At 35.4% G+C, this 72,089-nt stretch overlaps 1 protein-coding gene across 3 annotated transcripts; it reads left to right on the top strand.

The window, feature by feature from the left end:
* The first annotated feature begins 26,934 nt into the window (after window positions 1–26,934).
* On the top strand, window positions 26,935–66,308 carry LOC145788655 (protein CHROMATIN REMODELING 5-like). 3 transcript variants are annotated; one of them, XM_082906165.1, is made up of 31 exons: window positions 26,935–27,361; window positions 27,990–28,846; window positions 29,019–29,086; window positions 33,972–34,412; window positions 34,849–35,073; window positions 35,241–35,324; window positions 39,354–39,413; window positions 39,507–39,610; window positions 39,954–40,005; window positions 42,435–42,498; window positions 43,050–43,143; window positions 43,251–43,338; window positions 43,420–43,554; window positions 46,138–46,329; window positions 46,438–46,505; window positions 49,815–49,908; window positions 50,011–50,135; window positions 50,220–50,283; window positions 51,603–51,815; window positions 53,007–53,249; window positions 53,356–53,466; window positions 53,626–53,712; window positions 53,963–54,145; window positions 54,338–54,418; window positions 54,549–54,785; window positions 59,096–59,251; window positions 59,384–59,561; window positions 59,668–59,849; window positions 64,698–65,051; window positions 65,137–65,230; window positions 65,352–66,308. In XM_082906165.1, exons 2-31 carry the CDS (start codon window positions 28,135–28,137, stop codon window positions 65,771–65,773), a joined length of 5,211 nt encoding a protein of 1,736 aa, XP_082762291.1. In that variant the 5' UTR covers window positions 26,935–27,361; window positions 27,990–28,134; the 3' UTR covers window positions 65,774–66,308. The 3 variants fall into 3 exon arrangements, with proteins under 3 accessions (XP_082762291.1, XP_082762293.1, XP_082762292.1); XM_082906167.1 differs by having other exon boundaries at window positions 26,947–27,361; window positions 28,177–28,846; XM_082906166.1 differs by having other exon boundaries at window positions 26,972–27,361; window positions 28,130–28,846.
* Window positions 66,309–72,089: the final 5,781 nt, after the last annotated feature.

Here is a 72,089-nt window from a genome sequence, read left to right as displayed (position 1 = left end):
AGGTCGCCCTTTCGGGTTTTCGGCCGAGCGAGCCTCTTAAAGATAGCGTTACAACATTTGTGGTGAATTTGAACAATAGTCATCCTTGCCCTAGCACTGGAACTGGCTTCACCTTGATTTGAACTTGGTTCTCCATTCTCTTATGCATGTCTTCTTCCTTTCTTTCACTCTATTTTCAAAGTTGGCTCTTCTTGCAATATGGTGCCTCTCCGCATTGGCTTCCCTGAATTCAAACAAAAGTGACCTTCCTCATGGTTGATTGGATTTCATTCCAATGAATACCCCTAGATTGGCGGTTGACTTCTTTCTTCTTTTTCTTTTTTCTTTTTTTTTTTCTTTTCATTTTTTCTTTTCTCTTTCTTTTATTTTTTTCCTTTTATTCTTTTTCTTTTTGGTTTCTTTTATCCATTTTTTTTTTGAAGCAATGAAAAAATCAGGGGGAGAAATTCTATGATGGTGTGGTCTGAAAATCGTCTTGTACTTGCAAGTCTGAAAGTCGCCTTGTGCTTACCAAAATGATCGCCTAACGACAAAGAGAATCCCCAGGACAATGTAGAATGCCACGCACAATTCTGAACCTATCTTCACAAGTTTTGCGAAAGAAACAACTTAAAATTTTGAAATCATGAAGGGCTCTATGACGACAATCCAGAATTCACTCAAACCATTTAGGGGATTATTCTCAACACTCGCGTTTATTAATGGAGTCTTATTCAAAAAATAAAATTTTTTAGAGCTTTTCTATTTTCAAAAAGGTCGTAGATGAATTACTATAGGCACAATAAAATGATCAGAAACTTGACTCCTGCTTTCTTATTATTAAAACAACAAAACGAAGACCCGAGGGTACACGAGAGTGAAACAACACAAGAAAAGACAATGAAAAGAAACTCACAACTCAACTATTTACAAGACATGACTTAAAATAAAATCAGCATCCTTAAGACAGAAAAGGATTTTCACTCTCCAAGTCCATCAGCAGATTTCAAAAATAACTTCAAGTAGCCCACTGGAGGGTTCAAACTCGCCTTCAATTCAGCATTAACATCCACACCCAGCAGGATTGATTTCAAACTTTCAAATTAAGTCCCACAAATTGAGCCTCACAATTACCTTGATTGTGCCCACACATCTCTTTGACCAAACAATTTATTTTTCACGCCATACGTCTAGTTCAGAAGGTCCTTTCCAAGCGCTTTCAATAATTCCCCTAGTTGAAACTGAGGTTCATCATTCTAACCATCAGTGCTGGGATCTGTAGAGAGCCCACTGCTTCATCAAGCTTAAACTTACCTAGATCGAGTAAACTTTCCATCTCTTCAAAGATTTTGTTCTTTTTCCTTAGATTGGAACTGGAAGATTCAGAAATGAACACAATGGATTTGAGCTCATTGGTGGGTATGATGTGCTGGCTAGGGTCAAGATTGGTTGTTGGCAAGCCATGGATGGGATTTATGTTATGGGATGGAAATCTATTACGGTAAGGGAGAGGGTTATTGACAGCTTTCAGATTTTCAAGTGGGGTGATAACCTTATTGTCAATCAAGTCTTGAATTTCATGGTGAAGGCAAAAGCAACGGTCAGTATAGTGACCGTATTGCTGATGGAATGTGCAATATTGGGTAGGGTCATGTCTAGGTTGGAGAAGATTAGAGAGAGATGAAGGATTGAGTGGTTTGAGATACCCTTTCTCCATCAGTACCTTCAATGCACAGGTTGGACTCATAGAGATGGGCGAAGGTTCATTTTTTAGAGGAGGAAGCATCAGGTTTAGAAACATTGGCAAATGGGTTAGCAGGTGTTGGCTGGGTATTTATGAGCTTGGGATTAGACTCAATGGGGTGTTTCTGGTAAAACGTCTCTCCTCATTGTTTGGCCTTCCTTTGTTTGCTAACCTGTGAATAACCCCGATTTGAGCATTGGTGTGTTGAGCAGCAAAAGTCTCATTTACAACCCTTTCAACAATTGCAAGGACTTGCCATTGGTTTAGGCCTTTGGTCTTCAGAACTTGGACAACCCGTTGGAGTGGTGCACAAGGGTCAATAGTCACCCCAGACTCATTTTTATTACTTGTTTCAGCCTTGTCATAGAGTCGGACAGCTATATCCGAGCAAGGCCTGTTTTCTTTTGATTGGCCCATTCCACTTTTAGCTTGCCCCAAGATTAGAGAATCCTTTAACGGGGTTGAAACCCCAAAGGTTAAATCTGCCATTATTCCTTGAAGGTCTTCAACCATTCTCAACATCTCAGCAGCAGTGGGTTCAGCCATTTGGAGCTCTTGTTGTGTTAGAACCAGAATGGGTGTATCCATCATGTACAAATCGGTACTTTCAACAATGATCACCTTTGGCTTAGGCAAATGGGATGGAGTGATATATACACTGGGATCGAAGGAAAGAGGTAGTGTATGGATGAGGTTAAAGTGAGAACGAGGTACTTGGTCATGGATGAGGAGTGGGTTAGTGGTAACATTGGGTTCTTGAGGTGGAGCTATCGTCTGGTTGTCGATAAGATTCTTAACCTCATGGCGAAGGTGACAGCAACGATCGGTGTCATAACCACGCTGCTGATAGTACGCATAGTATTTGGTGGGGTTATGTCTAGCAGGGAATGGGTCAGGAAGAGGTTGGGGGTCAAGGGGTTTGAGATACCCTATTTCCATTAGGATTTTTAGTGCTCTGGGTAGGCTCATATTGAGGGGGTGAAAGTTCTGCCTTGAGCTCGGGTTGGGCCAGCTATTTGTGTGCTGGATTTGGCAAAAGGGTCAGCAGCTTTGGGATTAATAGTGACAGCATTGATTTTAGTGGGTTTGGGAATAGTGCTACTGCTAGCACAGGTGCTTTTGGAAAACACCCTCCTTATTGGTTCGCTTTTTCTAGGAATAATTCCTTTATTAAATACGCTCTTAATGAACCCTTAATTCATGCAAATTTTGAAAGTGAACAATGGAGCGACTATTAACTTATGTAACATATCAGGCTTAAGGTTCTACACCACTATCTGCACTTGGTCCCTCTTAGAAGGTCGATCTGTTATTTGTGCTGCCTTTACTCTCTACCTTGCAACAAATTCCACACAAGGTTCTTTAGGGTTCTAGTGCGTTGCTTCAAGCTCTTGGGTGGTCATTTCAATTTGGGTATTGTAAGAATACTGATTGACAAATGCCTCAGCCAACTCTTCCCAGTTCTACTTCACTTTATCCTCCAATTTGGCGTACCAAGTGGCTGTTATACCCAACAGGGTTCTTCCATACAGTGAGAGTTTTTTAGGCGTAGTCAGACCCATCGGCTTTAGGACATCCAAGAAAAGCCTGATATGTACCATAGGAACTCTAGACTCGTCGAAACGGTCAATGTGTGGCATTTTGAATCTGTTTGGAAGCCTTACGACAGTCTCGGTGTACCCATCCTCAATGTCGAAAATGGAGTTAATTCCCTGTGCCTTTTTGAATTGCTTCTCGAGGTAGGAATTTTTAACAAGGTGGGGTCGAGATCGTTAATATCAAAAGGAAAATCCCCTCATTAGACTCCACCAGGGATCTGAAAACTCGAGCTTGAGCCTACTCTTTTCAAGGATCTGGACCTTGCAAATCTTCATCTAACGGAGGTGGATCAAAGTTTAGCCAGGGACCCAAGACAAGATGTGTGGTAGATGCTCCAGATGGGCATTGCATTCCAGCATTGGTCTCATCCTGCATGGCAATTCCCTGGTTTAGAGCCGTTATCATGGCCACAACTTCTTCTAGACTCAAAGCCATCACGGGTCTCGCACAAATAATACATGCCTCGTGAAATTGAGGCTAAACTTGCGGTGTAGGGGCATGTCCTAAAGCTAATAATTGGTCCATTTTACGAGACAATATTTCTACTTGCTGGGCTAACTCTACATTATGCCCTATCTCATAAATGCCCCTCTTTTCGAGGCTTCAACTATAGGTTGCCAGACTTTCCGGGCTGCGGAAGCATGGTGAAGTGAATTATCACTTAGTTTCTCAAATAGTTGCCATGCCTCAGCATCATTCTTTGACATGAATGTCACACAACAAAAAGAATCCACCATTTGGCGATGAGGCTCAGTTAAACCATAGTAAAAGGTTTGAACAAGTTGCCAATTAGGCACTTGGTGGTAGGGGCACTATTATAGAAGGTCACGAAGTCTTTCCCATGTTTCATGAAATTGCTCGTCATCAATTTGAGCAAAATTGGTGATGGCTCGCCTGAGTTGGTTGGTCTTACCAATGGGAAAGTACTTCTCTAAAAACTTATGTTGTAATTCGTCCCATGTTGTGACAGAATTAGTAGGTAAGAAGTTCAGTCAGTGTTTGGCTTTGTCCTTTAGTGAAAATGGGAACAGCCACAACATTAAGGCCTTATTGGTGAAATTTTGGATTTTCACTACAGAGCAAATTTCCAGAAATTCATACAGATATTTGTAAGTGCCATCATGAGCTAATCCATGGAATGATGGGAGCATTTGGATGGTGCTAGACTTAATCTCATAATGAGCAACGATGGTGTCGGGTAACTGAATGCATGATAGTGATGTATATGCAGTGGGTGTGAAGCAATCCTTAAGGGTCCAGTTGAGCCCATTCGGGAAATTCAAGTTTGCCATCTCTAATGGCTCAAAGTATGGAGATGGATATTCAAGCCTAGGAACACAAAAAGAGGCTCTAAGGTTCCTAAGAGTCCTTTCTAGTTCGAGGTCCAAACTCCACAATTTAAGGCGACAAGAATGGCGCCCGTGTATACACCACCTGCACACACACATACACTAAGTTCCAACTCTTGTGCACTAAGTTATAAAAGCAAAATACCAAAGGAGAAAATACTCACAACGGTTTAACGAAAACGCTTTACTTGTCTTGCAGGTGCTTGACGTGTAGACCATTGTCTTCAATCTCCACTTGGGCTCTCAATGTTTAGCACTTTGGTGCTTTGCTTGTGAGTATTTGCTCTATTTTTTTCTTTTTTCTTTTTTTTTCTAACACTTTAGTGCTGCAATATGTTTTTCAAGCTTGGTTGGGCTCCGCTTGCACTTCAATGATAGGTCCATTTGCAAAAACTCTACACACTTAGTAACACGAAAATATAAAATCCTAAACTAAAAATTAAAATAAGAATGTAACTTTAAATTAATTAGTTTCGCCAGAAGTCCCCGGCAACAACGCCATTGGATGGGTCGCTTCACACACAAAAAATAAACACTAAACTATACCAAATTATTTATAATAGTGGTAAGTCCAGATATTGATCCATAAGGACAAACGGGAAAATTAACTAATATAATTGTTAAATTCCTAAATTAATTTTGATGAAAGCGATGGTTGTTCATAACCTAATGATAATTAAATAAAACAAAGTGAATAAACTAGCAATTATAAATAAAGATGAAATTACTAATTTTGGGAAAAACCTAGGGTAATGAATTCACCACTAGTTACATAAACACAGTTTCAATTTGAAAATCAATTATGTTACGGTTCGAACCAAATAATACTTCGCAACTACAAGTTCAAAGTATTGATCAATAAAGTTAACACATTCAATGTATAGGTACGAACCATCTCAAGTGGTACGAGTCGTTCGCTCTAAACTAGGGTAACAACACGACTCGTCCCTCATAGTATGGCTCATCTCATATGTTGAACATGAAAGCACAGAAAACCATTGCGTGGGAAGCATTCAACAATTACAGAAAGAGGAGTACTTGAAGAAATAATAGAAAATTATATTTGAAAACTTCTTGAGAACTATACAATTGTTCAAACTATTACATGAAAGAAAACCAAAAAGAAAACCTATTTACTTGGCTAGGGTCTTATCAAAACCCTAGAAATAGGGGCGTAACCACCCATGGAGGAGTGAGAACAAGTAGTAGAAGAAGAAGCCTCCGTGAAATTATCCTTGAAGCTTAAGAATTCCATCTCTTCAAACCCTAGCCTCTCTTTTTCCTTGAAATATTTTCGAACCCTAAAAGTAGCCTCTTTTGTTCTTTTTATTCCCAGCAGAACAAACTTCAATTTTTGCATACGCAACCCTAAGTGGGTTGCTCGAGCAATGGTGGGTTGCACATAAGATGGGGCCTGGCTGCACGTGCAGTGAGATGGCTTCACTACTCACACGGAGAATCTACTTTTGTGCCACTTTTTGTTTGAATTTGAGTATTGCCTGTCAAATCTAAACAAATGCACAAAACACATCATCTCCACCAAATAAGCAAAATTCAAAGACTATAAATGTGACTTAAGCAGCCTCAATATGGTACCTTTCGGCCTACATCAATCCCCTCACTAACAATCTTCACAATAACAATCCCATACAACCTAATTCTAAAAACAAATGGGCCCTATGAGTTATCTCAATGCTCCACATAAAACACACAAAAAATGAAAAATTCAACCATAAAATAAAAGGAAAAGAATGGGAAAAAGAAAAGGGAAAAATAATCTATCCATGATAAATAAGTAAAAATATCCATCCACAGAAAAGATACTTAATGAATTGGGAAAAAAGAGAGGACACCATTCATGTGATGAAAACCAAATAACTACTAACTAAATGAAACAATAATTATACTATATTTGCTTGTTTAAGGGCAAAACAACAATCAATACAATTAATATTAATGTTTAAACCCTGTACAATGTATGACTACTAATTCAACATTGATGGATCTCCAAACATTATAACAAGTAGATAATCACAACTCTATCATTGATTGATCTCTAGTCAAAACCAACATGATAGAGCTAGTTCGGCTCTTTGGGATAGCTTGCCCGACTATCCATTGGCCAGAAAAAGTGCTCGGATGGTCAGTTTGGCTATCTAGGCCTAGGTGCACGCTATTTTGTGTTTTCTTTGCAATTTTTAGGTTTTTTAAATTTCAAACCGTGATTCTTGGTTTTGGGCCTCCAAAATATTTTAAAAATAATTTTATTTAATAATTAAATAAGCCTACTTTGAAATAGAAAAGGCCCTCTCCAAGTGTAATTGACAAATTTTGTGAAAAGATCATTTTATCATTACTAATAAAAAGTCAACAAGCGATTTTAAAATGGCTACTAAATTCGCATTTTAATTAGATTCAAGTGAATCTTGTATCGTTGGAAAGCACTTTGAAAGTATTACAAACTGAAATCAACCAATTTTCTTTTTTTTATTATTATATATATATACATAAAATGCCATGTAGAAGATCGATGCAAATAACAAGAATGGAACTCATGGGATCTAATATGTCTTAAATAGGTCTAGAAAAGTTGGTTAGGTTGTTTGGTTAGGCCAAGGTCCATCCGAGTGCATCCAATTCTGGGTAAAAGTTGACAAATTGGAAATTCCAAACCATTTCTTACATTCATTATCAAGTGCCATTTCCAAAACGAGGCTAAATACTATAGCCAATTGAAATGGGGTGTATACACTAGTGTGGGTGGTGGCGTTCATAATGCCATTTACATTGATACCGGGTTAGATTTTACACTGATTTTGGGTTCTAATTTTCACTTATTTGGGTTTGATTCTGCACTTATGCAGGACTAGCGTTGATTCTATGCAAATCTATGGTGAAGAGAAATAAGTCTTAGGGTTTAAGTGAAAGAAAGGAGAAGGCGACCAATGAATGTTGGGATTGTACTCGGTTTGTGTAATGAATGCTGAAAGAAGATGCCAAGAGAGTAGATGTGAGAATATAATGAAAAACTAATAAAGGATCAAATTGGTATTTTAAATGTATAATTGCCAACAAAAGTCATTAATTGCTCTAACGATTGATTAACTCAAGAAACATTTTATAATGAATCTTTAAACCTCATAGAAAGTGGTGTAAAATTTTCAAATGTGAGAGAAAAATGTAAGGTTTATTGGTGATAAATCATTTTTATGGGGACATGGAATTAAGTCCAATGATGGGTTTATTACACTTTATACTCTTAAACTATCGTCAAATTATCTACTTAATCCCTAAACTATCGATTGAGTCTATTAAATCCTTAAAGTATATATAAGTTAAAATCTATTTAGTCTCTAAACTATCGATTCAATCTATTAAATCCCTAAAGTATTTAAATCAAACATATTTAGTACCTGAAAGAATTACAAAAATCAAATATAAACCTATAAATGTTATAAATTAGTGAAAGACTCTATCTAGTTAAAATTTTCATCAAAAGAATCTAAAATTTTTATTTTGTCTTTGAAAAGTGGATGTCAACGCTCAAGGTAAATTTCCTTTATAAGAGTAAGAATAATTATCTATAATATTTTTTACTTATCTTTTACAATGGTTATGTATTTGCCTTTATCTAGTATTATATGTCATATTTTTTTTTTATAATTTCTAATTGATTATTTTTAATTTTTTTGCTAATTTTTTTATAACTTAATTAATGTATTATTTTGTCCTATTACTATTTGTAGCGAATTGTTATTATTTAAATTATCTAATTCTACTTCTTCAACATATCTGATACTTATATAATTTTATTGGTAAGATTGAGAAACCAAACTCTAATATTAATTTAATCACACAATGAAGTGAAAAATCTTTTAAAGACAAAGTAAAAGTTTAAGATTTTTTTATAATAAAATCTTAATTAGGTAGTAAGAGGGTAATTTGTGAACCTATATTGGGCCACGCAAATTGGAAGTGTATTCAAGCTTGGACCACGCAGTAGGCCAAGCTATGTCCTAAAGATAACCTTGTTTTGGGCCAAGCAATAGCTAGGCCAGTCAAAGATGTTTGACTGGACTAGCAAATGTCCATATTCTTGGACTTAACTACTTCCAATTGGCGGTCAATGCCATGACCGCCGTGCTACAAGGAAGGAGGTCAAACAATGCTAGGAGAAACTTCAATCGAGCTACGAGCAAAGTCTTGCAATGTTAACATAAGTGGCGCACCGTGCAAGCTATGCATGGCATTGTGCGTAGCACAACTAAGCTAATGGTAGACCGAGTAAAAGTGGTTCGGTTGCAAGGCGGAAAGCCGAGTAAAAAGTTATGCCATCTCACTTGGCTTGTAATGAAGATGATGTCAAAGGATAAGTATTATCTTTTTGGAATGTGATTCCTAGGAGGACTCTACAAAGCAGAGTTAGAGTCCTACTAGGATTATGTCATGCGGAACTTACAAAAGCTCAGACCAAACCTTAATTTGAGGTATTACAGTTCTTACTCTCGAATTCATAGAAATTTTACTTCCATAGTCTACTTGTTGACTTAGGCATCGAACGGGTTTCCAGCATACACCCATCGGTTAGCTCACGTTTGTGATTTCAGGTGTTACGACGACATTTGGAAGAGAGTAAACTTGATCAACAGGATTATACGAGTGAAGATTATTTTGTGCTTGTACAATTAGCGCCATCTATGGGAATTTACTGAGAACGTACCTTTTGATCAAGTTTTCCTTTAGTAAGTTTTACTGGCACATAACGAAGATCTGTCACAATTTGCCATTGATAGCCAAACACTAAAGGCGAATATGAGGCGTGAGGATTTGCCTCATGTCCTGTCCATGACAGATTTGGACCCTCAATGACAGAACCTTCACAGGGGCGTATGAGAAAAATGAGGTTTAAGTTCTTGCCACTCTAAAACCCAGATGAACAAAGGTAAAGGATCAATACCTAGGTTCTGGAGGATCTTATGAGGGAACAAGAGGAGTTGATGAGGAGGATAGTAGTAGACATGAAGGTTTTGAAGTGCCAGGTGAAAGGCAAGGGTGTGGCTGAGGTGGAGATCCGTGAGGGACAAATGCGATCTTGTCATTTTGCATATCAAGATGGATATGCCACACTCACACATTTTAGGAGTAGAGCCTTAGGAGAAGTGACACCCAATCGAGGACTTCTAGAACTCGTTACTCCAGGTCTGAGAGGATGAGGTCTGAAAGGTCATACACTGAGGGGAGCAGCTATCAACCCTCGCACACTCATTAAACATCTTTGCGATACATTGAATTGCCTAGATCGGAAGATTTGCAGATTGTTTTGGAGAAAAGGGCACGAAAGGAAAGAAGTTTCCCAAATGAAGGACCCTCAAAGGGTATTTGCTTTGCAGTGATTAGCTCCTAGAATGCATGGAAGCGTCGAGGTTGCAATGCCAATGTCGCACCTCGCTTATGAGCCAGCAGACAAAGCGCTGGCAAGATTACAGAGCTCGTCATTCATTTTAGCAATAGTGAATGCACCTCTACCTTTAGGCTTTAACCAGCCTAAGTTTTTGATCTATAACGAAAAGTCAGATCCTTACGTGCATCTTAACCACTTTCAACGAGTAATGGTTATTCATAGGCAAAATGATGCTTTGATATGTATTTTATTTTTGTCAAGCCTTGGGGATCTTGGCTTGACTTGGTTTAAGAGGTTGCCAGAAGGTAGCATTGCCTCATAGGCACAGCTTGCAGAGACATTTGTCACTAGGTTCAAAACAAACACCAAGAGACCTGTGGAGGTCAACCAATTGCTCGCTATTGACCTGGATGAGAAAGAAACATTGAAGTCCTATAACAACTAATATTGGGAGACATTCAACCAAACAGGTGAGCGTCCCACCAACCTAACTATTTCCTAGTACAAGCACAGACTCCCTGTTGGACACAGACTAAGGGATGGCATGACCATGGCACCATCCCTTACTATGGAAGCCCTGATGGAAACAGTGCATCAAGACATCAAGGTGGAAGAGGATAGTGCCCATGGTAAGGCAAGGTCCGGTACAACAGCGATGTCGGACAAAAAGTCCACAACTAAGGTAAACACGGTCGGTAAGAAGGGAAAATCAAGCTATAATAACCATGACAATCCGCCAAATGATGAAGAAACCAAAGCGAGGAAGTTGAAGGTGCGCACCACCATCACGACGGTTTTCAAGAAGCCCATCTACTGAATTCTAAGCAAGACGTGCGAAGAATCCTTTGTTCGGTAGCCTGCTAAATTAGGAGAAGCATAGAGGGGCTATGACGATAGGTATCGGTGTACTTTCTATGACAAAGTTGGGCACCCAACTGAAAATTGAATGTCATTGAAGTAGCATCTAGATGAATTGGTGACAGCAGGCCACTTAGACTGATACATTGAGGGTGGAGGTCGGCCAGCCCCTAAGACCATAACATGCCAGACAGAATGCCAATTGATGGTTCGCCTCAGGGTGTGATTAATGTGATCCATGGAAGCATCAAGCCTAAGCAAGTTTGTGAGCTCAGATGGATGATAAAAAAGGGGAAGCACATGAGAGAGGTGCTAAGTGTTCAACCAACCGTGAAGAAGGGAAGACAGAAGCAAAGAATGTGATCTCTTTCTCTAATAGAGACTTAGCAAGGTTACAAAACAGAAACAAGGTTTCAACTCTATGCTAGAATGGCCTATTGGCAAGATTATTTTGCCGATACAAGCTGGCTCGATGGTCAAACAAATGGAGTTTTGGATTTTGAAAGTCCCATCAAATTATAACACCATTCTTGAGAGAGCATGGTTACACGCCATGCAAGCGATAGCCTCAACCTATTATCAAGTAATTCAGTTCCCAAATGAAGCCGATCTAATTGAAGCAGTCTATAAATGCATTGTTTCATTATTGCATTGCCACTCCATTTTATCATTGTTGCAACAGATTTTGAATCTTGCATTGGTAAAGTATTGTTTTTGAGAAAGGAAATCGTTTGTAAAACAAGATCATATTGATTTGTTTTTTGGGGTAAATGCGTTGGTAAGTCCAGATAGGGGGTGTAATTGGCATTGGTTAAGTTGGCCCGAAAATACCTTCCGGTTAGCAACCGGTAAAATGGGGATTGGTTGTGCTTGTTATGCCTACTTGCAGATACCAACCTAGGGATTACCTGAGTCGTATTTACCGCCCCTTTTGAACTACATTGAAATTATTAGATTGTTAAATTCTCAAAATTGTATTGTGCATGAAAGTTTCAAAAGATAGAGATATATGTTTTTGAACTTGGTATGGCATGTGCATTCATCTCAGGAGATTGTATAAAATGTATATACTTTGTTAAGATTTTTCCTGCTGGGCTTTGTGATCACCATATGAGATTATGTACAGGAAAAGATGTGGTGATCCGTTAAGTTAGAGGCGAGCACAAGGCTCTTTTCTTTTTGTTGTAATTATTTTTGACAAGCCAAGGGCTTAACATGTATAGGTTCAAAAAATCATTTTTTTGTAACCAGGCTTAAGCCTTAGAATTTGTAGCCCTTGGGGGCATTAATTTGTACTTGACTTATTGTGCCACATGCTATAGATTTATATTTTAGGAATGTAGAATATATATTCGCATATGGAATATTTTTTGTAAGTCTCTTGATGATTAATGAATACAAATATTGGAGATTTGATGATGATATCAATGTTGAGATTTTAGTCCCGTTTACATTAAACAATGGAAGTTATTGAGTTGGAATTCAAGATTATGTAATTGGAAGTTGATGAATCTTTATTGCGATATTATTCGGGGCATGAGGTCTACTAATTGATCAATCCTTTGCAAAAGAAAACCATCATTCTGGCATGCCTTGTTGACTGTTTTGTAAAAGACACAAACGCGCCATTTGTCGTTCTTCTTAGGCACCACCATTATGTTTGATATCCACTTTGGATAATGGACTTCCTTAATCGTTTCTGTTTCCAGTAGGTTCTCCACTTTGTCAGCCACTATTTCTACGTGGTGTAGAGCTAATCAATGCTAGGCATATCGTATGTCGTCCATGCAAACATTTCGAGATTGGAAATCAAAAAATCTATGATCTCCTTTCTTTCAATGCTGGACAAAGATGAGCCGAGCAACAAAAAATTCTCTAGGTCGTTCTTATCAATCCTTACTTCCACTAGATCCTTCACTACCTTTTGCTCGGCCGCTTTGCTGACGTCCCCAAACATCTCATTGCTTTTCAGTTCCTGTACCATTTGTACGAATCCTTTGGCAGCACGGTTGCCATTGACTATTACGAAGCATTGCATCAAGTTCCAACCTAAAATGACAATAAAGGCCCTCGTTTTAGCAGACTTCATGGCAGAGTCTACTCCAGGAAGTTATTTTGTTTGCCCGGTTGACCTAACCAAGGAAACTGAACAAATGGGGGGTGCCGCGGGAAATAGCGCAACCCTCTATCACCCAACAACAAGTTGAATTACCACCTCAAGTGGAGGAGCCGTGCAATGTGCCATTGAGCTTGGTAGTGGTTGCACCACCCACTAAGGTCAATGATACATTGTTAGGGGGTGATGAAGTAAGCCGCGCAACGACAAACATGATTTGTGATGACGTACCTGAAAGGAAAATTGTAGGACAATCGAGCAAAAATATCGATGAACAAATTTTGGACAAAGACTTGGAGGAAATAGTTGAAGTACCAGACCCCAAGACATCTTTAAACCTATCTACTTGTTGAAAGTTGTTCGTGGGAGAGATGTGGAAGCTTTTCATGGATAGAGCTTCTAATAGACATGGAGCTAGACTGGGAATAGTCCTTGTCTCGCCAGATGGCCTGACTATTGAGTAAGTGATCAGACTTGGGTTTCCAGTGTTCAATAACGAAGTGGAGTACAAAGCACTCTTGGCTGGTCTGAAACTGCCTTTCGAATGAAGGCGAAAGGCTACCGAGCTAATGGTATACAGTGACTCCTAATTTGTGGTTAACCAAATATCTAGCGAGTACGAGGCGAAAGATAATGGACTACTTGATTATTTTTAAAATTTTCAATTTACTACATGATTATTTTCAAGTAATCATTTCTTATGTTCGGGAAATTCTACAACGTATAATAGTTTTAGTGGCAAAAAGAAAATTGTCCCTAAAATTAGAAATTTTGTTGCAAAGACATTTGAGGACCAATTACTATCATTGTAAGGATAGTCACTAAAAGATCATTTCAAAAAGTCAACAACAAAAAAAAGAGACTTTTAGTGACAAAATAAGTTTTGGCAAATGGTCAATTTGGCCTTTAAAAATACAACAATGACACTTTTAATAATTAGAATATTTCGCCTCTAAAATATAATTTTATCCTTAATTTTTTATTTCTAAAACTTGAATTTGTTGTAGTGGAATCAATAAATCATCTTTCTAGTAAAATATTCCAAATTGCTAGAGTTTTCTTTGGTTTTTAGGTTTTTTTTAATATTAAATTGAGTTGATGTTTAAAAAAAATTGTTTGAATTTACACAATGTTTAATGTGATGAAATTCACGTAATTGGTGAAGGAAATTGGGTTGTCACATTTGGAGATAAAGATGGCATTGGTAGAGTTGACCAGTTTTAACCCATATGCAACCAAGTCAACAATGGTTTGATCACATATGGATTCATATGCCCATATGAACAGAAGAAAAATAGATTATCAAGTCCCCAATTAAGAACTTAAAATGGAGAAGAAAAAAGAAAACTAATAAAACTTATTGACTACTGTAGATGTCCACCGAACGCCTCGGAAGGGAATCCCGTTCCATTCGTTTGGGCTCACTACAGTTCAGGACTCAAATGTCACGGTCCTGTATCTAATCTCGCAGAGTGCAATGCAAGACCGATGAATCATCAAAGAGTCCAAATCCGACAAATCGTTTTTGAAAACAGATTTTTTTGAAAGAAGTGCCAAACATGGACTGCTTTGCGAGATACAGAGTCGCCACCTAAATATTTTATTTTAGGGGGATTTAGGAAACCCTGACTCGTTTGCCTAAGGCCACGTGTCCGTCATCACCAAAGTTGCCTCGGCTCGGGAACTTGGGTGCGATTGGGGAAGGTCAGCTATGAGCACCCCCACTCGCCCGATCAAAAATCGGCTTCTACTAAACATGATATCTTGTTTTAAAAACATATGCGTTCTTATTCCGGTTAATTAGCTAGAATTTACTATGTGATGCACACAACACACAAGTATAGACTAGATTGCCTAATTTGGAACAAAGCATTGCATATTCGTTTGCTTAGAAAGTAGTTTGAGGTTCACTACTCGCAATTAGGCTAAAACACGGATTTCGATGAATTGGCAACCAGGCAGTTATATCACATAAGCACATAACCTCATAGTAAGCATGCTATCATGGCAGTCACTCATATACATGCAAGGATGCTAAAGCATAAACGCTTACCGAGTACTCCGAGCCAAAACAGAAACTAGTTAGTAATCATATGCATGATCCTAATTCATGTTAAGATGGCTAATGCAACACATGCAAGATGCAACTAAGTTAGACTCGGCTATTCTAAGATGGCATGTGATGATGGTATAGCTAACACGTATTCAACTTGGAATTGAAATACGATGTAGCTAGTATGATGCGCCGAGCTCGGTGCATGTAAGAAAAATGAATGGATACAAACATGCGAGCATAAGTATGCTAATTGAAACATGCCTAATCTAACCATCGTAAGCTAGTAAATAAAAGGGAGAAAGACGTGGGGTTGGAAGACATGCACACACGCACACACACTTATTACACAATTGCCCTCGCTCGGAGGGTCCGAAATAATAATACAGGCCGAATAATGAATTAACTATCCTAGCTAATTAATTATTACAAAACTTCTAATTAATTAACAAATTAATTACAAAAAAAAAGCCTAAATATGAAACTAAAGAGACCGTCATAGCTCTGCCTCGGAATGCGTGGATGATGCATGCTTTGACTCGCCTTGCTCGGAAACCCGGTACCATGCCACTGTTGCCTCAGTTTACACTGCCTTACTCCTCTGAAAATTATGAAAGTTTTCAGGACCCTTCTGAATAACTCCCTGAGTGTTGTGGGATGCCATCGGCCATGATAGAGCATTACCGGCTATGAGAATGTGGCCATCGGCCAAAAATTGAACCACCGGCTGGACTTTCGTAGCCAGTCGGCACTGTAAGTGGCCGGCCGGCCATTCCTTCCTGCAGAACCCTGTTTTGACAACAGCAGAGGACAAACAGTGCATGGCATGGAAATTTCAAAGCAATGTGTGCATGGTCACTCTCCCAATCATGCTATGGACTCAAGGGAGTGTGGCCTTTGGTCCTCGGGCCACCAATCACGCATTTCGACGCATGATGGCCAAAGGCACCAAGCTTACAAATCAATGTAAATGCATGCCACAAAACAAATGAATGCCTCATGCCCTATCATGTTGAGATCAAGGGCATCGGCGACCGAGGATTGAGACGTGTTTCGTCACTTGGAATACGAACACACCTCACCTCTCTTGCTTGGTTTGACACTCCAAACCAAGCAAAATGTAATGCATGTATGCAACATGGCTCAAACATGCGAAGTAGCTCAAGTATGCCATATGGGACTAAGGTAATGAACATGCCAAATGCAATGTGCCAAACATGCAAGATGCAAGGCCATGCAATCTATCATGCAAGCTAGGATATGAAATGCAACTAGCTAAACAATATGTGAATGTGCAAACATGATACAATGCAAGCATGATACCAAAGCAATGCAACACATCAAACATGCGATTATATTCAAAGATGGACTTAAACCGAGATGGGAAGGCCTCAGCCCATCCTAAAACAGTGGCCAAGAATACTAAAATAATGGTGCCATTCATGCAAAATAAACATGCCAACCGAAGGGCCTAAGACTAAGGCATGAAAGGCAACTCTCAAGAACACTCAAAGGTGACAAAAATGGACATTAAGCACTCATGTTAAACTCTGAAAAGCGTGCGAAGGATGATGCCAAAACATGCTAGGGAATGTGTGCGAGATAGAAGACATTCAAGGCCACAAAGAAATCATTACTCAACACCTACCCCAAGCAAACATGGCATGGATTTTTCAATGCAAAACAAAGTTTTATCATGCAAAAATGAGCCCCAAAAACCTCTGATATGGCAGCCCAAAGCCTTAAACACATAGGCATGCACAAAAGCCCCAAACATGGAGCATAAAACCACATCTCTTCAAGGCATTGAAAGGGTAACAAATGCAATTATGTAAGCATAAGACACGAACTGAAATGGCATAATAAGTGACTCCAAATTACTAAAATAGCCCAACTAAAGCATGCTTATGACTCACGCACCCAAGGCTCACAGGCCAAAATGCATAGAGGCTATACAAATCATGGCAAGCATGGCTAAATCAGTACCCAACAGACCTTAAGCATGGCAAAATAATGCTAAAACCTTCTTGGAACAAAACCAAAATCATGCTAGAATGTCATCTCATAACATAATACATATTAGACCAAAACATGAGATTACAAGGCAAGCATATAATGCATGAAATGGACCATTAATCCGACCAAAAACAGTGATATAATATGACCAAATAACGTCCAAAAACCTCTGAAATGGAGCCAAAAATAACTAAGCATGCATGCTACCCTTGTGAGCCAAAAAAATGAACAAATGAGAGACCAAGGGAGAGGGGTGTCCCTCCCCTATGAAAGACTTCAAGACCCCTTCACCACCACTGAAAATCCACTGGATTTCAGTGGTGAGAAGGCCAATACGCAAAAGGTTCCAAAGCTCAACAAAAGAAGGCACAAAAGGGGCCAAACAAGGCCTAAGAGGGGGAGGTCGACCCCAAACACAAAAGAGACCTTAATGAAAGATCTGAAGCATGCAAATACAGGACTTTTTCAGTTATACACAAAGCTTAAATCAGTATGCAAGATGGATTAAAAACTAGTGCAAGAATGAGGAATATAAAGCAACTAAGAACAGCAAGTCCAGCCCCTTTTTCTGATCAAAACCAACCCAAAACCTCCAAGAACAATCTCTCAACACCTCAAGAACCGAAGTATGGTGTAATACTATGTGTCCTAGTGCAAAACTAAGAACAAAACACACTTTTGAACTCTCAAACACACACAAATGAAGAGAGAGAGAGAGATATATAGAGAGAGTGGTTTATATATCAGATATATATGTATTATCTCTGGTTTTGCTGAACCTCTTCAAAGGAAGAGGAATGTCCTCTTATACAGAGCAAGATGAAGGCTTGAAGCTTCTAAGAGAAGCTAAACAAAAGGGTCAAAGGGGTCAAGCTTCTCAAGGAAGCTAACCCAAAGGTCCAAGCTTCTTGAGGAAGCTAAGACAAAGGTCCAAGCTTCCTCAAGAAGCTTGAGCAAAGGGTGCAAGCTTCTCTAAGAAGCTTAGAACAAAAGGGTGCAAAAGGGGCAAATCCTCCATACACGTGTATGGAGGACAAGTCCGTATACTCCAACTGGCACAGCTGGCATGCACCATGCCTGAAAAAGGTAAAAAGGAGGTATCGGTCAGAACAGGAGTCAATCGGCCAAATAAATGGTCGACCGACCACAAGAAAAGGCCGATACACCTAAGAGAATGCCAACCGACCAAACATTTGGTCGGTAGAAGAAAAACAAGGCCGGTGGCAGCATACCACGGCTGGTGGGTTTCAGGGATGGCTAACAAGCCTCTTCCCACCCTCAGAAGCACAAAACACAAGTCCTTGGTGCAAAACCAAGCACAGAACAGGCAAGTTAAGAGATTCTGAGACACGGCGCGCGGCCGAGGCCTCCGAGAACTCAAAACGAACACGAACATGGATGATCACCGAGTGTTCAAACGGTAACGTCCAAGTCTTGAGGACGGTCAAAAATGGGGTGTCTACAACTACAAAACGAAATCGCCGAGGGAAATACCCTGTTGCCCTCAAGACTTTCTCATTTGAAGAGGACTTGAAATGCCTTCGGATGAATGTACCCAAGACAAACTCGACACATAAATTTTGAACTAAAATGACCAAATTGCACAAAACAGGAAAACAAAGCATCGTAGTCAAAACCAACACGATAGAGTTGGTTTGGCTCTTTGGGATAGCCTGTTCGACTATCTATTGGCTTGAAAAAGTGCTCGGATGGTCGGTTTGGCTATCTAGGCCTATGTGTATGCTATTTTGTGTTTTCTTCACAATTTTTATGTTTTTTAAGTTTCAAACCGTGGTTCTTGGTTTTGGGCCTCCAAAATATTTTTAAAATAATTTTATTTAATAGTTAAATAAACCTACTTTGAAATAGAAAAGGCCCTATCCAAGTCTGATTTATAGATTTTGTGAAAATATCATTTTATCATTACTTATGAAAAGCCGACGAGCGATCGTAAAATGGCTACTAAATCTTCATTTTAATCAGATTCAAGTGAATCTTGTATCGTTAGAAAGCACTTTGAAAATATTACAAACCGAAATCAACCTATTTTTGAAACTCTTATATATATATATATATATATATATATATGTATATATACATCAAATGCCATGCAGAAGATAAAATCATTTTATGAATTTGCAAGAGATCGATGCAAATTAAAAAAATGGAGCTTGTGGGATCCAATATGTCTAAAATAGGTCTAGAAAAGTTAGTTAGGCCAAAGTTCATCTGGGTGCATCCAATTCCAAGTAAAAGTTGACAAATCAGGAATTCCAAACCATTTCTTATATTTATTATCATGCGCCATTTGTAAAGTGAGACCAAATACTATAGCCAATCGAAATGGGGTGTATACACCAATGTGAGTGGTAGTGTTCAAAATGCCATTGACATTGATACTGGGTTAGATTTTATACTGATTTTGGGTTCTAATTTACACTTATTTGGGTTTGATTTTGCACTTATTCGGGACTAGCGTTGATTCTATGCAAATCTACGGTAAAAAGGAATGAGTCTTAGGGTTGAAGTATAAGGGAGGAGAAGGCGATCAATGAATGTTAAGATTGTATACTGACCATACTCGATTTGTGTAATGGATGCTGAAAGAAGATGCTAAAAGCGTAGATGTGAGAATATAATGAAAACTAATAAATGATAAAGTTCACTGTGTTTGTGTTGCACTCTGTACTTCTTGGTATAATGGAATTATATTTGACTCTTTGATTATCATAATTGAGAATCTTCTTAGTCGATATTTGAGCCTTGTTTGAGGTGTTACCATAGTGGTTGGGCGAAATTGGTTCAAAAACTCAAAATTTGAATAGTTGTTATTAAGTAGTCTTTACTCTTTTATCATTTTCTCTCTCCACACTTTGAATATTGATGTAAGGCCCAAATCATTGGAATGTTTACTTTTGGGGCTTCAATTTGGACACAAGAACGACCTTAAATGGAGTTTGGATAAGAGAGTCATGCCCGTTTGAAGTTTGGAAATTTGTTTTGTATGCATAGTTCGCTCGAGCGCAAGTTGCACTACTCTAATGGTCCATAGACCCTTCCAGCTCTGTTTTTCAAAATTGTCTAAGATACTGCAAGCCTTGATTCATTGCTCGAGTGCACTTTTGACCGCTCAAGTAGTCTATTTTAGTCAGTATAGATATTGAGAGATTTCACTCACCGCTCAAGCACAAATTTGACAGCTCGAGTGGTCTGTTTGGGATCAGATCTTTAAAAGTCATTTTTTTGGTCAAATCTCTTCACTTTCACCCTATTTTCTCTCATTTTCATCCTCTCATCTCTCTATTTTCGCTATTTTTGAGCTTCCAAGCTTTTTAATCCTTAATTTCATCTATTTTTAAACATCTTTGACCCCTAGTTCCATATGCCAAAACGTAGAGCTTAGCGATGGCTTCCATTTAATCTGAGTGGATCGTCGTTTCATTGTCAATAATTTTTTTTGGTTGTCTTCTCTTTGCTTCAAGAGGTAGGGATTTCTTTGCTCCTTTTCAATACCTCGTTATAGATAGACATGTAGTAGTTTTATTCGCTTTTAAAAACATGTTTGTTAAGGGATTTTTCCAAAAGAATGAAAGAGGGTTTAGGATTTAAGTTTTGGGAGTTGAAATTGTTTATTTTTGGTTGTTTTGGTGGATTGAGACATGGCTAGTTATGGTTAGGTTACTAGTGGCGGAAAGCCCTAATTTATTATTATGAATTAATAAACGAAAAGTGGTAAAGTTAGGTAATAGTTGTGTTATATGTTATGAGATTAAATTAATACTTATGAGATTGAATTAACGCTTTAGGGGATTGAATTAATGCTTTAGTTGCTAAAAGGGGTTAACCAGGCCTTGTGATTGCTTTGTTTATGTTGTGTTGAGTTGGGTTAGGGATGGCAATTTGAACCCGGCCCAACGGGGACCCGACCTCCCGACCCCGATCAGAATGGTTTTTCCCCGAAAAATACCCCCGTGGGGACGGGGATCCCGAAGCATTTCGGGCCGGGGACGGGGATAACATTCACTGCCCTGGACCCGGCCCGTCCCCGTCCCCGTACCCCGCCCCGGTTGCCCCCCGACATGAAATTAGTAATTTGCCCCTGTATACATATATAATATATGTGTATCTGTTAGGATTTGTCCAAACTGTTTCGCCTCTCTCTCTCTCTCTCTCTCTCTCTGCAGGTGCTCCTCACGGTCACGGCGTCGGTAGTGGCTGCAGCAACTCCTCCGCTGTCCTCTTCCTCCTTCCACTCGCCGATCTCCGATCTCACCGATAGTGGTGGCAACGGCTTCTCTGACGTCTCCTACGTCTTCTTCCTCCTCCCATCTCGCCGATCTCACCGATAGTGGTGGCAGGGGCTTCTCCGACGTCTTCTCCCTCCTCCCATCACGGCGATCTCCGATCTCATCGACTATTGCGTCGCCGATCTCCCTGCTCAAGAATATCACACCGATCTCACCGCCTTTCCCATCTCTCTGATTTTCCTTTTTTTATCTATTATGTATAATGATTTTGTTGATCTGTTTGTTGTGTAAGTATACACTGTTGTTAATGCATGATGTTGTTGTTGTTGATCATCCGCCATTTTTGTTCCTTTTTTTTTTTGGACCGGGGAGTTTTTAGGGTCGGGGAACCCGATCCCCGTTAGGGGACGGGGGCGGGGGTGGTGATAGCTCCTCCGTCGGGGATCGGGGCCGGGGTCGGGGAAATTGTCGTTGTCGGGGATCGGGGACGGGGAGAGTGATCCCCGGCCCCGCCCCGCCCCGTTGCCAATTCTGAGTTGGGTCGTAGTTGTATATCATAAAGAGGGTTTTATTAAAGGAGAAAGGGATTTTTGGTTAGGGTTTAAAAGTGTTGAATAATTGGAACAACAGATTTGGTTTAGAAGAACGAAATGATATTTATAACTCTCTTGTGAAATGATTTCATTGAAAATGATAATGCTTTAGAATTATGGAACCAGTTGTGGTTTAATTCTTGGAAGTTATACATTTAAATATTAGAGGTTTTGTCCTTAGTTATTGGTGGAGGATGGTATTGTTGTTGTTGAATAGATTATGTATATGTATTACACTTATGATATTGATTGGAGGTCCGTATCTCTCAGATAAAGCGTAGCACCGTGATAGAGGTTCCTCTCCTTTTTGGTTTATGCTCGGTAAAGTGTGAAATTGAGGTCCGTTTCTATTTGGGAGGCTGATAAAGCATGGCGCCTTGAGATAAGTTCCTCTCTCTTCTACTTTGCGCCAGGTAAAATGTGACCTTGGGGTCGTTCCCCTCCAAGTGAGGTCGATTAAGCGTTTTTTGTTATGTGGTTGTTGCATTTTCCATCCGTGTTGTAGGCTTGTGAAAATGGAAGTATGTATTACTTTTGGTCATAAATGTTTAGAAAATATATGTCTTGGTATAATGTTATGGATGTTCTTTGCCCTTGGGCCTAAGGCCATGGAAGGTAGCAGATGTGTTGATTTGTAAATGTGTACAGTGTGTCGAAATGTTAGATTAAGGTATAACTAGTTATAAAAACGTGTTTTCAAAACAACTATTGAGATGAAATTCTTTTAACTCATAGTAGAAGGGTAAAAGTTGAGGGAAATGCTCTGAGGAAATGCTGTGATGAAATGCTATGATGAAATGTTGTGCTTCTGAACTAAAATGAAAATATAGAAAGAGAATAAGAGGTTTTTATATGTTGTGTTAAAGATGATGATTTTGGAAAAATGTACAGATATAAGTATATTTTGGATATTTAACTGTCACATTACTTATATGGTATTGTCGTGGTGCATTCATGATTATAATTATCATGTTGTTTTTGTTTAGGATCATGTTGGGATTTTTACTGGACTTTATGATCATCTCACGTTGCTAATCATTTTTCAGGTACAACTTGAGAGTTGATTTAAGATTGGTGATCTTATTTGGCCACGAGGCTCTATATTTGTTGGCGGAATGCTATTGTTATAAAAAGGGTTAAACCCTTAATTTTTAAGGCAAATTACACTAACGGTCTCTATAGTTTGGGGTTTGTGTCACTTTGGTCTTTAACTTTTCAATTGTGACACATTTGACCATTAATTTTGAATCTTATTCCAAATAAGAATAATTGAAGATACTATTGCTTAATTTCAATGACAAAATCATCAATTTGATAAAATATAAACTAATTTGACAAAAATAAATGTCAAAAAAATATTTTTAAATTTTTAAAAATAATTTCTACCCACTAAAGATAAAATTATGTAAAATTGATAAATCTTTTAGACATTTATTTATTTATTTTATCAAATTAATTTTATTATGTGTTTGGATGATGATCATGCAATGGGTAGTTGTTTTTATTTTCATTAAATTAGTTTCTATTTTTCCAAAAGTTAAATATGACAACTTTGATATCATTATTAAGCCAATCCATTAAATCAAAAAATTCAATACTAAAACATTTCATATATTAAATATATCGATTACACATTAAAATTCTAACAACTACCCATTACATGATCATCATCCAAACACAAAATAAAAATTAATTTGGTAAAAAAAAACTGTCTAAAAGATTTATCAATTTTACATAATTTTATTTTTGGTGGGTAGAAATAATTTTTAAAAATTTTAAAATATTTTTATGACATTTATTTTTGTCAAATTAGTTTTTTTTTTATATTTTATTTTCATTTTATCAAATTGGTGATTTTATCTTTGAAATTAAGCAATGGTATCTTCAATTGTTCTTATTTGGAACAAGATTCAAAATTCAGGATTAAATATGTCATAATTGAAAAGTCAACACTAAGGTAACACAGTCTCAAATTATAGGAACTGTTAGTGTAATTTGTCCTAATTTTTATATAAAGACGTAAGCCTACAGACATTTTGTTTAAATGTAATTTATATTGCATTCAATAAATGTACGATGAGTGGACTTTTTTTTATTTGTGAATGTAATGTATGTATAGTTCCGCATGTTACTATTGGAAACAAATTAATTTAATGGATATGATAATGTTATTTGCGTAATAAAAAGTAAGGCGTGACAGTTTGGTTTCAATTTTTTGAAAATTGATTTTTTTTTGTTTTTCGTATTTATATTGTTTTTAGTGAATATTTTTAAAATTTTAAACATTTTTTTAAAACTTTTTTAGATACACATTACTTAAATGTACCTAGAAAGTAAAATATTTATAAAAAAAATATTTTAAAAAATTAATAAATACACAAGAATACAAAAATGTATTGAATTCTTGTATTTTTTTTATTTATATTTTTGAGATTTAATGATTTTTTTTTAAATTCACAAATATTATACTTTTTAAGGGGTGATTTGTGATGATCTAAATTAGTGTATTTTTTGACTTTTTATGAAATATGTGTTGAGTTTGAAATGATGTGGTAGAAAGGCGATGAGACTTAAATAAGATGATGTGACTTAAATAGAACAGTGACTTTTTGACTTTTTAACTTTTTTAGGGCACCCCAAACAAGGCCTTAGTGTATTTATATTAGGTATATCTACAAATTTTTAAAAAAAATGGTTAAGATATTAAAAACGTTCAGTGAAAATGTGTAGGTGATTTTCTGACCACACTGCCTGCCTAGTAATCAGCTGGAGAGCACCGGCAGAATAGATGGCTTCAGCAAACCTGTAACAGAAAGAAAAGGCTCCGGCGGTGGCTCTTCCACCCAGGGGCACTCCGACAATCAAGTCAGTATATCTCTCAAAGATATTCAAGTGCTAAACTCGCTACTTAAAGCATAAAACTGCGTACCTTAGACCCATGGGGGTGCCTCTCTTTTATAGTTTACTCAATCCAAGTCCTACTAGAAGCCTGACTTCTATGGACTCCAATTCAGAGCTTACTTTGGATTCCTCAAGGGATAAGGATAAACTCCCTAAGAGTTTTATTCTTATCTTAGCAAAGTCTTCTCTTTACTTTAGGACTCTTGCTCCTTATCCATTATCCGATTATCTCGGATTCTGATATCTTCAGAGATAACCTCGGTCTCGCCGAGATGACCTCGGCGTCTCAACCAGGACACGTGGCATTTCGGCTGACACGTCGGCGTCACCTTACCACGTGTTGGTATTTAGAAAATACATCCCCACAGAAAAAAAAAAATACAAAAAACAAAAGTTTTAATTTTTTAAAAAGTGAATTCTGAAACCAAACAAGCTGATTAATATTTAAATATATAATTGAAAACCAAAGTCATTAATTGATCTAACAATTGATTAACAAGGGGAATATTTTATTATGCCTCTTTAAGCCTCATAAAGAGTGATGTAAAATTTTTAAATGTGAGAGAAAAATATGTAAGATTTATTGGCGATAAATCATTTTTATGGGAATATGGAATTAAGTCAAATGATGGGTTTATTACACTTTATATTCTTAAATTATCGTCAAATTATCTATTTAATTTCTAAATTATCGATTGAGTTTATTAAGTCTCTAAAGTATATAAGTTAAAGTCTATTTAGTCCCCAAACTATCGATTCAATCTATTAAGTTCCTAAAATATTTAAATCAAACCTATTTAGTCTCTGAAAGAATTACAAAAATCAAATATAAACCCATCAATGTTATAAATTAGTACAAAACCCCTTTTAGTTAAAATTCTCATCAAAAGAATCTAAAAATTTTATTGTCTTTGAAAAGTGGACGTGAGTGCTTATGGTGAATTTTCTTTATAATGGCAAGAATAATTATCTATAGTATTTTTTACTTATATTCTATAATGATTACATATTTGTCTTTATCTAGTATTTTATGTCAGATTTTGTTCATAATTTATAATTGATTATTTTTAAATTTTTCGCTAATTTTTTTTATAACTTAATTAATATATTATTTTGTTCTATTATTATTTGTAACGAAGTGTTATTACTTAAATTATCTAATTCGACTTTTTCAGCATATCTAATACTCATATAATTTTATTGATAAGCGAAATAAAACATCTTTTAATAATAAAATCGTAATTATGTAGGATATTTTGCTAATTTATATTACTTATAGACATATATTTTAATTTTGGAATGCTTTTAAGGACTAAATGAATTTGAATTAAGTATTTTGGGAACTTAATAAATTTAATAAATAATTTAGGTCTAAATAAATTTCATTTATGTATTTTTTTTTTGGTAAAAAAAAGTTCAGGTGAGTGAAGGCTACCTTAGTTCAGGGTCAGGACATGTCTCAGAACTTCCATTGAATTTATAAATCGCTCACTAAACAACCAGAACACTCCTGTAATAGTAATTGAAAAAATGGTTAAAAAAGTCATTTGTGGCAGGTGGTGAAGATTAGTCGTAGTATTGATTTGGATAATTAGGCAGATTAAGTGAATAAATAGATAATACGTGAATGAATAAGTGGATAGATAAATAACACATGAATAAATAAATAGATAGATTAGATAAATAGGTAGATATATAGACAAATAAGTGGACGACAATAGACATACAGATAAATAAGTATAATATTATTTTTTAAATTGTTTTGTTATTTTAACCTAAAATATAAAACTTGAAATTATTGTATAAAAATGCTTAAAAATAAACCTATAAGTCGTGTCAATGTTGATTTATCCATCTTTACAAATTTGTCCTATTAAAACAACCCAAAATGGGCCTCAAAGCCGCGTGACTAATCCAAAAACTCAGGGCAATCCATACCGTCGATTCATCAGCAACCATATAATGGCCACAACGGTCGCACCCTATTGGTTCCCAATCACCCGTACGGCGTCGTTTGAAAGGAGACTAGCATTCTTAGACGCACACAAGAGAGAGAATGTATCTACAAACACGTCTCTCCAAACAAAAATAACCTCGCGAAGCCTATTTTTCCCTGATAACCCCCCCTCTCTCTCTCTAGAAGGAAACCCACCCTCTCTCTCTCTCTCTCTCTCTCTCTCTCTCTCTTTCTCTCTTCTGGACATCATCGACCGGTAAATCGTAAATCACCATTGAGCTCGTCGTTTTCCTTACTCATCGGCTGTTAATCTCACCCCCGGCGCAGATTAGCCACCGCCGCCGCCGATTGAAATCTAGCATAAATATAAATCCCTCGAAACCCAAAAAAAAAAACTTATTTTTTCTCATCGATTTTTTTTACCGTCGCCGGCGTGTTAGTTTCCGGCGTTGCCTCGCCGCCTGATTGTGCGTGCGATTACTAACCTGCGCGCCTCTTTCTCTTTTTCAATCTTGACCTAATTCGCGTCACTTTCTCTCTCTAGAAAGGTGAGTCTGTGTTCGGATGAATCATCAGCTTCTCTGTTTCAATCGATTGTCTCGTTTTACTGCCAATTTTGGGGCTGTGATGTTAGATTTAGCGTTTTTTCGTTGTTAGGGCTTGTCTAATGGAGTTGTTTGTTTTTTGTTGAAGTTGTATCGTTTTCAATAGATTCTGCTAGTCTAGTGAGCGATCCATTGTTTTCACAGTAGAATTGGTTTTATTTTTGGCATTTTTAAGTTTTTCGATTATGTGGATCGGATTTCGTTGAATCTTTTGATTGTTTGGTCTTGGAATTCGACTTTCGGGAGCAGAGTGTTTGAACCTTGTTCTGTTTTTTGCTAGAAATGTCCTGTTTAGGTCTTTGCCTCATTTGAACTGTTTTCGATACTCCTTTCGGGTTAGATTTGATTTGAATTTATCAGTATTGTGAAGATTTTTATGTGTTTGAGTTGAATTTCAAGTCTCACTTGTTGTCATACAGTGTTTGGTTCATTAAATGCTTACAATTTAATATCAATTTGCTTATTTGATTGCCTAAGCCTGTTTAGATGTAGTTTCTGCTTATTTAGAATTGTAACAGTGGTTAATGAGGTTTCATTGACTGACCCAATTTAAATTTTGTTTGTTGCTCAGACATTGGAGGGAATTTTAGGTGATAGTAAAGGAATTAACAGTCTTGCATCGAGTGATCGTTTACTGCTTTCCATTTGAAGCACTTTCCTTGTAAATAGAAGTGATAGTAAAGTCTAATTGAAGTGTGTTCCATGTGAAAGGAAACATGGCTTTTTTTAGGAACTACTCTAATGAAACGGTTTCACAGAGTGCCTTGGATGACAAAGGCCAGGGAGAGACCATGGAGAGAATGCATGGAATGGTAGGAAATGAAGATATAGAGGGGACTTCAAGTGATAAAGATTCTGAAATCAAGATGGATGGCCACTATAGAAGTGATGGTGAACCAGATGATGCAAGTAGGCACCAAGATGATGCAGCTGCAGACAATAGTGGAACATCGAATTTGCAGCCTTCTGGAAAGAGAACTGCTATGGCTGCCAAATGGGGTTCAAACTTTTGGAAGGACTGTCAACCTATGCGGCCTCGTGCTGGATCGGAATCTGGGCAGGAGTCGAAAAGCGGATCCGAGTATAAAAATGAGGATGGATCTGAAGAAGATTCATTAGATGGAAGAGAAGATAGATCGGGGTCAGAAGGTGATGATGGGCAGAAGGAAGCAGATAAGGTTCGAAGGGGTCAAATTGATGTCCCTGCTGATGAGATGTTGTCTGATGATTACTATGAGCAGGATGGAGATGATCAGAGTGACTCATTGCATTACAGAACATTAAGCCATTCAAGTGGTTTTAATTCGAAGCTGCAGTCAAGGTCTGTTGCTGCAAACAACAATGTGGCTAGGAATTCGAAAACTGCAAATGGCGAAGAATATAATGATGAGGATGATGATTATGAAGATGATGATGATGAGGAAGATGGTAATTCTGTTTTGACATTATCATTTTTTCCCAAACTAGATAGTTGAAAGTATGTGGAATGGTGTATGGGTATTGGTGTGTGAAATTATGAGTATATATATATATTTTAATTTATAATATGGTGCCTCTTCATAATTGTTGGTATTGATGGTCTGTTTTCCTGTTGTGGCAGAGGATGATCCTGATGATGCTGACTTTAATCCTGATTATGGTGACACAAAAAGTCACAAGGGAAACAAGGTTATCACAATTTCTTTTTTTTTGACCAGCAACAAAAAATGTATTATTGTAACTGATACCTTTAGTTTACTGATATTGTGCTCTTCACTTTTTCTTGATGTTTGCATTGTATACATGGCATTTTTGGGTGAATTTATCTAGCATTTACATTATTGTAATCAATACATTTCATCTTCATACATGCATTGTCTATTCTGTGGTTTAATGTTTCAGTTCTTACATTTTTTTTTCCTATCTGATGTCTGTGGGTTAGCATTGGTTTATAATACTGATAAAACCTATTTTACTGCAAAGCAGCTTCCCTGTCTCTTATTTTCCATTTTTAGTGTCTCTGAATCTTTATACTCTGTGTTATATATATATATATATATATATATAAAATCAAAACTGTTATATAAAGGATATTCTTAAGAATTGTGTTGAAATCTTCAGAGATGTTGACAAGAAGATGTAAATTATGTATTTTACAGTCAAAACACTGTACTAGTTAAAATTTTGGAATAAATAATTTTGAACTATACGTCTATTGGGTGGACTCAGTTTGTTTAGTATATGATACAAGCACCGCCCTCTTTACTTGTAGTTTTAGAAGGCAGATTATGTTCATGAAGCTTTTTCCATTGTGAGTGGTGTTTTAAAGTTTCGGCATGTGATGATGGTGGTGGACATACAGTTGCTAAACTGCGTTTTGGTTTTAGTAGAGGAAGGTAATGTAGTGGTGAGGTGAGTGGCTGCACTGTATTAATGCCTGTGAACGCAGGCACATTGATGGTATTTATGGTTGTATGACCAGTTTTAGTGAGAAGCGAACTGATGTGACAAGGCAAACACTAAGGATATATATTCGGAAAAAAAAAACAAAAAAAAAATACAAAGCTCAAGAATTTCATAAAACATTCCAAATACTTAATATCCATAACAAACATATAACATCCAACAAAATTCAACATTTCAAACACCAATATTCAACAAAAACATAAGATGTCCAACACGCATTAACATTTTACATTTGGAAACATAGGAAGACAAAATAATTGATTAACTACTTAGCAAATAATTCAGAACCCACCAGTGGCTGAAAGTATCAGCTGCATAGTCAAAGTGAAAAAAAAAGTTCTAAACTTTACCAAAAAATTAATTAAAGATGCAACCCCTAGTCATAACCTATGATTTGACATGCATGTAAAACCAGATGTTATTACAACTAAAAAGTGCATGGCTGAGATCAAATCATAATCCCCAAAAAACAAACCCACTACCTCGAGTGCCTCACACTTATGCCTATGGTGAGGTCTTCTCATTCAAGTCGCATCCCCTCATGCCTTTTGAGATGCTAAGGCTTCACCTTGGCTTGCTTGTTGCATTAGCTTTTGCTTGGGCTCCCTTTTCAAAACACTGTATTCACAATGTCTTTTTTTGATGTGGTGGTGGTTGTTACTTATTTATTTATTTATTTTGGTGTTGAATTTGTACTCTCACAAGTTTGCTGGTGAATGTCTAGTGTGGTTTAGACAAGCGAGGGGCAGTATGGATCTTAGACTTGGATCATGTAGTTCTTTAGCATCTGTTTCTTTTCTTCCAATGCTGGTTAATCAGGTTGGAGAAGTAAATGTGCTTAAAACTCTGGGGTTGGTTTGGTTTGCAAGTTAGTGCTCGTGCTCTTTTACTGCTTACCCTTGCCACACTGTTGTGAAAATGTGGACTCTGATTGGAAGGATCAATTTCAGTTCTGGTGGCCTTTACATGGACAATCCAAGTTGAATGGGATCTACTGGCATCTTTAAAAGTCATATGTCTTGTAGCCTTTATAAATGACGTCTGCCTTGTGGCTGGACAGACGTAGTTAATGTGAATTTTGAATTTTTTCCATGTGTTTGAGGGGCTAGTCATCTTGAATTTAGTTGTTTCCGAAACTGGAGTTATTTCATGTTGGCAACCATCTATATCTCTAGATGCCTCTACTCAAGAGTTTTGGATTATATTTTTCAAGTGATTTTTGGCCTTTTTGCTTGCTGTGAGTATTTCATTGGCCAACATGAAGTAGCTATAGCTTAGAGAGGAGCATACTGAGGAGGATGCTAACAGGCACCACTCCTCGTCTACATACCACCTTAGTGATTTCGTAGTAATCAATTCTACTTAGAAAAACTCCTTTTACTTTATGGCCTAGATTCCTTTGGCTTATAGAAATTCTTTTAGTAGAATTTTTTATCTTATGGAATAAGTGAGGTTACCTATTTTGGACTGTTGACAACTGGATTTGCATGTTGTGAAGTAACCACACTTAAGTTTGTCTTGAACATTTTCATGTGTAAGCTGCGTAATACCCAAGGCTAACTAACACCATAGTTCAGGGGGGAAGAATGATGTTCACCTGTTTTTTATAGCAAGATGGATACTTGGGCAATGTAATGCAATTTGGCAGTTAATACGTCGCACTAAATTCTTGACCAATGTGCATCCTGTTTCAGAAGTGATCCCTTGCAAAAATGGGTGCTATTTTTTTATGGATTTGTCGTATGTGTTTGAATCTTTTTTATCGGTAAAAAAATCCTCCAGGATTTTTCTTTTGTTTTTTCCCCATTTGTTTTCTCTGCTTAGGGTTTTTTGGGGCAAGATTGGATTTTGTATTTTTATTGCATTTTTTTTTTGTGGGTTTGCTCATTAGTATTTGCTCTTTATGTTGGGGTGGGTGGGTGGATGCCACAACTGAATTTGATGGATGCTTGGGCGATGCGCAATCAGGACTTGGAGAAGAGATCAAAATGACCTACTCAAACAGTGTGCCTGTTAGTTGTGACGAAAGGATGTTGACTCACTGTCAACAAGTCACGAAGTACCACTTGTGCTCCATGCACATGCCTTCTGCTCATTTACAGAGGGAGAGTTCTTTTAACACAAATGACTTTTCATCACTGAATTGATTTTCACGATTCATGTATTACAAATTCGACGCTGATATGCCTAGCTGAGGCATAATAAATCTAGGAGAAATATTGGCTGCTCAGAACTTCAGTATCTTGTAATGCCGAGTTCAGGATGCTATATTAGTCATATGAGCTTGACGGGTTAAATAATGTTAGCGGATAGCTGTTCACATAGTGGAATAATAGGCCTTTTAAATTGTTATTCTTCTTATATGTGTGTGTATATGTATAAAGATGGTTGGTGGTGTAATTATTGTTTTGAATGTTTCAAGAGAGGCCTCCGAGTAGCACATTAGGCAGTGAATGGTTTGCTAACAAGTCAACTTTATGAGATTAATAGATTCCAATTTGTAAGATTGTTTAGATGCTCATATTTTGCGTTGTCATTGAGAACTTTTGGGCAGTATGTGACAAGAAAGAGCTAGGGTTATATGTAGTCTTCATGTAAGGGCTTTGGAGCATTTTGCCTTGATATTGCTATAAACAGCAGAAGTGGAGGAGGCTAAGAAGCACGGATACGGACACGACACTAACAAGCCGACACATAAATTTTCAAAAATTGTACGACTTAATAGATTCCAATTTGTAAGATTGTTTAGATGCTCATATTTTGCGTAGTCATTGAGAACTTTTGGGCAGTATGTGACAAGAAAGAGCTAGGGTTATATGTAGTCTTCATGAAGGGGCTTTGGAGCATTTTGCCTTGATATTGCTAAAAACAGCAGAAGTGGAGGAGGCTAAGAAGCACAGATATGGACACGACACCAACAAGCCGACACATAAATTTTCAAAAATTGTAGGACGCGATACATGGGGGTGACTTGCAAAGTATATCATTTTATATTTTTATTATATGGCATATATAAGGATAAATAATTATAATATGTCTTATTTATGAATATTTATGTCAAAGATAATAACTTTTATAGTCTGAAGAGGAGAATATGTATAAATTTACATTATTTTTGTTTTATAATTGGATTTCAAGTTATTTTATTCAAACTTGTAATGAGTTTTATGTGTGTCCAAGTGTTGGGAAGTGTCAGATGAGTGTTGTGTCGTGTCCGACACGACATGTTACCTCTGTAGAAGTTGTCTGTGCTGCTTAGGGCAGAGGCATTAATTTTTGTGTGGATGAGGAAGTAGCTCAATAGAACAGAAACTAAGAATGCTTTCTGACAAGTTTGAGATTTAGGCCTCATTTGGGAATATGCTTTTTAGTGGCTTTTTGACTTTTGGCTAAAATATGAGATGAAAGAAACTAATATGTTTGGGAATGACTTTTGACTTTTTACGAAAAGATGTGTAAAAACTAGGGTGAAGGGAAATGAATCTTGACTTTTTGTATGATTTGAAAGCTTGTTGTTTTTTGGCTTTTTAGTGATCTTTTGGCTTTTAGGCTAAAAAAGAGGGTTCCCAAATGTTTCAATAATCATTCTGAAGTAACTTGCTGTATACTATAGACTAAAGTCACTAATTGCTGTTTTGCTAGTATTATGGCTTTTGGTTTTTGTACCATTATTCTATCTGTTATTTTTTATTAAAAAATTATATTGTCATCCTCGTCTTCTCCCCCTTCCCAGTGTTCTTATTTATTGGTTACTCTCAAGCTGCATATTCTTTATTTCCACTGAAAAGATTTTTGGTTTCTTACATCATTACTTCTTGCACGTGAGGTGAATCTCTGAATGTTCAGTAACTGTTGCATTTATTTTTCTTTTGTTGTTGTCTTTGCCATTTTCCTTTTTGATGGTCCAATTATTCAGTATAAATTCTGTTGAATAGAATTCTATATTTTTCTCTCAGTTTTTACTTGTATAAAAATATTTTGTCTATCAGTTCCTGGCTTTGAGTTCTGACAGAACACAATACTCTATGACTACCATGGGTTTTGCGTTTGATTATAAGGTGCAACTTGAACTTTAGCAAACTAACTTATAGTGTTTTTCTGGTATCAGGATGATGACTGGGATGGAGAAGATTTTGATGGAGGCGATAACAGTGGAGATGATGATGATGATGATCTAGATATATCAGATGAAGATGATGCCAATTATAAAAAACCCAAGGGCAGGCAGCGAGGTAGGGGTGGACATAGTATAAAGTCTACCAGAGAACATAAATCATTTACTTCATCTAATCGACGAAAAAGAGGTAGAATGTTATTTGAAGAGGAAGATTCATCAGCAAAGGACTCGGAGGATGATAGTGATGACGATTTTAGCAGTATGACTAGGAGAGGTGCACATCCCCGCAAAAGCATTGGTGTGCGTTCCACTTCTGCAAGTGGCAAAAACAATGAAGTACGAACTTCAACTCGGTCAGTACGGAAAGTATCGTATGCTGAAAGTGAAGAAAGTGAAGAACTTGATGAAGGCAAGAAAAAGAAGAGCCAAAAGGTATGGTGTTACTATTTAATATATTGTTGGATGTATCATGTATGTATGTGAATTACATTCTATTTTCTATTCCTCGTGTTAGATTAAGTTTTATAGTGAAATTTCTATGGGACAATTACAAAAAAAAAAAAAAAAAAAAAAAAAAACCCTAGAGTTTGAGCCTTCTAACCAAATAAACCTTGAGTCTTCAATTTTGTCAATTTAAACCCTAATAGCAATCTAATGGAACAGATTTGTCATTGTTTGTGTATTGTGTTGGTTGGCCACTTTCCAAGAAGTACTTTAATTCTGTGTGCATTTTTTACAATTGACATCTATTATACTTGATTTTAATGTGAATATTTTTCTTGTGGAATTTCTATGAGTCTATCTTATAGTAATTTCTCAGTTCTTCCAAAACAATGTTATTGATATAATTATTTATTTCTTTCAAAAGGAGGAGATTGAAGAGGAAGATGCTGACTCGATTGAAAAGGTGTTGTGGCATCAGCCAAAGGGCACAGCCGAAGATGCTATGAGGGATCACAAGTCAACGGAACCTTCGTTGTTAACCCACTTGTTTGACTCTGAACCAGATTGGAATGAGATGGAGTTTTTAATAAAATGGAAAGGCCAGTCACATCTGCACTGTCAATGGAAATCGTTTTCTGAGCTTCAAAATGTAAGCCTTAAATCTTTTTCTTGCTAACATACCATTTTATGTAATTACTGGTTATTGGTGGTAATGTTCGTATTGCATTATTCTGGACTGAAACTAGTTGCCTCTTTTCTTTTATTTGTTAGCTATATATGCCACTCACATTTTTTTTTTCTTCTGTGAATTTGCAGCTTAGTGGTTTTAAGAAGGTTATAAATTATACTAAAAAAGTGATGGAAGATGTGACATATCGGAAGACAGTCTCACGGGAAGAGGTAATGTCAGCTATTAACTATGTCTATGTCAAATCCTTGGGGTTCTTGATATCAAATAAAAAATAAGGGACTGCAAAAAAAAATTGCCATGTTGATATAAAAGGGTATCGGTTTTACTTATATGTGCACAAGTATTGTTTTTCATTCTGCAAAATTTTCCCATGGTTATACAATAGTTTTTGCTTTCACTTAATGTGTACATGCTATGAAGCATGGACACAGACACGGACACAACAACTTCTAAAAAATAGGGACACGGGCACGGCGGGGGACACGACAATTTTTTTATATATATTTGCTACATAAATTAATAATATGTTACCAAACATTCAAAATTAATAAAAACTAACATTTATATTTATAAAGTTAAAAAAATAAATAAAGAAATTAACAAATATATTAGAATAAGTACAAATATAGAAAAAGATATAAACTTATAAAGAAAAAAATTAAATAGAAAAATATATAAATATAAAAAATAGGGTTTAAATCAAAGATGTATATATATAAAACATAAAATATATAAATATAAAAAAGAGAGAGAAAAAGATCAGAAATGATAAAAAAAAAAAAAGGGAAGAGAGGAGAAAGTAGAAACGAAAGGTCAGATAGAGAGAGACAAGAGTCGATCAAAGAAAAAAAAGAGAGACGAGAGAGTGAGGTGAGAGGCAAGAGAGAGAGACGATTGATCGAGAGGTGATGATTGATCGAGAGGCGAGATAGAGAGACGATTGAGAGGTGAGAAAGAGATGATGGATTGAGAGGCAAGAGAGAGACATACCTTTTGGCGTGTCCGACGAACTAGGTAACTAGCTTCTTCTTCTTCTTCTTCTTCTGTTCTGACTCTTTCTGCATGTCCTCGGCATGTCCCTTGGAAAAAAAATAAAAATAAAAAAAATAAAAAAATTAAAGACTTCAAACGAACCGAGCCAAGCCGAGCTTTAGTATGTTTGGGCTAATTTATTTAGATTTTAACGAGTTCAGGCTCGAGCTCAATAAAAATATAACGAACCGAGCTCGAGTCGAGATGGCTTAGGTTTGACTCGAGTTCGAGGTTGTTCACGAGCCTTAACAAGCCAAAGAAGTTATAAATTCATACTTGCGCATGAGACTAAAGTTATAATTAAAACTTTGATTATACAATTATATACACAATATATATAAACATACTAATTGAAAAGTCAACATCTTACCAAAATAATAATATTTACCACAATAATAATATTTACCACTACTATTATATAAATGTATTATCTATAGTTAGGTATTATTTACATATAAATAAATTTAGCTATTATTTACATTTACATTATTTAAATTTATAAATAACATATTTATTTTATTGTTTATACATATTTTTACGTTATTTAATATAAATAATATATTTATTCTATTATTTAAATAAATATTAAAGCAGTCGAGGTAACGAGCCGAGTTTTAGTATGTTTATGCTTGTTTATTAAGATTTTAACGAGCTTGAGTTCGAACGCAATAAAAATTTAACGAACCGAGTTCGAATGAGTCTGAACCGAGTTCGAATGAGTCCTTACCGAGTCAAGCTCGAATTTGTTCACAAATCACTCTGTTCATTTGCAGCCCTACCCGTGTCCCCGGCATGTCCCCGTGTCCAATACCGCTACAGCACCTATTCCGGCGTGTCCATGCTTCATAGTGTACATGTATGTGTTGATATGTTTCTTTTTGGAATTTATTTTCTTCTTAATCACTAATACACACGTGCCTGAAAGTGATGTGATCATGTGAGACATCTAGTCTTTTGATATGGCATGCCACATTTTGCATTTCCAGCACTGTGCCTAGATTAAATGTTCAACTTTCAATGAATGACACTTTAGCACTGGGAACCCAGATCGTTACCCCTATAAGGAAGTTAAGTTGGTTCATTGAAAAAACAAGATTGAAAAGAGGACACACAGCTCCTTAAGAAATATTAACTGAAATATTTGAATACCAAGTGATGTTTTAAACTAAAGCCAATTTGAAGTGTTGGACTTTTTTTGTTTGTGAAATTTGAAGCCACATGGCATACCATTGTGCCACTGATTGGCTTAAGGGATTTGTTATGGTCTCTTCAATTTTATTTGATGCAAGTTGATCCCAGTAGACATGCTTTGCCCTAGTTTGGCTTATATGGTTTATTATAGACTTCCAGTCTTTTGGATTACATTGTTGGTATTACTCATTGCTTGGCAAGTTATATTGTTAATTGTGGATGATTGTAAAGTGAGTCGCATCACTGAAACTCTGGAAAGAATGAAAGTTTAATCTCATAGAAACCCAACATATGGACATCATATTTTGATGGTTTCTTAAGTGTGAAGTACATGAGGTTAAGGAGGTTAAATATACTTGCAAAAATAATATAAACCAAACCGAACCAAACCAAGCCTTAAGTCCCATCAAATGGGGTCGGCACTTGCAAAAATAATATAGATATGTTAAATTATAGCCCAGTTGATATTAGTCAAATCCAACCTCCCTTGAAATTTGAATATCCTGATATTCATTGCATTTCTGTAATGTAACATTTTCCACACCTGCGGGTTGTTGTTAGTGTTGAGAAAATCTTTCTCTGCAATAAACGTCATCCCATGGTGCAGTATAATTGGGCTTAAATAAATGAAGAAATGGTCTGGAGGTTCCATCTCTGCTTTCAAAGTATGCAGGTTATAATCTATATTCAAGTCATGTGCACTGAAACACCTGACCAAAAAAATAGAGTGAAAATTTACATGAAATCAACAATTTTCCTGATATACGTTTTTGTGAATGGAACTTGTTGCTGAACCAATTAGAAATTATGGTTTCAAGCTCATTTGGCACATCTTATGGGTTCCATTTTACAACTGACCATATTAATGGGGTTGTCAGAAAAGTTTATTCACTTAATTGTAAAGTTCCTCCTGTAGGAGGCAGACCTTTGATCCCTGATCTTGTGAAGAAATTGCAGGTGTAGTCATTATTAAGTCGAGTAACCCTAGAAATAGATGGATAGTTATTCCAAAGTGGGGATTGTCCATTGTACATGTAATCCAATGTTTGAGCTTTTCTAGCCCCATTATCCATGGTGATTTGATGTGAAAGTGGTGCATTACATGCATTTAAATATTGCATGCTTTGTACATGCTTGTGGTGATAAGTTTGTGTGTACATATACCACCAAATTCCATAACCATGAGTGTAATTAGCTTAAGCTAGGGTGCGTGGGAAGTGAAATTGATATATATTTCATATTATATACATATATTTTTTGGGGGTGGTTGGTTGGTTTAGTGTGCCTGTGAGAAAATAAGAAAGGGATGAATTTGAGAGAAAATCTTAACTTAAAAATATGAGGCAAGCAATGCTTTCTTTTTTAAAAGATTAGAAATTAGATTGAATTGCATCTCAGAACAAGTTGAAGATAAAGAAGATAATAAGAATAATGAATAATACCTATGAAAGAAAGAAAAAAGTCATTCCCAGAAGAGTGTTTCAATTTGCAAACACACTCTCATCTCTGTTTGTTGTGTATTATATGCATATATATATAGATATATGTATTTCTCTTTGGCTTAAAGCTGCTGAAAGCTGGACCTCGATGTAATCATAGGATGTTCTGATATAAATTGATCTCCATGTGGAAGAAGATACCTATGCAGAAATATTTGGTGGCCTTACTGATTTGGCTTGGAGGAGCCCCAAGCTTCTATCTCAACTGTTTACGTTCATATGAATGTTTTTAAAGTGAGACTACATGCATCTGCATACCTTCTGGAATTCAATTCCATATTCTAGATATTTCTTTGGAAAACCCAGCAAAATGCTTCTTTTTAAGAGGCTGGCTTCTATATGGCCCTGTACTTAATCTTGAACTATAAGTGGTTCATGGTCTAAGCTCAAGAATCTTGAAGTAGTTTAATGTCTTTTGTTCATATTACAACATTTTTATCTAATATTTACACTGTTTTCATGAAATAAATCTGTTATCTGACTGTGTGTTCTTCTATTGATGTATCAAATAACTAGATTGAGGTCAATGATGTGAGCAAGGAAATGGACTTGGACATCATCAAGCTAAATAGTCAGGTTTTGTTGTTGATTCTATTTGATGGTCATCTTTTGCCTTCTATCTCTCTTGGTTTGAGGTTTCTGTAATCTGTTCTACTAATGCATGCTCAGGTGGAGAGAATAATTGCAGACAGAGTGACGAAGGATAGTTCAGGTGATATGGTTCCGGAGTATTTAGTCAAGTGGCGAGGACTGTCTTATGCTGAGGCAACTTGGTATATTAAATATATGTTATTTTCATCACTATTGTGACTTGTACTATGTAACCTTTTTTTCTTTTCTGATATTATTTAGCCTTCTTCTTCTCTAATGATGAATAAGTTTTATGAATATCTTTATCTCATGTAGTGAAGTAGTAGTATCTTCATAATGAATAAACTCAATCCCATTATTATTATTATTATTTTTTTTTGGGGGGTATGTAACAGATGGTCACAATTTTTCTGGTTCTCCTTTATGTTATTTATTTATTTATTTATTTCCTCCTTCCAAGTACTGTTTATTATAATTTGCAATGGAAACTTGAATGCTCATGATGGTGATGATGTGTTGTTCTAGGGAGAAAGAAGTTGATATTGCGTTTGCTCAAGATGCTATCAATGAGTACAAGGTAGCATACTGATTAATATGTGTGCTGTTTTGGTCCTTAATTGTGTGTGCCAATGTTTTTTTTCTTGATATCGGTGTTGAAATGTCTGTCAATCTCGCTGGTATTTGCATTAATTTGTTAATGCTGCCTATCTCATGCTTTGTATACCTGTGTTAAGTCATTATCTCTTTTTCATGCATGGAATTTTGCATGGTGTGGAATGTGGTGCATAATTTATACCTCATTGACTTACATTTGTAATTCCGAAGCTTAGGGGTCCCCTGGAAGGGTTTTGCTTCTTGTCATATTGGTCATATTCTTATTGACCTTTCATTTTTTTACTGAACAACATTGTTTTGTTTAATGAATACATATGGCTCCTCCAAAATACAGAATGAAAATAAAAAAGAAACAAGCTGCTGGAGTTTTTTATTTTTATTTTTTTATTTTAAATATAAATATATATATATATATATATTTTTGTAGCTGCAAGCATGCTATGCAGGAAGAATATGTGTGCATGTCAAAATTTCAACCATTATTCCAAATAGTAAAGATCTTTCTAACAAAAACAAAGAATATAGGACATTTTTAACTGGATGCTATAATTCTATGGCTTGTTTAAGTTTGTGGAAGGTGAATTGGTTGTTGTTTGGTTGATGGGGAGTGTTCTTCCATCATTCAATGTGTCAATTTCATTGGGTAGACTTTTTATGGTGGAAAATTCAACAGTCTGTGTAAAGTGAGTTGTTCATAGGAGTAACACAGATCAAATTCAGATAGTTTTGGCTCAAATGAGAAATCCTAAAATGCAATTTTAAGTGGTCTGTCCCCTAGAAATGGCACGGAGCCTATGTGTCTCACACTTGGAAATGGATAAACAGTCCAAAAACTTTACCCAGCATTGTTGTCATGCAATAGTGGAGGAAAATAGTTGTCTAGATATCAAATTTGTGGTGGCCTTATAGATCATAGTGAATAATTGAATCTAGATCTTAGGAATTCTGAGGAAGTGTCTCATATTAGTTATGAAAAGGAACCTTGAGGATGAGGTGATGGAAAGCTTTCACATTGTAATCACCTAAATTTGTAGGATACATTCTCATTGAGAATCTCTGTACAATTTCAACTCCTGCCCCCTTTCTTTCCTCTCACATCCTTGCAACTAGGTTGGCAACTTGGCATATTGAAGTACTATGTCTCAATTTAATTAAATTTTTTTTTTTTTACTTGTAGACTTTATTGAGGGAGGATTTGGGTGAATCTTGGGACCTACTCAAGAATTGAAAAGAAAATTTGGTTTGTTACATGAAAAGAGAGGAGTGTAGAAATTAATATGGGATAAGAAGAGAAGAAGAAAAGAAGATATGAAGAGGTTCTAGAAAGAGAAAATGGGAAATATTTATAGGAAAATGGAAATGGATGTCCTAGTGATTGCCTGTTTTTTGTGAACCAATCATTTTTATATCATTTTTATTTTTGTGCTAAAACAATTTTCAAAATTTCATGACAACCTAAAAGTATTTCATAAAAAATGGGTGTTTAAATTTTTTTTCTTTTCCATAATCAGTATTCTGAAACAGTCTGCAAACAAATTTTCTGTGATAGTTTCTTTTTTCTCTTTTTGAGAACCGATAAAAATACCCAACAAGCAAATTTTCGTCCACTTACCATCTCTTCTATCAAATGGGCAACAATGGCACAGTATAAGTATATTATTCTTTTAGCTGTACAATGCTTTTTCCAAAGGCAACATTCACAAAAATCTCTCACTTCTAGTTTTCCTTATGTTATGTGCTTATCCTCCATAAGGTGTAAGCCTTCCTTGAAGCTTTGAATGGATTTTTGTGGCCAAGTCTCTCCCATGCTTCTCAAGTATTGAAATTTGAAATCCTATACCGGTTTTTTTAATGTTCTCAATTTGGTGATTTGAATATATGTTCGACTCAATTTCAAGAGTAATTCTTTCATGATTTTCAGTTGAGGGTGGATTGATGTTCGGTGGTTAGTTTTATTTCTTGGTGTCTTTGTAGAGTGGTTGTTTTTGTTGGAGTGCCTCGTGTATGACTTGCCTATAGTTTTCATCTATTATGGAGTTGTATTTTCTTTGTAGTTTGGGATTCATTGAATAAGTGTATATTCTCTTATGGGCACCATGAAATTTTTGTTCGTTGCACTCACAAACAAAAGATTATTGGCCATTGGAGAGAAGCATTACACTTCTGTTATAAGCTCATTAATATTATGAGTTTAACATATGTCATGTATATTGTATACTTCGTATAATAGGTTCTGATGTTTTTGTCATGGGTCATTCTCAATCAATGTTGTACTTGCTGTTTTATTCAATCAGTTTGTTTGTATATGCCATAATTATAAAATTTGAGCAGGGATATTGATGTAGCACGATTATGGTAATCAAGGTTTCTATTTTTTTATTGTGTAAGCAGGCTCGCGAAGCTGCAATGAGTATACAAGGAAAATTGGTGGATTTCCAGCGTAAGAAGAGTAAAGGTCTGTTATTCTTGGAATGTTGGCTCTGCTTGTTTACTTCAGCTTTTGGGGTTCATCTTGTCCTTATATTGTGGAATGTTCAACTGTAATCCTTGATACGTTTTTGACACATCTCCTTCGTTGATATTATGTGCTTTTCTGTTGTCAAGATTAACATTCTAGGATTTCACTTGCAAACTTTGGTTGTTCTCTGATACCATCACATGCTACAAGCTTAATACCAATCCTCAATAACTTTGGTTCTGACTTGCTTTATATATATATATATATATATATATATTTGGGTTGTTGTTGTTGAAGGAAGAAAGAAGTGTAAGCAATGAATTGGTTGTCGGGAAATGCTATGTTTTCATTTTGTGTTTGCCAACATCAGTATTATACGTACATAATTGATGCATACACAAGAAAGTATATGCTAGCTTCAGCCACCTTCATTACCTCCCCTTCTGTTGTTTCTTCTTCAATTTCAGTGTTATCTGCATCATTGCATTCTTTATTTTTCAAATGCTGAAAAGATATTAGTTAATTTGAAAACACTCTCTGTCCTTTAGCAAGTTTGAGGAAGCTTGATGAACAGCCTGAATGGTTGAAGGGTGGAAAACTTCGAGATTATCAGCTTGAAGGCTTGAATTTTCTTGTTAACAGGTATCACAGAGCCTATTCTGTTTGAAAATAGGTATTTGATACTGGAATTTTGTATTTCAATTTAGGTTTGGAAATCTGTGCTAATTCGTACCTCTGTTGTAGCACAGTTGGAGGAATGATACTAATGTCATATTAGCTGATGAAATGGGTCTTGGTAAAACCGTTCAGTCTGTTTCTATGCTTGGTTTTTTACAGGTATAAATTTACTCATGTCAGTGGTCTGCTGCTAACTTCTGTTGCCTCTTTTGAGTTTTTAATCATTTTTTCTTCCCACAGAATGCTCAACAAATTCACGGGCCATTTCTTGTTGTTGTACCATTATCAACTTTGTCAAATTGGGCAAAAGAATTCAAAAAGTGGCTTCCTAGCATGAATGTTATTGTGTATGTTGGAACTCGAGCAAGCCGAGAGGTGTGTCATACTTTTTTGGTGATTTGGTTGTGATTCTAGCACTGATTAGGATATAATGTCAATGATCCTTGGATTATGTTGAAATTAGAGGCCTTTTTGTTTACTTTTTATTTGATAAGTATGTGCGTGATCTTTACATTTTTTCGTGGATGGGTTTGGTAATTTAACTTTATTGCATTTTTTTTTTTCTTTCTATTGTGGCACTGTCGTGCTTAGGTCTCTATCTTAGTCTTTGCTTGGTGCAAGTCCTTAATGTTATTGGGAAATCATCAGATATTTAATGGTGCTGACCCTGCTAGTATGTAGAACTATTTTGATCTTATGTACCAGAACTGTTGTGAATGTTTTGAATCATCTCATACAGAAGCTTTCCTGTTTTCTCTGCAGATGTTCAATTGAGCCAAACCTGCCTTTACATGGTCCATGTTTATATATATATATACATATTTTGCTGAAAGTTATTTTTCTAAATGTTTTGAATCGTCCCATCTGGAAGAGTTCCTTATTTCTTCTTCTTCCTAGGGCTTATTTTCCTTTGCTGCCATTAGAATCTTGATAGTTCAGAATCATCCTTCTAATCTATTATCACCAATCATCAATTTAGGTTTGGTTGTATCCATTTCCCATTGTAATGATTGTTGTACTCTTGTGCACGAGATTATGGTTGAGGCTTAAACATTCGGGTTTGAGGTTTCTCTGGTTTAGATTTAGCATCTATGAGAGGAGTAAATGCTGTCAAATGTGGTTAAAATGGGCACCAATGTTAGGTCCATATGGATTTTGTAATTTGGAGGTAGGCGCTGGCTGGTGTGAGGTGACCAGGGGCCAAAGTGGCTGCCAGCTACCACTTCTTTTGGATTGGATGTAGGCAGTCACTATGATCTCCCTGTCAATGAACTTGGAGTGGGTCAATGATGGTTAATAATCTCGTACGTTAGTGGTCGCATGTAGGTGAACTGCCTTTTCTCTTTCATAGTTCATTTCTTGTTCACGCATATTCTAAGTGTTAAATCTCTATCAGATTGGGCTGATGTAGTTGGCATGTCTTATATCGGTTCTTAGGGTGGGACATTCTAACAGCAATTTTGCCACTCCCATCATTAAAATCTTGGAATCATAAAATTGTCACATACTTTAGGTGTGTGTAGAAGAGTGTGTGGATGCATCAATTGCAGATAATTGAATTTTAAAACAAGCTTCCACTCTTGGAATCATAGGAGACCTGTTTACATGCACAGATGAATTTAATATTTAATTTAATGGATTAGTTGGAGTCTGATGTAGCTATCCTAATTGATGAGACAAGGGGCTGGCCCAATGTTCAAAAAATTTGCTGTTTCATCACAAACCGGCTATGTTACATGGACTCTTTGGAATTTCAAAGGTACCCGTGTCGACATGACACGACACGGGTGCGAGATACGGCTCCTTAGAAACGGATACGGCAGAAGAATAGAAAGAGGAGAGAGCAAGAAGAGAACCTGGCCTTTGACTTTAATCTGACTTGGTTGCAGAGCATCGATCGATCTGTGAAGTTGATTGATTTGCGAAGCTTGATCTGCGAAGTTGATTTGCGAAGTCGATCTATTGTGCTCCTTCGTCTTCCCCTTCGATCTTGATCTCCATCTCTGTTCTTCTCGTCTCTTAGTCACTCTCTCTCTCTCTGTCTCTTTTTTCTTTTTTAATCAGTCTCTCTCCGTCTCTTCTTTTTAATATAATTTGAATTATATGTAATATAAACTATATTATTATAATATTATTCATATTATATAATATTATTTATTCAAAAAAATATTATATAATATAATATATCATAAATAACATAACTTTTATGTCTAAAATTAAAATAATTTATTTTATCATATATAATATAATTTATTTTATGTCTAAAATAATGTTTATAATTTTTATTTATTTGTTATTTTTTTTAATAAAATTTGTTATTCCTTAAACTTTTTAAACTCATCTTCATATAATAAATATATTTAAAAATAACTATTTAACGTATCCCTGTACCCGTCCTAATTCGAATCCATATTCATGTATCCTTAATTTTGAATTTTGAAGTGCCTGACCCTTAGATACACACCCGCACCCGATACCCGCACCCGAGTCCGTGTAACGTAGCAAACCGGTCAGTTTGTATTGAAATTTTGGCTTTCCGGTTGATTAAAAATCACACTCAACCAGAATAAAAGATCTTGCCACTCTCCAAGTGATTATAGTTGGTGAATTAGGGAATGGTGATCTTTCGATACTCTGTTGAGGGCATTCAGCTCAGAGTAGAAGTTACTGGCGTGCCTTGTCTGAAGACCAAGGGCAGGACTTTGCGCTGATGGAAGGACTACCAGTTTTTGCTATAGTGGACTTCCTATCTATAGCGTATTCCTTGGGATTTTTTGAAGTTACATAGAGCTTTTTTATGTTGCATAAAGGATATTTATATTTTTTCCCACTGTGACATGTGATTTTGATTAATTAGTATAACTGCAATTTTGCAGAGTCTTAGTTTATTTGTTTTTCCCAATATTTTTGTGAATTTTAATTTAGTAATGTTTTGCTAATTATTTTCTTCGATTGCAGGTTTGTCAGCAATATGAATTTTACACTAATAAGAAAGGTGGCAGAGGTATAAAGTTTGATGCTCTGTTGACTACATATGAAGTATTATTGAAGGATAAGATGGTGCTATCCAAAATCAAGTGGAGCTATCTTATGGTAGACGAAGCTCATAGGTTAAAGAATAGTGAGGCTTCATTGTATATGACACTTTCGGTACAGCAATGCTTCCAATAAAACTTTTTTGGTATACTTTTTATTTACAATATGCATATATTTTTCTTTGGGTAGTTATTGTTGTATGCTATGCTTGTGTTTGCACAGGAGTTTAGCACCAAGAACAAGTTGCTTATCACTGGTACTCCCTTACAGAACAGCGTTGAAGAGCTATGGTAATTGTTACTTCTGATTGTTAAAATTTTATGTTTGACACAATCCGTTTGAATAATCTTGTTCATTTGTTGTTTTACAGTAAACTGGGGACCCCCACTCAGACCCCATCTAACGAGGGCTACACTGGGTGTACCTTTTTTTTAACAAATTTAATTAATTTTTTTTAAAAAAATAAATGTTTAATTTAATTTAAAATTTTTATATAATATTTGTATCGTAACAAAAGCTTTGGAAGGTTAAGAAGTTGAAGTTCTGAATAAGGAAATCACATACTTCTTCTGTTTTGGTAGATGCTTTATCAAATGGCTCAAGCATTGGTTGACTGACAATGCATTGAAGCCAGTAATGCTGAAGTTTGATGAGTTATTGCATCACTATCAGGAGGATTGTTTTATTGCATTTATTTTATGTTCATAGGCATATAGCTATATATTATATTTGGAGATACATTCTCATTTTGATAAGGGGGTGACCATTAGTTCAATGGTAAAACTTTGGTTTAATAACCTTGATGTTATGGGTTCAAGTCACGGGGAAACCACTTTGTGTACTATGCCAAAGGTTAGGTGCGTACCCAATCTTTCCCCTCCCAAACACACATTACTGTGTACTAATTGGGCGTTGTTTTTTTATTCTCATTTTGATATTGGTGCTTGCTTTTATTAATCAAAAAAAATAAAAAATATTGGTGCTTGCTTGCCACTGCCTGAAAGTTAACGGTGCATGTTTTTGTATCTTTTCTCTAGAAAATAAAATCATTTGTTCATAATTTGTTTATCTGTCTGCACATTAATAATATGTGGATAGATGTGAAAGTTTTAGAAACTGCTACGAATTTGAACATTGTGGAGAAATTACGTTTTTACCTTTTCATGAAAAAGAGAAAATTAGCAGAAAGCCCCTTTTTAGGAACTTGTTTAGTCATAGATCCTATGGAAATTCTTGTGATTTGATAAGTCCTATATGTTTGGAATTGTATTCTAGGAAGGAATTTTTTTAACCTTAAATACTTTTTTCATGATGACTTTATACTTGTTTTCGTCAACATGCTTGTTGTATGGTAGGTTTTTTATTTTTATGTTCCAAAATTTTAAAATTCCATAACTTTCAAAATACACATCCTTTTTTATTTTTATTTTATAAAATTTAGATTTTTGAAAACTACTCGACGAGATCTATCAAACAAGATCTCAATTGAATATAAGATTATGTAAAATGAAAAAAAGTAAAAGTTCTGCAATGTTTTTGGATTTGAAAGTACGAAATTTTTCCACTTCTAAAATTTCACACTTTTGAGAAATATTTTGTCACGAGACTCCTTTCCGCATTATTATATATGTGTATATATATATATATATATATAATAGTGTGAATTTTTTAGTGAGTGTGAAAATATTTATTCTTGGGTTTTTGGTTAATTGGTTGATGATTTCTCTGGCTCTAAGAATATAAAAAAGATTTAGTGGTCTATAAGTTCTATATAGAGGACTTGTAAATAGAACCCCCCTTTTTTTATTTGATGATTTTTGTAATTTCAGTGTATAAATGTGTATGATATAAAGATGTCTCGGTTTTAGTAGGCTTTTGATTGTTGTGTTAAATATTTAAGTGTGAATATTCACACATAATGTTTACACTTGATAGAAATTTACATTTTTATTTATTTGAAAACGTGTGAATATTCACACTTCCAATTTTTACCCTTGTTAGAAATTCATATTTTTATTTATTGAATATGGTATTTACAGTTTTAAGTGTAAATATTCACACTTGCAATTTTTAGACTTATTAGAAATTCACATTTTTAATTATTGAAAGTGTGAGTTCACACTATTATTCACATTTACTTAATTCACACTATTGTACATATATATGATGAGAAGGAGTCCAAAATGGAATAAGTATTCCAACTGTCTTAATTTTTTACTCCCTTACTCTGGGCTTCTATTAGGAATGTTTTTCAAACAGATACTATTTTCCTATTTTAGTGCATGCTTTGCGGAGAATCTTTGGATTTTATTGAAAATACAATTTTCAAATTTTCGTAATAGAACTGAGTCACAAATTCTGGATTTACTTATTACCATGTATATAAGTGGTGGCAATAGTGTCATTTTCAATCACACAAGACTTGATGGGTCATAAGATTTTCAACAGCCGTAAATGCGATATGAGTCTCATATATGGGATTTACTAATAAATGCGCTTTAAAAAATATGGAAAAACTCATTTAAATGATAAAAAATAACTTTTTTGGGACAATTTTGATTTAGTAAAAAAAAATAAAAAATTATCCAGCTTCATTCGCACCAATTGAGGTGTTCCCAAGGTTCTGAAAAGTGGTTGCGGTCGCCGTAACAGTGGCGGTGGTGCGGGTGCGGTTGCGGTTGCGGGGTGTAAAGGTCGTAGCGTAACGGTTGCGGTAATCGGAACCGTGAATTTTTTTATTTTTTGCACAATTTGAAAAAACTTACCGATACGCATATTTTTTTCCATGATCATATTTATTGGGTTTAAAATAAATATTAATCAATTTCTGTAAATTTTTAAGTATGATTCAATATATTTTATATTTTTAAATAACTATAAACTGAGTTTTTTACATTTTATTTTAATAATTAATGACTTTATATTATTCAAAAAATCAATCACTAATTATTATATATAAGATAAATAATGACAAAAGTAAGAGAATAAATAAGAGCCTAAATATATATATATATATATATATACGGATTTTAACTAAGCCAAATAAATAATGACCATACTTATTATTATTATTATTATTTCAAACAATATATAGATAGACACACACAAACAAAATGGTTGAGTGATAGCAACTGAATAGAATAGTATAGGTCTTACAGCTTCAACAAATCAATAACATGTTATTCATCTTCTCTCTTCTCTCTCGCTATCTCTTACTCCTCCATCTTCTCTATTTATCTTCCCTCTTCTCTCTATTTGTCTTCCCCATTTTCAGCTTTTTTTTGTGTTTTTTTCGAAAGAAACAGTTTGAAACCGTTACGTAACGGTGCGTAACATGCCGTTATAGCTATTACGGCACCGTTACGTAACGGTGCGTAACACGCCGTAACGGGGGCCGTAACCACCACAACCATTACGTAATGGTTGTAGCCGCTTTTTAAAACCTTGCGTGTTCCCTTCATAATATAGTATACATAGTATTGATAATGTAGTATAGATATAAATTTGAATGTTACCAATTTTGACAGAGAAACATGTAAAGACCATAATCTCTCTCTCTCTCTCTCTGCCTCTCTCTCTATATATATATTAAATGACAGGGCTCTGCTTCACTTTCTTGATCCTGATAAGTTTAAGAGTAAGGATGACTTTGTTCAAAATTACAAGAACCTTAGTTCATTCGATGAAATTGAGGTACATTTCATCATCTCCTACCTTCTATTTCTGTTCTTTCCATATCCCTTAGTATAAATCTTGGATAAATTTTATAAATTATTGCTTTTCTCCTGCTGATAGCTGGCTAATCTTCACATGGAATTGAGGCCTCATATCCTTCGTAGAGTTATCAAGGATGTGGAGAAGTCCTTGCCTCCAAAGATTGAACGTATTCTTAGGGTTGAGATGTCCCCTCTTCAGAAGCAGTAAGTGATTTCTATTGCCAGCATTTTTTGGGGCTACTGCTCAATTCATTTTATTCACATGTATTGCTGGTTAATTTAATACAGGTATTATAAATGGATCTTGGAACGCAACTTTCATGACTTAAACAAAGGAGTTCGGGGAAATCAGGTTAATTATTGTTCTTGATGTTTCTTAAGTGAGAACATCTTTGCCTTCAGCCTTAGTTGTAAACAATGATGCCTTTGCTTGGTTATTGTAATTTTTAGGGATAATTACATTTTACCCCCTTTTGGTTTAGCTTGAAAACATATTATCTCCCTGTGATTTAGAAATATACACATAAGTCCCTTATAGTATGGAGTAAACTACAAAGTTCAATTCTGTTAATATTTTCTACAAAAAGCCTATAATATCCTTATCTGTTTGTTTAATTTTCTTCTTAATGCCATTATCAACCAAACTCCATTTTCTTTCACTTTTCTCTCTTTTTCCCCTTTTCTTCTTCTCTCCTTCCTTTTTTATTATCCAATGGAAGACCACCCACCCTCCAACACCATTACAAGCAGCCTTCTGTCATTTTTTTCCTTTCAAAAAAGCAACCTTCACTGCCCCGTTAGGACCAAACTCACAGACGCATATATGCATATATATTTGTTTGCTCCCAAAAAATCTGTTTCTTAAAGCCCAAAACAACACAGTAGAGAGATTGTAGACTGGAGAGAAAAATAAGTTTCAATTTCTTGAGAAATGGTAGCAAAAGCTACCCAATCCATTCACAACCTATTACGAAGACATTCAATTGTCGATTCAATTGGAGCTTAAATCATCCGAAACTAGCTCCACTGAAAACAATTGTCCAAGGTATATGCTGCATTGGGAGGTATTTGGGGATAGTTCAAGTATCAGCCCATTCTCAGTGGGCATTTGTATCATTATTCATGTGTGCTGTAATGTGAGGTGGTCCCGTGGTGACCTTGGGTTATTGGATGAAGTGAGGAGAAACGAAAGTGAGATGAGGGAAGGAGATTACATGCGTGGTGAAACGAAAAGGGAAGAAGAGAAGGTTTGGTCACTGCTGTTAATGGTGAAAAGGTTGAGGAAGAACAGAATTGAAAAAAAAAACAATTAAAAGGTCAAAAATATGTTTTTTTCTTTTTCTTTTTTTTTTTTGAACTGGAGGCAAAAATATGTTTGATACTTGTCCCACACACTCAATTTGGTGTGTGCCTTGCACTCGCCGTTAAATGTAACAGAATTGGTTACTTTTACACTATACTCCAGACTACGAGGGGGTTATGTGCATATTTCTAAACCACAATGAGGTAATGTGTTTTTGAGCTAAATCATAAGGGGTTAAAATGTAATTAACCCTAATTTTTATTGTTGTTGTTGCTGTTTCCTATTTTGTCACTATTTATTATTGCTAATGTACATTGTAGATTTCTATGCAAAGAACAATTGTTTTGACATCTCTCCAATATTTGCAGGTTTCACTTTTAAATATTGTGGTAGAATTGAAGAAATGTTGCAATCACCCATTTCTATTTGAAAGTGCAGACCATGGTTATGGTGGGGACACAAGCATTACTGGTAGCAGTAAACTGGAACGGATAATTCTTAGCAGTGGGAAGCTAGTTATACTTGATAAGCTGCTTGTCAGATTGCATGAAACTAATCATCGTGTATTAATATTTTCTCAGGTTTGTTTCAGAAACCATATTGCTGGATATCAAACCATGGCAACTGGATTATTCATTCCTTGGTCTGGAAATAGGTTCTACCATAGCCAACATTAACTATTGCCATTTCTCTTCTTATTGTCAAAAATATTCATCAGTCCATCTTGCTGATGGATCATGAAGTAACAGTGTCAATGCTCTGTGTTGCTGACCCTTGGGTTTTTTCTATTGACTCGCATAGAAATTGGTGTAAGCTCAAGCAGTCCTCGTCAAGGTCGGCACAGACAAGATTGGGCTTGGCCTTGTCTGTTTCTGTATAATGAAAGTCGAGGCATAAGGAACAAATAGTTTATTTAATTTATTGTGTAGTGAAAAAAGATATGAATTTATTTAACGTAACTAAGCATATAGCCTTGATAGAACTGAATGGATAAAAAGGGTTCATTTAGCCGACCTGACTTAATTAGGACACAAGGCTAGTTTGGTTTCATACAATCAATAAAACTGGCTATTTATAAACTACGTTTTTTTTAATTCAAATTTATTTATTTATTTATTATTATTATTATGAAAGAGTTAAAACCAGGAACATTGATAAACTTATTGAAGCAGTAATTAGTAAATGGAGGGGTCATTGTGTCATGATATGCTAAAAGCTGAGGCTCCCTAGTGTAAAGAACACCGGTTTGAGTCTAAAAGTGGCCACTTTGTGCGACTAATGTCAAAGGCCCAAAGGTACAAACCATCCAGTCCATTGCTCTCAGCATGCTCATTTAATTAGCACCAACACTTCTTTTGGGTTTTGCTATATTTTCTTTTCAGCAGTAAAATTAACCTTTGCAGGGGTTTGTTGATGTCTTGCAGTAAAATTCTCTACCAAATAAATAATCCAATAAAATTTTCCGTTGGCCTTGCAAGTGTTCATTTAAAATTGCACCTTGGTAGATGATCAATTGATCAAACGTGTGTCTTTGTCGATCCAACCCGTTTATAATGACATTTGTTATTTGACTAATATTTATCATCTGTGTCTTTTCTAAAATGAAAACCTGTCATGTTTGGTTATAAGTTAATGTTTTCGCTGTCTAATATGGTTACATATATATCATATGGATTGAAGTGTATTGCCATTGACTTTTGTAGCAAAGATGATTTCTTAGTGATCAGTCTGATGGGTTGAAGCACATTAACGTGACTGTTTCACTGTTGCAGATGGTTAGGATGTTGGATATACTGGCAGAATATTTGTCACTTAGAGGGTTCCAATTTCAAAGGCTAGATGGTAGTACCAAGGCTGAGTTGCGTCAGCAGGCTATGGACCATTTTAATGCACCTGGAAGTGATGATTTCTGTTTCCTACTTTCAACTCGTGCTGGTGGCTTAGGCATCAATCTTGCAACAGCAGACACAGTTATAATATTTGATTCAGACTGGAATCCTCAAAATGACTTACAGGTTGGTACAACATGATTTGTTCTTTTGCATTATCAGTTTCTTTTGTGCTCAATTTCACATTGAAATGCTAATTCTACGTGTATTTCTAAAAATTATTTTTTTATAGGCAATGAGTAGAGCTCATAGGATTGGGCAGCAAGAAGTTGTTAACATCTATCGATTTGTTACAAGCAAGAGTGTGGAGGAAGATATCTTGGAGCGTGCTAAGAAGAAGATGGTATACTAATTAGCAGTCATCTTCTCTTTCTACGAGGCTTTTGCATATCATTCATTTTTAGATGCATTGTTGTGCTTGCTTGCTTTGCTTATATTGATGTATGCATGCTTTCTGGCTCTATATGTGTGGATCTCTTACCTTCTGATGTATCCTTGATAGGTTCTTGATCATTTGGTGATTCAAAAGTTGAATGCGGAGGGTAGACTGGAGAAAAAAGAAGCGAAAAAAGGGAGTTCCTTTGACAAAGTAAGTACATAAGCAGGAAAATATATTTAATTGTGTTTTGTGAAAAAAATATATGGTTCATAGGAGATTTTTGAAATTTGAAAGCAATTGGTTTAGGTCAACGGAATTACTTGTTATTGTAGTTGTCGTTGTGAAATTCATGTTCTGTATCCGCTGCAGAACTAATAATTTCTTTTTAGATCACATCCTTTGCTGTATTGTTTTGACCTTAGTAGGTTTTCCATCTAACATTTGCCTCACATGATTACAGAATGAGCTGTCAGCAATCTTGAGATTTGGTGCAGAGGAACTATTTAAGGAAGACAAAAATGATGAAGAAAGCAAAAAGAGGCTTTTAAGTATGGATATTGATGAAATTCTTGAAAGAGCAGAAAAGGTAGAAGAGAAGCAAACAACAGAAGAGCATGGGAATGAATTGTTGAGTGCTTTTAAGGCAAGCACCTAAAACCCAATGTTATTATTATAATGATTATTTTTATGTTTCAGAAGGGGTTTTCCTTTTCCTCTTTTATGTTTTTCTCTTCTCTTCAATATTTAGATACCATACCATGATGTTTCCACTTTTGCATAGATATCTCTAGATTTCTTATGTAAGCTCTATTCTTATATTTGTTACTATTTTTAGGTTGCCAACTTCTGTAGTGCTGAAGATGACGGGAGCTTTTGGAGCCGCTGGATAAAACCAGAAGCTGTATCTCAAGCTGATGTATGAACCAAATATTTAAATCAGTTTTAATCATGAAATGCATGTGAATGTCTTATATTGCTTTTCAAACTGATTAGTAGTTCACTTATTAAGTTATTTTAGTATATTTATTGCTTCCTTCTTTCTTTAGGAAGCTTTAGCTCCTCGAGCTGCAAGAAACAATAGGAGTTATGTGGAGGCTATCCCACCTGAGAGAAGTAATAAAAGGAAAAAGAAGGGAGTTGAACCTCAGGAGAAAGGCCCAAAGCGCCGCAAAGCAGATAATTTTGGCTATTCAGCGCCAGCAATTGAGGGAGCTGCTGCTCAAGTAAGAGGATGGTCTTATGGGAATTTGTCGAAGAGAGATGCTTCACGCTTCTTCCGGGCGGTAAGATCCCAGTATCTCATGTGTATTTTATAACCTTTTGTCCTGGTATACCCATTACTGTGTTGGTATAGATGCAGATATGCAGTTCATCAGTCTCATTTCACATAAATAATTAGAAGATATGGAAGTCTAGGAGCTATGTGGTTTTCTTTATTGACATGAGGTTCCTTGGAAGCTTTATTTGTCGTCGTCTTCTTTTCCTTTATTTATCTATGTCTTTTTTCTTCTTTGAGTTGTAAGTTTGAACTTTTGTTTTGTGGTCATCTTATCATAGTGAAAAACATATAAAATATAAGTCCCGGTGAGTAGATTTGCTACAGAAGTCTTCCTTAATTGAGCAGTATTTGGGCAATAAAAACCCAGTTAAGGTGATCCTATCCTCAATCTTGGTTGCATCTAATTCCTCATCCTTAATTATTCCAATGTTTCTCACTTTGCCATGGTTATGAAACCCACTCCGTCAAGGATGGAGTTATTGGGTAACTGTCAACTGCTACATCAAGCTGATGGCCTATTGATGCAGAACACATTGTTTGGAGTTTTGCTAATATTTATAATACAATGTAAGTATGATTTAGTTATTAAAAGTCGTGACAAGATGTCTTACATAAAGATGTAGTGTTTACACTCAGTTCAATAAGGATATTATGGTCTCCGAATTACAAGATGCACCTTTTATGGATTATTCTCAAGTAAGCAATATTTGCCCTCATCCATTGTCTCTGTAGCTAGTTCTTTTGTCTGGTTTTACTCTGGGTTCTATCCGAGTCCATCCATTTTATGGCCCCGTTTGGTGTAGCTGTTAAAACAACTTATAGATTATAACTTAACAGATTATAGATTATGATTTTAATTAGAAGTTGTTAATCTGTTTGGTGTAGCTGTTGGATTATAGATTTAAGTTGCTGAGTAGTATTTGTTAAATAAGCTGTGAAATAGCTTTTTCAATTAATTTTTATTTTTTGTTTGTCTACATTTCTCATAAAAAATAATAATAATAATCTATAGTCCATTTGAGTCTTTTTCTATTTTTAAAAAAATAAAAAATAAAAAAATTTAAGAGTATAACCATAAATTAACATGTCCACAGCAGAAGCTGATACTCAGAAGCAAGGGGTGAGCAGCTTTTCAGAATCAACTTTTTTGACTTAAAATAAGCTGTTAGAATCAGAAGCTGTTTGAAATAAGTTTAACCAAACAGTCCAAAATAACTTTTTCAAAACTAAAAGTCATAAGTTGACTCTGAAAAGCTGAAACAAACACCCCCTATCACTTAAATTGACCAAATAAGAGTCATGTCTGCCAAGTAGCTGGATCACTGTTGATTGTTTGGTTGACCAGGTCAGGCTGGTTGGTTTTGATCGCTAGATTTTGACAGTTCATCTGAAGTAGTCTGAATTATTGGCTCTCCATTATATGCAGCCCTCTGCTGGTTATCCTCCATGGCTTTTGCCCTTGAATTTTGAAATAGGCAAAGGCTATAACTGCATCGTGCTGAATTTTTGAATTGTGCACACTGTGACTATCTGATTATTGGATAAGAAATGAGTTTTGGATTTTGATTGTATACAGCTGGAAGGGTCAATAACCAGTGAATGAATCAATGGACCTTGTTCAATGAAGCTTAGGTTTATTTTTAACATTATCTGACATTTCTATAGGATAGGATGGTGTTGATTTAGTTTTGTTTATACACTTTATATTTGAAGGACTAAGGATCAAGGGTGTAGTTCATAATTCTGGCGTTAATTGGAGCATGATTGGATCTTGTTCAATGTAACTTAAGTTTTATTTTGAGCTGTTTCTGACATTTTTATGGGATAGTATGGTGTTGATTTAGTTTCATTTGTACTTTCTATATTTTATGAACTACGGATCAAGGGTGTTTTTCATAATTCTGGTTTGGGCTGTAAAGTGTGTTGTAGTGGGATGATGGAGTCTATTATATACAGCGATTGATTTGGCAATATTTTGGAAGAAGGAATGATGGGATTCTTGGAGCTCTACTAGATCAGGCGTGATCCATCTTGTTTTAGGGAGTACCGAAGGAGACCTTCTTGGCTTTTATTGTTGCTTTGCTTGTTCTTTTAGCTATATTTCTTGTACTTCAAGCGCTCTTTGTCTGTTCTCTCCGTCTCAGATAACTTCCTGAAGCTATCTTGTTCACTACCTTCCCTTGCCAGACAGCTCAGCTTCTTGGGTTTTCTTAGGCTGTCTTGCATCTAAAGGTTGCAAATTATTAGTAGGCTTTTTTGTTTTTTAAACTAAATTACATGAAGTGTTCCACTCTAGACACAACTAGAGGTTTTGTAATCTTTGTTTTCTTAATATGAAAATGCTTTTTCTCAGTTATCATTCAAGACAACAAGAATGACTTCATTGCAAAGAGTTGACCTTGTTAAGGCCATTACTTTCAGTTATTGTCATCTCTCCCAATCTTATGCTACATAGACTTGGTGATGTGTTTGTGCATGGAGACGTGTTTTCATGTTTGATGTCCCTGCAATCCCAAATCTTAGAATAATTTGGATTTGGCTTGAGTCAAAAAGTTGTGCACAGGTGCTGGGAGAATTATTACATATTAAAATACATTTATGTTATAAAACATCACAATGCAGTGTTCTAATCTATGAATCACTAGCACTTCAAACCAAGTGCCATGTCTGTGTTGGACACATGGACACTTCGGGGACACGTATGGGCCATGCCACATGGCGTGTCCTCTTATTTAATTAATTTATTTCTAGGGGACATGTTAGGGACACACTGAGGACATGCCGAGTTCATTTTTCCCCTATTTTCTTTAATGCTTTTGATGAATGTTGAATGGTGAATGTTTATTATCTTTTTCTTAGATTTAAATACTTAATCATCCATAAAAAAATGAAAACTTCAAGTGTTAATTTAAAAGTGTTTTTTTTAAACTTTTTTTTTTTTATAGAACTAGAGTTATTTTTGTTAATATTGATTGTTTGTGGATGTAATATTAATTTAGATAGCGAATAAAAATATATCAAAATATATTTTAGTGTCGTGTTCCCACCTTGTCCAAGTTCCCATTTTTTTAAAATCACCGTGTCTCGTGTCCGTGTCTGCGCCCATGTCCGCGTCCATATCCGTGTTCTTAGGTTCTAATTTTTATGTGAAGTATATATTTAAATTGAGTTCACTGTTTGAGGGTGCTTCCTATCTGTTTTCTCAGGTGAGAGTTCAGAAAATTGTCACTTGCTACTTAGTTTAAGCCTTTTGTTCTTCACCAGCGTGTACAAAGGGACCAGAGTGTCTGATTTGGATACATTTCTAATGTATGCATTTGACACAATTCTTCTGTCCTTGTCCCTCTCATGTCATGTTGGCATGTGTACTTCAGACAAACAGAATGGTCTTTGTAACAAAGAGCTGAAGTTGTCTCTAAAATATGATTGCATTTCTAATGGGTTAGATTATTGCCTGAAGTGTCCTATTCTTTTGGCACCTGGCATGGGAATTGCACTACATGACATGACATGACTTGGATGAGGGCATGTTTCTAACACAAGATTGTGAGGATGATGTAATGAGTTGCATTCCACCATTTCTTGCTTGTTAAATGTTCATCAATAATATCTGGCACTTTTTTTGTTCAACTTCTGTATTCAGTTTTATTCCCATACTCTGGGACCTTAAGGATACTATATGCAACTCACTGTCAATATTGTTTTCTTCCATACCATGTTCTAATTGATCAACTGGTGCTTCTGTTCCTCATTTCTCCCAATTTTTCCTTGATTCTCCATTTTCTGCGCAACTGAACGCAGAGTGGGGAAGAGGGATAAACAGTAAGTATAATATCTGAACTCATTGAATTTGGCTAGTTTTGGATTTCATTTGTTGACAAATGTCATATCTAGTTACTACCTTATTGTATTCCTTTTTATTTTCAACTGATGTTGTCTGAATTGTATAAAGAGAAAATAAAATGTGCTGAACTGTTTCCTTTTAGTGCATTTAAAGGAGTGAAATTGGTTTTCTTCTGTTTAATTTAACATCTTCACTTTTCTGTATTTTCCATGTTATGTGTATGTAAGGAGATGCTCTATTACCCTGCTATGCAAGCATTTTTATGACTATTGTAATGGATTTGGCGCGCTCTTTATGCCTGTTTTTTCTGTTATACTATCTTTCATTGGTGTTTGTGCACTATTGGCAAAGGGGTTGTGGAACCTTCTGTGTGATAACTGAAGTGGAGACATTAGCATGTTTCTCCTTTGTTGCAGCACATCTTTGAATGTAATTTTTCTTTTAATATTTTAACATTCTGCTGAAATTAGGTTAAAAAGTTTGGGAATCACAGCCAAATCAGCTTAGTAGCGGCTGAGGTTGGTGGGGCAGTTGAAGCTGCTCCCACTGAAGCACAGATTGAGCTTTTCGTTGCGTTGATCGATGGTTGCAGAGAAGCAGTTGAGGGAGGGAATTTTGATCCAAAGGTAAGATTTCTGTGAATTCTACTGAGGGTCTGAGTCACATTATTAATTGAGTGCAAGTTATGCGATATGTGCTTGTTGTGAGCACTATGTGGCGATTGTGAACTAACAATTAAATGTGGTATGTACCTTTAGGGGCCTATATTGGATTTTTTTGGTGTTCCTGTAAAGGCTAACGATTTACTAAGTCGTGTTGAAGAACTTCAACTCCTAGCAAAGCGTATTAGTTGCTATGAGAATCCCACCTCTCAATTCCAAGCTTTGATGTACCTCAAACCTGCAACTTGGTCTAAAGGTTGTGGTTGGAATCAGAGTATGTCTTTACTCTCTTTTAAATAATGTAACTTTCAATTCTTTGGAAAGGTTTTCTGGTATATGTGGTGGATGCATTATTTTTCCTTGTTTCTGTTTGTCACTAGAGGATGATGCTAAATTACTACTTGGAATTCACTATCACGGATTTGGCAATTGGGAAAAGATAAGGTTAGATGAAAAACTCGGTCTTACCAAGAAAATTGCTCCAGTGGAACTTCAACATCATGAAACTTTCCTACCTAGAGCTCCCAACTTGAATGAACGGGCTTCCCAGCTTTTGGAAATGGTAGGCAATGACCTATATTCCAACTTTCTAATCCACAAAACTTGCATATTGGCAGTCTTGGCTTGTTCATCATATTTTGTGTTACCATTATGCTCAACTTTGTTTTTATACTTCTGGATAACTTCTGTTTCCTAGTTAGCAGTAGAAAAATAGAGTGATTTTCAGGCCCCGTTTTGGTTAGGTGGAGAATCATGGGAAGTGAAGTAAAGATGAATAAATTTTACTTTTTTGGGTTATATGCTTTGCCAGAAAGGGAAAAGTATGCAAAAAAGTAGGAACCATGTAATGGCTTAATTTTCTTAAAAACAGGCCTTCTCATTTCTTGCAAAATGCGCAAGAAAGTCCTTACATACCAGTGTCTATTATTAGGATTCCCACTTTTTTCTTTCTGTTTAAATGCAGCTCTCTATATGGATGAACTAAATTTATGCGAAATAATAGTATTTTTTTTTTAGACTTCATGCAATTCAAATATTTTCTTTTAACTTTCACGCAAGTCAAATAACAATATTTTGTTTTCCTGTAACTTTTTGGAAAATAATTCTACTTAACCAAATTCTTGTTGAAAATTACTTTTTCCCTTTTTCTTTACAACCATTTTATCTTGTTATATTTTTACTTACTAATATTGTTTTCATTCTAACTAAACAGAGCCTTTTCGTTTGTTTGTTTTCCTTACCTGTGAGAAAATTTGTGGTTAGAACTTAAATTGCTTTAGTGAATTAGTGCAACATAACCTTTCCTTGATATTGAGATGGGCCAAAGTGAGCATCAATAATAATATGCCTTGCGCATTTAGTGCTTAACTTAGGACAGGAACAAATCTAACATGGCCTGTGACAAGAGTGGCCAATTTGGACCAGTTCCGTATGGCAACATGGAGCCTGTCAATTGATTTGTCTTTGTGAATTAAAGGCAAGGCAAGAGAAAAATTCATGTGATAGTTTGAAGTGGAATGTTTCAATGATTTTTATGTTTTTAGCTTATGAAAAAGAATCAAGTTCATAATTGAACTCATATTCACACTGACAGTTAAATTCAAGATAAAACATAATGTTCTTTGTAAAGTGTGGCCCTCCATGACCCTATCATTACTGTTAGGCCATGTTTGTTTGGGTGGATATGAGCTTGGGATTGGATTAATAGTCCAATAAAATTATTAATCCGATGTTTGGTTAAACAATTGAAGTACGGACTAATTATTTTAAACTTGACTATTAGTTAAGATAGGATACATAATCCAACGGATTCGTAGTCCTAGGACTATTAGTCATGAAAATGCTAATCCAGTCCGCCCAAACAAACATGGCCTTAGAAGCTAATTGCAGACAGGACTCGAATATTAGAATTATTCTTGATGGCTTGCTCTTTGGGTTAGGATAATGTAATTAGGTTATTTAATGAAAAGATGGGGACTATTGGAATGACACAGCGTGATATGTTTTAGATTGTTATGTTTAAGAGTGCAAACAAAATATATATTTTAAATGGATTTATTTACTGGCCAAACATCGAAGAAAATTCATTACGTTGTAATTTGGATAGGTTTCCATTTTCTGCCAGACTCCTTGGACGTGTTTTGCAGTTCTGTTCTAGATTCAATGTTGTTAAATTATTGACTATCAACTCATCTGAAGGCTTAAGAGCGTTGAAGGAAACAAATATTTTCTTTTTAACTCTGCTTTCTACATGTTATACTATTTTGTCTTGAATAGGCTGAACAAGAAATCTCCCTTTTTCTTCCATGACATCCTTGACCACTGTTTTGAACTTCTGTCTCCAACCAGTTTCCTCATCACTCCCTACTTCCCAAGCACAACACCAAAACTCAAGCTTTAGCCCAATTAAAATATCATGCTTCCTACAGTTCTCTTCTTTCCTGGGTGTCTTCTTGTTCCAATTAATGATTTTGGCCAACGTCCTCTACCAGATTTTGGTTGCCTGAGAGCTAAGAAGCATGGACACGTGACACGACACAGACACGCCGTCACGCTAATTTTCAAAAAATGTTAAACACGACACGTGGGCGATACGCATGAAATATATAATTTTATATATTTATTATATGTTATATATGTGAATCTATCATTCAAAGATAATAAAAAATATAATATGACACTAATCCTTATAAATTTTTATGATTTTTGTTTTATTATTGCATCTTAAGTTGTTTTGTTTAAATTTATAATTAGTTTCACACGTGTCTAACGATAGACACGTGTTTTAAGAGATGCACACGTGTCCTCCAAGTGCCCAAAGAGTGTTCGGGTCTTTAAAAAATATTAAAAAATAGGATATGTTTTGAAGAGTGTCGGGCATGTGTCGGAAAAGTGTCCAAAGAGTGTCCGTGTCTGACACTTAGTTGCAGGAATCGTGCTACTAGGTGACGAATCTTCGTAAGAAACGCGATTCCGCGTTTCTTAGAAAGAAACGTGTAGGAATCACGTTTCTATAGAGAGAGAAATGCGATCCTGTCCAAGATGAGATCGTTGGTGAAGAAGAAGAACAACCCTAGCTTGTTGGTTAACAAAGAGAGAGGAGAAAGAAGGTGAAGAAGAACCTGAAGGTTGTATCTAGATATATCCTTTGCTTCGTTTTTCTTCTTTCATCACTTCGAAGGTCGTCTCTCTCTCTCTGTGTTTTTCGTCTCTATCGCAGTTCTCTCTCTCTCTCTGTGTTTTTCGTCTCTATCGCAGTTCTCTCTCTCTCAGTGTGTTTTTCGTCTCTATCGCAGTTCTCTCTCTCTCAGTGTGTTTTTCGTCTCTGTCGCAGTTCGTCTCTCTCTGGCAGATCGTCTTTCTCTCTCTCTCTCTCTCGCAGATCGTCTCCTCACTGATCGTCATCGTCTCCTCTGCCTTCGTCTTTGCCTTCTCTCACTCGCGCGCTCTCTCTCTCTCTCTCTGGCCTTCTGTCACAATATATACCTAATATATAAGTAATATATATATATATATATATAAGATAAAACATATAAAATCTTTAAATAAATATATATTTAAAAAATAAAATACATTAACACATTTTTATTTAATATATATCATATACATACATATAAATATATAATAAAAAAAATAAAAATATTAATATATATAATCTTTATAATATATTTACATAAAAAAAATATTAACACATACAAATATAATATAATATATATATATATATGAGTATATATTATACGTATTAATAAAAAAAAAACACACACATATATGTAAAATAAAATAAAAATAAATTAACAATAACACATTATTTAAAAAATATAATAAATAAATAAAATAATTAATGTGTATTAAAATGAAAATATTTATAAAAAAACTTCTGTTGTGTATTAAAATATATATATATATATATATATATATATTATCGCTTCTCAAGGCGCTCCCAACCTAAGAAACTTGGTTATTTTTATTTAATATATATTATATACATACATATAAATATATAATAAAAAAATAAAAATATTAATATATATAATCTTTATAATATATTTACATAAAAAAATATTAACACATACAAATATAATATTATATATATATATATATATATATGAGTATATATTATACATATTAATAAAAAAAAACACACATATATGTAAAATAAAATAAAAATAAATTAACAATAACACATTATTTAAAAAATATAATAAATAAATCAAATAATTAATGTGTATTAAAATGAAAATATTTATAAAAAAACTTCTGTTGTGTATTAAAATATATATATATATATATATATTATCGCTTCTCAAGGCGCTCCCAACCTAAGAAACTTGGTTACCGTCACCCGTTACGGCCGCTTTTGCAATGTGATTGAGATTCACTGGTATGTCGGCCGTAGCGGTCGTAACGGTGTCGTAATAGTCGTAACGGCCTGTTACGCACCGTTACGTAACAATCCGAATTGCTTCTTTCAAAAAAACACACAAAAAAAGAATTGAAAATAGGGGAAGAGGGATAGAGAGAAGAGGGAAGATAAAGAGAGAAGATGGAGGAGTAAGAGATAGAGAGATAGAAGAGGGAAGATGAAGAACATGTTATTGATTTGTTGAAACTGTAAGACCTATGCTATTTTATTCAACTACTATCACTCAACCATATTATTTGTGTGTATCTATCTTTATATTGTTTGATAATAATAATAATAATAATAATAATAATAATAATAATAATAATAATAAGTGTGGTCATTATTTATTTGGCTTGGTTAAAATATGTATATATTTAGGCTCTTATTTATTCTCTTACTTTTGTCATTGTTTATCTTATATATGATAGTTAGTGATTGATTTTTTTGTATAATATAAAGTCAATAATTATTAAAATAAAATGTAAAAAAATCAGTTTATAATGATTTAAAAATATAAAATATATTAGATCATAGTTAAAAATTTACAAAAATTGATGAATATTTATTTTAAACCTAATAAATATGATCATGGAAAAAAAATATGCGTATCGGTAAATTTTTTTCAAATTGTGCGAAAAATAAAAAAATTCACGGTTCCAGTTACCGCAACCGTTACGCTACGGCTTTTACACTCCGTAACCGCGCCACCGCCACCGTTACGGCGACCGTAACCGCTTTTCAGAACCTTGATAATAATGCTTTCAATATTTCAGAAAATGAGGCTGTGACGTTACTTACCGATAAAAGTGGTTTGAGTTCAACATGCCAAGAAAAAGGTTGTTCTAGGCTAGTCTCACCTCCCTTGTACATGTGGGAGTTACTTATTGCCTGTCTTGTGCCTTCTTCATTGGCCTGACAATCATTGTTACTTTTTCATGGCTATTGTTTTAAGTTATTTCTGTGAGCCCTTTCATGTGAATTGACTGCCTAGACATTTGTTACCAGGAACTTATGGCTGATGGAAAGAAGATTCCAAATGCCAAAGGTGGCCGTAAGGCTTCCAAGAAGCAGACAGGAAATCTTTTAAACATCTCAGTATCTCGCAGCAAGGGCAAGCAAGGGAAACTAGGTGGTTCTAAACTTAATTTCCAAATGAACAAGGTTAGACATTCAAGAACCCAGAAAGTTGAACCTTTAGTAAAAGAGGAAGGTGAAATGTCAGATACTGAAGAAGTATATGAGCAGTTCAAGGAAGTTAAGTGGATGGAATGGTGTGAAGATGTCATGGTTGATGAGGGAAAGACCCTTAGACGTCTTCAACGGTTGCAGACTACCAGTGCTGATCTGCCAAAGGAACAGGTTCTTCTTAGTGCCTGTTTCTACTTTCTTGTCTTTTGTTTCGATTTTGTCCTATATTGTGTTCTTCACCTATATGTTTCTGTAGGTTCTTTCCAAAATTCGAAAGTATCTACAACAACTTGGTCGAAGGATTGACCAAATTGTTCTAGAGCATGAGGAGGAGCTTTATCGGCAAGAAAGTATGACTCTTTGCATCTCTGTGTTTGAACATGCAACTATTGTTTGCATTCTTTGCATCGAAAAGTTTTTGCATAGGTATTAAACTTGATTGGCATGAATAATGGATAATTTATTTTTCAGGGATGACCACTCGGCTGTGGAACTATGTTTCCACCTACTCGAATTTGTCTGGGGAGAGACTTCATCAGATTTATTCTAAACTTAAACTGGAGCAAGGGGATTCAGGGGTTGGGCCATCCCACATCAACGGTTCTGCAACTGGGTCTGTTGCCAGGACATCAGCATTAGTTAATAGGGAGCTTGATACAGGGAAATTTGAGGCATGGAAACGCCGGAGAAGAGCTGAAGCTGATATTCACTCCCAAGTTCAGCCTCCTCATCAAAGAGCTATGAGTAATGGCACCCGTAACCCTGATCCAAATTCTTCAGGAATTCTTGGGTCAGGACCGTCTGACAGCAGAAAGTTTGCTAATGAGAGGCCTTATAAGATGCGTCAGACTGGTTTTCCCCCAAGACAAGGTTTCTCATCAGGCATCAAATAGTGTCCGTCCATGCCTGATGGATGGAATGAGAGCCAAGAGAAAGGGAAGTCAATTGATTTTCGCCCAGGGAATTTGCTGCTTTGGTCAATTAATATTCTCTGAATTTTTTTCAACCATGAGAATAAAAGTTTTGCAGATTCCTATTTGAGAATGTTCGTATGATACCCAGCCATGATCCGTTGGATGAGGAATGCATCCATGCAAACAGAGATGGCTGTGGAGATATTTCTAAGGGCTTGTGGTATGTGCCGGAGGTGACTTTTAGAGAATGAAGACGACTTTAAGAAACGAACATACATGGAAGCTTGCAACAACAATTTTTCTTTTTCTTTCATATTAACCGAGTCACTAATTTCTTTTACGTATATAGTGGACAGTCAAAGAGGAGTTACTTGTTCTTTTGAAATACAATAGATGAGCAAGACATTTTGTATGTATTTTGCCTTTGGAAAGTGTACATTAAGCAATTTTGCAGCTTTAATGTCTGAACCTTTTCTAGTACAAATGTCCGTTATAGAAATTCCAATTTGCAAAATGCCTGCAGCTTTAGTCCTTTAATTTGTCTTTTATTTTATTTCATTTGTTTTAAATTTATTTTTTGCTTCCTGCAATTTGTTAGAGTCTTTCCCTATTTTTTTCTCTTCTTTTTTGGTCATTGTATAGATTGAATGATGCACAGGCTATGATAGCAGATTGCGTTGCATGGGTTTGGTTGATTGTTTTTGCTTGTGAATGTTGTTTTTATTGGTTTATCTGCTGCAGCAGGACCCTTTCCTTTTCAGTGGAAGTGGGATTAAATGCAAATAACAAAATGAGAGGCACCTAGAACTGAATTACTGAGCTAATTCTTCGGCCAGTGTGTATTTGAATCTTTTTGCTCGGATCTCATTTGGATTTTGTTGCTTTGAAGAATGTTGAAAACATGCAGGTAATAAGAATTGGATTCTGTAGTTACATTGTTGTTTCCTGTTGATTACATTGGTAATAAAATGTTTTTTTTTTTTTTTTTGGGTAATTATAAATTTGGTTTCTATTTTCATGAACAGGCAATTACTGACAATAAAGAGGCAGAAATGAATCCTACTTGGGGAGATTTTATTATGAATTCTCGCTTTGACCGTTAAGCAGAGGTAACCCCTTGGAATTGGAATAAGTTTGGCAGCAGATCTAGAAATCTGGTGATCTCTATCTCATGAATGGGGACTCTGGTTTCTGGTTTAAAACCAACCACCCCCCAAACCTTGGTGACTTACCCATTACTTTGGTCCTGGACGTTCTCCAAATGGGTACCATTGGGTGTGGTGAATTCAAGACTTTTAAGTGCCTGGGTTTTGGTAGTCCACCTCAATTTTTTAGTGGTTAGATAGATCACCCTTGTTTCTCCAGAATGTATTCTCTTCGGATAAGTAAAGAGGCATTATGCAAATCGGTCATTTTTGTAATATCATACATGATAGAGGATGTGGTTGGTAATTGGAAAGTTGTTCAGTTGAATATGTTTTTTTTGGATCTCTCAAAGTTGATCTGCATATGTTACATTAGGGGTTGTTTGGGATGTCTTAAATAAGTATATTGTTTGTCTTTTTACGAAAAGATGTGCAGAAAAGTAGAGAGGTGATATAATAGAAAAAAGATAAAAAGATGAATTATTTTGAACTACCCAAACTTTAGATTTTGGTAGGGGAAAGAACATCAAAATCACATTGCCCTATATGATCTTCAAGGTACACTAGATTAGATGATTATATGATTAGACCACTTTTCTCATCTAAATATAAATATACTAGCCTATCACTCGTGTTATGCACGGAATAATTATAGATATTTATATTTGTTTTAGATTTTTTTTAATATATAAATTATGTTTTTTAAGATTTTTTATAAAAATGAAAAACGGTACTACAGTAACTATACATGGATTGTATCTATAATTATTTGTATGAGGGAATTTTAAATGGTGATCAGGGGATTTTGACCAAATCAATAAATGTAGGTATGTGGAAAGACATGTGAATTGAAAAAAGTTAATAAATGCTAATCACGAAATTTTGACCAAATCAATAAATGTTGAGTTTTTTTTTTTTTTTAAAATAAAAAATTTAAAAAATTCAGATTAAGATATTGAAACTCCTACAGATTTTGGGGGTTAAAAATTTCCTTTTACTTAATATATAATATAGATCTCATCAAAAAGTGGCAAAATGCTTCTCAAAGATGAGCGCAGTGACAATGAATACGGCTTTGTTGGTAAAGGAAAATTTTTAGCCAAAAAACATCCTATAAGTTATTAAATTATAATTTTTTTTTATATATTTATTTTTTAACCTGTCACTTTATAAAAGATGAAAAAATTACTTTAACATTTAATTCTGAAACCACTTAAATCGTTGCCTTGTTAAATAAACCAAACTACGTGTTGTCAACTCGTGTTCGAAATCATGATGGGGATTCGGTCAATAATGATGACTGGAATGTTTTACATTGGGGAATGTATTCGTGCGAGCAATAAATTCAATTTTTTTTTACGAAAATAATTGATAGTTCAAAAAAAGTGATTTGATTTTGATTCGAATTCGAATTTGAATTCGAATTCGAAGAGAGAGAGAGAGAGAAGAGAGGAGAAGAGAAAGAGGAGGAGAGAGGGAGAAAGAGAGAGGAGGAGAGGAGATCGTCGCAGCACCACCGCCGCCGCCGATCGTCGCAGCACCACCGTCGTCGCCTCCGGCCTCAGCCTCCGCCTCCTCCTCCCCCTGTGATTATACCCCCTCCAGTACTCCTCCTTCTTCCTTCCTCCTCCTCCTCCTCTTTCCTTCTCTTCTTCTCCACCCTTCTTCTTCATTTTGCAACAAAAACACAGAAAAAAAAAGACACCAAAACGACGTCGTTTTGGTGTCGAGCCAAGTTCGAGCCAAACTTTTTCGAGCTATGTAGCGGAGTCGTTTTTTTTATTCCACCTAAAAAAAAAGGGTTAATTTTACGGCGGAGGTACTGCTGTGCCTCAAGGCACAATAGTTACTGTTGTCCCCTTATGGGAGTTTTTTTGAGCATTTTTTGATAATTTGAACCGTTCATATTGTAGGGTTTGTCAAGAATATTATTTATGTAAAAAATCAAGTTAATCGGATATTCATAACCCCATGATCATGTCCTAATTGTTTTAAAAATTTTATGAAAGTTATGTTAACCGTTAATTTTTATAAAAACAAATGTGCTTTGGTTATAAAGTTATAGATATTCAATCAACTTGATTTTTTGCATGGATGATTTACTCGACGAGTCCTATAATGTGAACGGTTCAGATCATCGAAAAACATTCAAAGTAATCTCCACAAGGGGACAACAGCAACTGTTGTGCCTTGGGGCACAGCAGTATCCCCCATTCGGATTTTTCGTGTCTTCGATTAGATTTCTGACAATTATAAGAATTTTTTTTTTATAATTTTTAATAATTAAACTAATTTTCATTATTTTTAAAATTATTATTAAGATTTCTTTATTATTAGGCCATTTAACAGAATTTACTGATATCATGTTGATGTCGTGTCATACCAAAAATAACAAAATTGTCCATTAATTATTTTATCTATTCAAATGAAAAATTTTACTCATCTCTCTTGAAATTTTGCATATAAATATTATAAAAAAAAATCCATACATATTTCACCATTATTTAATAAAATACTTAAATTTCATCAATATTAAATAAAATCTTTAAATTGTTAAGATATTATCAAATCATTTAATGAAAAAAAAAAAACTCTCAATTTTTATTGATAAAATACTTAAAAATAAATAATCTTTTTAAAATTAAAGTTATAAATAACAAAAAAATTAGAGTAAATTGGTGATAAATCCAACCTAAGAAGTGTATAAGGTGTTAAGTCCAGTGAATATTTTTTATTAATGAGAAATCCACACTTTGTGAAATAATTTGATAAGAAGTTCTTTGTTGTTTTGAAATGACATTTTGTTTCTAATTTTATCCCCTAACTTATTTGTTGATTTTTCGTGGACTATCTGTTCAAATTTATATCTATCTGTTTAATTTTTTTTCCTGTTTGTTCAATTATGATTGTCTGATCAAATTTTTTGACTATTTGTCCAAATTTTCTTCTCTTATTTGTTCAAATTTTCTTATTCGTTTAATTTTTTTTATCTATTCAAATCTTTGTTAAAATTCTTGTTCTAATTTTTTTTCTATCTCCTGTAAAACTCTATCTGTTGAAATTATTGTCCTATTTTTTCCTATTTGTTTGAAATTCTAGTTCTAATTTTTCAACATGTTGAAATTCAACATACAGATCTGTTTAAATTCAAAACAAATAGATCTTATATGTTTTTGTTTTTATTTATTTATTTATTTTTTACCTATTCATCATCAACAACAATCACATATACATCTATATCATCATCATCATCAACAACAACAACAACAATCAATAACTTAAAAACAAATAAATAAAGATATGATGTGAATCTCTATAGATCCAGATCTAATCAAAAGAAAAATCAATATCATCACAACCTCTTATAGATCTATCTATATCTTTATATATATATATATATATATATATATATATCTATCAGTAACAACATGAAACAAAACACAAACAAATTCAAATTTGGATTTTTATTTGTTGAAACATACACATACATACGGATTTGACGAGAAAGTGCCAAAGTGAAGCTAGGACAACTCAGTAGGTTTCTACGAGTCAGAGCTCGGTGGAGTCGAGTGAGGTCCGCGGAGATGAGGTGGCGACAGTGGTGGATCAAGAGAAAGAAGATTTGAGGGTGGCGTTAAAGATAAGTATGCAACACGAGTCGCCGAATGAGAGAAGGAGCAAACCGAAGGAGAACATCGTCGGAGGTGAAGGTCCTTGGAGTAGATCTGGAGATCTCTATGTTGTAGTAGTGGAGATCGGCTTCTATCTCTTCTCTTTCCTTCACCGGTGACGGCAGTGGAACCGACGTAGATCTTGACGGAGATGATGGATATGGCGAATATGGCGGTGGATCTAGATGGAAGCTAGGAGGAGAATGGTAGAGCTATAGCTCAGAAGGAGGACGAAAGTCTCACGTTAGCATTGGTGAGGCGACAGAAGTGACAGAGCTCTGACGATGGAAAGATAATGGCGATTGGAGGTGACGGAGAGGAGAGAGAGAGTGATAGGGGTGTAAATTTGGCCCGGCCTAGCCCACCCGGGCACAGCCTTGGTTCGGCCCAGGTCAGGCTTTGCGGGCTCCGGCCAAATTCGAGCCGGGCCGAGCTGGCCCACGGGCCAAAAATTTAAGCCTAGGCCCAGCCCTAGGCCCAAGGGTATTCGGGTCTGGGCTTGGCCTCAGGCTTGGGCGGACCAGATCGATTTTTTTTTTTTTTAATTTTTTCTATCAAAATTTTATTATTTTCCATTAAAAACACTGGCCCTCAAGAGGGATAGATGGATTGGGTTGGGCCGGGCCTTGAGTGGGCCTGAAGCAGCTCGATGGGCTTGGCCACGGGCGGGTCGGACTTCAAAATGATGGCCCAGGCCCAAGTCTAGGGACTCAGGCTAGGCTCGGGCCCAAATGGGCCTACCCCGGGCCGTGGGCCATTTTTACACTCCTAGTGAGTGGGTATGTGTTGTTGGTTAATGGTATTTGGAATTTGGGACCGTGGATAAATATATATACATATATAAGGATATTTTGGTCATTTTGTTTAAACTTGTTCTTTTAGATAAAGTATTTAACTGCATGGACCTTTAACCAAACAAAATTGATATTTGGATTTATGGACCGAGTTCCCTAAAATTTATTATTTTTAGTAATGTTCAAATAAATAGATTTACTTTTTTTCTCGACAATATGCATTATTTATTTGTTTATTCATATGTAAAAAAATTATTATTTTATCTTTTCTCAATCATGTATTATTTTCAATTTTTATTTTTTGAGTTATTAAATTTCTAATCGATGCATATTTAAAAAAGCGCAAGTTAATATTTCTTACATGATTAAAAAAATTAAAAATAAAAATAGAAGTAAAAAATTTAATCACCTTACAATAAATTAAAATTAGTTAATAGGGAATAAAAGATCAAGAAATCATTTGAGAATAATAAACAATTTAAACAATTTGTCATTTCTTACACTTGAAATTAAAATTAATCTTTACTTAAATGAAGAAATTCACTACAACAAAAAACACCTTTGGCGACTAAATTTTTAGTCGCCAAAAGTCCTTTTTTAGTCGCCAAATGTCGAATTTTCACTTTCCCCGACAAAAACTTTTAGTCGCCGGTTTTGTCGCGAATACATGGTCGCGAATACCTTT

This window comes from Camellia sinensis, chromosome 14 (assembly GCF_055761805.1).
Source record: "Camellia sinensis isolate YWXY chromosome 14, ASM5576180v1, whole genome shotgun sequence".
Taxonomy (NCBI): Eukaryota; Viridiplantae; Streptophyta; class Magnoliopsida; order Ericales; family Theaceae; genus Camellia; species Camellia sinensis.
This window is presented reverse-complemented; position numbering and strand designations above follow the sequence as displayed.

What these genes read in the sequence shown, in the direction of transcription:
- LOC145788655 (XM_082906165.1), top strand. Translation starts at nt 28,135, where the DNA reads ATGGCTTTTTTTAGGAACTACTCTAATGAAACGGTTTCACAGAGTGCC. An exon ending in GAACTCGAGCAAGCCGAGAG is followed by an intron (nt 43,555 to 46,137) that starts GTGTGTCATACT and finishes CTTCGATTGCAG; the next exon opens with GTTTGTCAGCAATATGAATT. An exon ending in AAGGGAGTTCCTTTGACAAA is followed by an intron (nt 53,713 to 53,962) that starts GTAAGTACATAA and finishes ACATGATTACAG; the next exon opens with AATGAGCTGTCAGCAATCTT.